This window comes from Physella acuta, unplaced genomic scaffold, assembly GCF_028476545.2.
Source record: "Physella acuta isolate Inbredline_101_S28 unplaced genomic scaffold, ASM2847654v3 ptg001792l, whole genome shotgun sequence".
NCBI classification, from domain to species: Eukaryota; Metazoa; Mollusca; class Gastropoda; family Physidae; genus Physella; species Physella acuta.
Genome location: NW_026733302.1, coordinates 1 through 63,987, shown reverse-complemented (window position 1 = coordinate 63,987; position 63,987 = coordinate 1). Strand labels below are relative to the sequence as shown.

Below are 63,987 nucleotides of genomic sequence, written 5' to 3'. Positions count from 1 at the left end.
ACCAGTTCATTTGTTGTTGAAAGAAATAGATGTTTCAACATAGGAGTTTCAATTAAGGTGGGGGTGAGGCAGAGAGAGAGAGAGGGGGGAGGGAGGTCGCCGGAGTGTCACATTATTTTTTTACGAGGTGGGCGGGGTTGTCTGATATTTTGGGACGATCTGGGAAATTTGGGGAGGTGGGAATAAAAAAAAATATAAAGCTTTGGGGGGGGGGGGTAGTCCATTAACGACGTCATACTCTAAGGGGGGGGGGGGGATCCGGACTTTTGTGACCATGTGTGACGAGAGGTGAATGAGTTGGGGGGGGGGGCTTAGAAAGTGTGACGACACACTTTTGAGTTTAAAAAGTTATATTAGAAACTGGAGAGGTTTTTTTATATAAATTGTAACAAAAGTGTTATCTGTATAGTCAATTATTGACTGACCTAAGTAATTATTGTTAGAAAGAAATTGCAGTTTAAAGTATATAAATAAAAATGTAATTTTGAAAGGGGGGGGGGGGGAAGCTGAGATGTGATGTCATTTTAGCGGAGGGATCTGGCTTTTTGTGACGATGTGTGAAAGTGCAGAGGGGAGGTAAAAATTCTTTTTGAGAGTGATGTCAATTATAGATGTCATTTAGACATACATTTTTAAATCAATTTATAGACTATCGTTTAAAAAAATATCTCCTCGTAAGGAGGAACAGCATTGCAATCCGATGGACATATTTTCTAATTCCAGATTACATAAGATGTCAGCTTTTCAGCTCCCCCCCCCCCCCCACAAAATAAACAGCATAACAGTAATATAGTTAGTAGAAACAGATGCGTGTAGCATGTCACCAGATGAGGTAACTGAGGGTGTCACCAGGTGAGGCTACTGAGGGTGTCACCAGGTGAGGTAACTGAGGGTGTCACCAGGTGAGGTCACTGAGAGTGTCACCAGGTGAGGTAACTGAGGGTGTCACCAGGTGAGGTAACTGAGGGTGTCACCAGGTGAGGTAACTGAGGGTGTCACCAGGTGAGGTAACTGAGAGTGTCACCAGTTGAGGTAACTGTGGGTGTCACCAGGTGAGGTAACTGAGGGTGTCACCAGGTGAGGTAACTGAGGGTGTCACCAGGTGAGGTAACTGAGGGTGTCACCAGGTGAGGTAACTGAGGGTGTCACCAGTTGAGGTAGCTGAGGGTGTCACCAGGTGAAGTAACTGAGGGTGTCACCAGGTGAGGTAACTGAGGGTGTCACCAGGCGAGGTAACTGAGGGTGTCACCAGGTGAGGTAGCTGAGGGTGTCACCAGGTGTAGTAACTGAGGGTGTTACCAGGTGAGGTAACTGAGGGTGTCACCAGGTGTAGTAACTGAGGGTGTCACCAGGTGAGGTAACTGTGGGTGTCACCAGTTGAGGTCACTGAGGGTGTCACCAGGTGAGGTAACTGAGGATGTCACCAGGTGTAGTAACTGATTGGTGTCACCAGGTGTAGTAACTGGGGGTGTCACCAGGTGTGGTATATGAGGGTGTCACACACACTCCCACTCCAACAATTTAGCAATTTCTGATATTTTGTTGTTTGAACTGGATAAAACATTATTTTGACAGCCAATCTTTACAATTTTTCGATTTATGTCACCCCTTTAAAAATGAATCACGTGGAAGCGGTGCACACGAAATCCTCCTCCCCCACCTCCTTACCCGCATTGTAATTGGAACTGTTATTGTAAGACTTAAAACGTACTATCCTACATGCCATCTAAAATGCGCAACTAAACAGCCACCAGCTCCGCACCAAACTCCATTCATCGTGTTTACAGCAGCACACGTCTGAAGGCAGATTAACTTGTCTCCCCACTAGCAGAAAACTCTGACGCTTTGAAAAGCTCATTTACATAATGTAATGTAATTTAATATTATGGCATGAAAAAAGATACACTATTAATTACGGGAAAGAAATAGGCGGTGGTTAAGAATGATGATAGAATGTACAATTATATAGGCCTATTAGACAAGTATGAAGCGACGCTTTACATCATTGTGTGGAGAATGTCCGTAATTTTGTGACGGTGTGTGATGAGGGGGGTGGGGGGAGGGGGGGGGGGGTCAAATGGTGTGACGTCGCATTTTTGCATTATAAAAAAACCAATGTTAGGAACCTAATTTGAGCCGTTATTACGCGTTTTAGAAAACTGTTATAATAAATTGTAATAGGAATTGATTAAAATACTCTATGTTGATAGTGTTCAGACTAGGTTTTGGAGAAATATAGTATTTTAGGGGGGGGGGGGGGCTGTAGCTTGTTGTGACGATGTGTGACGGAGGGGAGGAGGGGGGAGGTAAATATTTTCCAAAAAAGCGTGACGTCATTTATGGATACCCCCTATACTGTCTGTCTTTTGTTTCGGTTTAGAGAAAAAGACAACACTATATATGTATTTATCCCTCAAAAAATAGACAAATATTTGGGGAAAATATGGGTTTTTACTGAAAGAAACTAACATGTTTTTTCTCTCTTAATACTCTTCCTCTTCCTATCCGTGACTCATTTTATAGCACATTTGATGACTAATTAATTAAACACATTAGTATTTAGATAAACGCAAGATAATTACTTAAGAAAAATAGAAACACGCACATTAACACAAGTGAAGTACAACTTACAACACATAGCTAAATCACATACAGACGAATTATCACATAATCAACGGAAACACACAATTCAGCACACATAGAAATATTAGAAACTCGTAACTAAATAGACATAGAAACATAAGTGTCTACACTTGGGTGGTATTAGAAAAACAATTAGAGAGTTGGGGGTAGGCGTTAACATAAAGGTGAGTATAGAGCAGCGCTGACCGGTCAGAAGTTGGTCGGAGTTTGGTGTAGAGCAAGGGTCTCCAAACTACGGCCCGCGGGCCGGATGCGGCACACGAGGTCCTCTCATCCGGCCCGCGGAAATTGTTTTGTCCAAGGAAAAAAATGTTTGTTGGAGGTAGCTGAGAAATCATTCAAATCAAATCGAAAAATGTAGCATTGGGTGCAAATACCATTGAAGACAATGTGGCCAGTTGCCCAGCAAATGACCTCCTCAGAGACAAGTTCAAATAAGGGCGGGTGAGGTTTTATAAGTATTTGCTTAAGGGAGACTTTCCTAATATTACAACCTGTGCTTCAAAGTACCTTTAAGAGTCGTTCTTCGGGGTAGGGGGAGGGGGGCTCCGCCACCCCGAAGAGATACCTGAAAGAAACTCTGGCCCCCGAACTTATATTTGATAGATAATGTGGCCCTCGTGCTGAAAAGTTTGGAGACCCCCTGGTGTAGAGCGCCTAAGCCAGCCCCCTCCACCTCCACCCCCGAACGCAATATAATTTATTTAGAAAATATATACTTTACCAGTGTTGCCCCCCCCCCCCCCCCCCCCCCCCCCGGAGAATTTTATTCGTCCCTGCAAAAATTTCAAATGCCCCTACCCCCACCCCAGGAAAAAAGTATGAAAGTAACAATACCTGCGTGATTGAAATTTGGAGATCAAAAGTAGGAAACGGGACTAGATTATAGAAGTAGTGTCTACCTTTAGCCTGTATGATCTACAAATGCAACCTGTGTTTTTTTCTTTCAGACTTTTTTTCAGGATAAAAACCAGTCTTCAAGGGCATTTTCGTTTCCGGTTAAATTTGAAGTTGAAATGGTGATTTTGGTTTTGGTTTAAAAAAAAAGACAACACTATCAACCTAGCGCTCGTTATATTTCTCCCTCAACGGCCATTTATCTCGTCTATAATAATAGTGTCGCTGTCTGTCACTCTGTCACTCTGTCTGTTGGGGACGCTTTTACCATAGAGAAAACACAAGCATAGTTAAAACATTCACAGTATTACGGAAAACGAAACGTGACATGGAACATATAGTAGGAAATAGTCTAAAGCCGGGAAAGTACATACAATAATATGACGTCATTGATTCTCCAGTAAACAATGAATTAAAAAGCCAATGCCGAAAAAATACACAACAGTTTTGACGTCACAGATACTCTATCATAAAAACACCTAGTATGAATAGGCAGTAACTACGTGCCGATCTAAGTTAAATTCGGTTAAAATGCCGATTCTGGATAAAAATCCGTTTTCAGTAAAAATTTTCGTTTCCGGTTAAATTTGAAGTTGAAGTGGTGATTTTTGTTTTGGTTTCGATTTAGAGAAAAAGACAACACTATCAACCTAGCGCCCGTATTATTTCTCCCTCAACGGGGCATTTACCTCTTTATTAATATAGATACAAGAAAAGATGTTCTCAAATTTTTTTGGATACATTTTGACTATTTTAAATTAAAAAATTAAAAAAAATTAAGTTCCCTTCTTGACACTCAAGTGGATGGGTAATAGGAAGGGGGTGGGGGATATTCCTAGAAATGTGAGACTCTGTAACCTTTGGAGTGGTGGCCTAAAGTACAGGGTTTCTTTCAGATATTTTACTCGAGGGGGGGGGGGGGGCAGTGTTCACCCACTCTCCTAGATGTCTGAAAAAAACCGCAATGGTTATATAACATGGGGTGGGTACAAAAACGTCTCATTTTTGTGTTACACAATATGTCCACGATCCTTTTTCCGAAAGCACGGTGTCGTCGTTAGAAGATAATCAACAACATTGGTTACCTGGCCGTCGCCATGACAACATGGCGTGCAACTCGCCACCGCGTGGGCTGGGCGCGCGCTGAAGTGTGACACACTCGGGGCTAGCAGTAAAAAAAAAAGGAAGCAAACTGTGGCGCGCTAACGCCATGTAGACCGGTGTATGGTGGGTTTGAAATTTTTTTTTGGTATCGATTGTCGTGAACAGGATCTTGTAAGTTTAGTGTCAACATACGACTCAAGAAGAAAGCCACGTTTGGGGGGAACAAGGGAACAATAGAGTGGGAACTTAGATAAGGCTACGCAGGGAACAAACATAAAGGTAAGTCTCTTTGTTTTTTTACTCCGAGAATTAGAAAGTTTCTTTTACAAAGATAAACAAGTTAGGTGAACGATACTTTTTCCCGGAATTTTTTTATTTTTATTTTTTTTTTATTTTTGGAGAGGTAACCAACATCTGTTTATAGAAAGACCGTCGAATTAGTTCTGGCATAAAGTAACGATTTTGTAGCACGACAAATCAATTGTGATCGATAGAAAATACTTTCGCTGCTAAGATGATTGTGCCGGGATTTATCAGTAAAAAAGTAATTTACTAATGGTGCACATCAGCCTGTGTTTCATGCGGTATTGAAATAGGTTTAGGAAGCATTTTTTACAGATTGAATACAGGAATATTTTAACTGTACATTAAGGTACGCCAACGTCATTATTAATTTATGCTTTTATTTCTTACATGTAAGCTTGTGTTAGCGTCCTTCTCCCTCACCCCTATCCCTAAAAAACGTTAGCCAGCCGCTCCCCCTCCCTCCATCATTATTATGCTACCCCCAGAAAAGCGAGTCACACACCTATCATATATTGTTGTGTTCTTTTGTTCTGACTTTTGTTTTATTTGATATGAAATGGGTTATCAAACGTCCATTACGGCCGTCAACCTTGATTTTTCATCCCACACCTTCTATGGTTTATATGTGTAGATGACGTAGAGTCTCACTGTTTCAGTAGTGTATGAAGAGTTTATGTTGTTGATTTTTTGTTTATTCAGATCGCGTGAAATTTTGACTGGTTGGTAATTACATTAATATAATATTTTTGTTGAATCAGCCTACGGACAGTTGTTTTTTTGTTCAGTCGGCCTACGGACAATTGTCGTTTGTTCAATCGGCCTACGGACAGTTGTCTTTTATTCAATCAGTTTAATCAGATTTCTGACAGTTGTTTTTTGATCAGTAAACATAAAAAAGTGACATTTCAATATATAGAATGTGAAATATAACAAACAACTCACGCATTATTCTAACAGGATGCACAATGTCTATGTGGTGATAAAGTAAAAATCTTTCACAATTCTAAAGAAAAAAAAAAAAAAAAAAAAAAAAAAAAAAAAAAACCAAACAATAAAACAAAACGAAACTAACAACGTAATCAACCAAACGATAAGTATCTCCCCCCAAAACCCAACTGATGCATGAAGGAGTTTCCAAACGAGAATCGAATCCAACAGAGGTCAAGAAATCGATATACCTCATTTATTTATTGATCTCGCTTCGCTGAAGCTCATTTATATGACACTCACCTAAACAAAAACCCAACGGAAGGCAGGCTTAAAACATGCTTCATATACTTCGTTATGTAAAGTAAACAGCATTCTTCTTCTGTTAAATCAGAACAGTGTTTATTGTCTATCATTTTATTAACTGTTTAAAAGCGGTGTGAACAAACGCCGATGGTAGGAAGTTGCGAAAGGAGTTAAACATAACACGATAAAGTCGTTATTTAAGAAAATAACAAGTACTATTAAACTGCTGTAAAATAGTTAATTCAATAAACTGTTAAAGGTAGGCCCTACGTCACACGTGTCCGTTCAATCGTGTCTAGATGATATCACTTCCTCTTGCCAATTCGGCATCTCTCTGTTCATAATCCTGGTCATTACAGTCATCTTCATAACTTTAGGTCGTATATATATATATATATATATATATATATATATATATATATATATATATATATATATATATATATACACCTGTCATTTCAGGAATGATCATAAACTTGATCTCATATACCCTTGTCGTTATTATAATGTTCATTATTCTAGTCTCATCTGTCCTCTATATAAAATATATTACATCATGTAGTATAATGTACCGATCGGCGTATAGTGTAGGCCTATTTATCAATAGATAGTATTGTATAAATATCTTCGGTAATGAATACATTAGCTTGGAATAAAAAGTTAAGTTACTACGTAACGCGTTGACGCATGTAATTAAAGCAGTACATTAATTGTTATGTCTTAAATTAGGCATCAACGTAATATATAGTGTATCGGTAAAACATATACAGTAGTACATTATATATATATATATATATATATATATATATATATATATATATATATATATATATATATATATATATATATATATATATATATATATATATATATATATATATATATATATTATATATATATATATATATATAAAAGCGGGTGTGTATATGTATTATTTAGAAATTTAATTATTTTGAAATTGATTTTCATGGAAGTATGTGATGTATTGTGTGCATGTCTGTGTAGTGTATGATGATGTATCGATGTGCATATAACCAGTCAAGCTAATCCCACTGTTGTATTTGTCAACAAAGCTCAATGAAGAGAAGAAAAAACCCAACATTTTTTAATGATCTAAACTTGTTTATATAACTAGTGAAGGCTAGCTTCACTTGTGTATTCTCGCTACCTGTCATTTATGTTTTGTTTGATGGATGTATATGTCTGTTTAATATGTGTGTGTATGTGTGTCGCTGGCCATTTTATTGGTGTGCGATTTTTAACTGTATTTAAATGGTGTGTGAATTTGTCCCTGGTCATTGAATGAGTGAGTAGTTGTCGATAATGAAGTTAACGGCGAGCATTTGTCGCTAGACATTTTATTGATGTATGCATGTATGCATGTATGCATGTATGCATGTATGCATGTATGCATGTATGCATGTATGCATGTATGCATGCATGTATGTATGTATGTTTTGTCGCAACAATGTGAAACAATGGGTAACAAGGTGTGTGTGGTGTGGGGCGGGGGACTGCTGTGTCGGCTTATCGTCACGCCCCTATGTGAATGTTTTGTTCTACACTGTCAGCGGAGTCCCACGTTAAGGAGATAGGGCTTACATCTCGTGGTCACGCCCCTATGTGAATGTTTTGTTCTACACTGTCAGCGGAGTCCCACGTTAAGGAGATAGGGCTTACATCTCGTGGTCACGTCCCTATGTGAATGTTTTGTTCTTCACTGTCAGCGGAGTCCCACGTTAAGGAGATAGGGCTTACATCTCCTGTGTCACGTCTTGTCATAGACGTCAGTTATGTAATCTCCTAGTGCTTCCTTAAGTGTGGCGGATAAAGGTGGGAGGGGCGTAGATGTTGTGTGTAGAGGGGTAGCTGTCGTTGTGTGTGTGTGTGTGTGTGTGTGTGTGTGGTAGCTGTTGTGTGTTTCGGGTAGCTGTTTGTGTGTGGTTGTGTTTGTGTGGGGGGGGTAGCTGTTGTGTGTAGAGGGGTAGCTGTTGTTTGTGTGTGTTTGTGTGTGGGGTAGCTGCTGTGTCTGGGGGTAGCTGGTGTGTGTGTGGTAGCTGTTGAGTGTGAGTGTGTGTGGGGGTAACTGGTGTGTGTTGTAGATTTTTGGCTTTTGTATGTGGTTAACCCTGGTGTGTGGGGAGGGGGTTAGCTGTTGTGTGGGGAGGGGGTTAGCTGTTGTGTGTGGGGTAGCTGTTGTGTGTGGGGTAGCTGTTGTGTGTGGGGTAGCTGTTGTGTGTGGGGTAGCTGTTGTGTGTGGGGTAGCTGTTGTGTGTGGGGTAGCTGTTGTGTGGAGGGTAGCTGTTGTTTTCTGTAGCTGTTTGGTTTTGTATGGTGTTAACCCTGGTGTGTGTGGAGGGAGTTCACTGTTGTGTGTATGTCGGGGTATTTTTGTGTTTGTGAGGGTAGATGTGTGTGTGGGGAGCTGGTGTGTGTGGGGGGGGGGGTGTTAGCGGGTGTGTGTATGGTAGCTTTTGGCTTTTTTATGTGGGGTTGGCTGTTGTTTGTGTATGTGTGGTAGTTGTGTGGGTGAGCTATTGATTGTGTGGAGGGGTAATTGTTTTGTGTGGGGAGTGGCTGTTGTGTGTGTGTTTTTTGTAGCTGTTGCGTGTGTGTTTTTGTAGTGGTTTTTGGTGGGGGGTAGCTGCTGTGTATGTGTGGTAGCTGTTGTGTGAGTGTGTGGGTAGCGGTTGTTTGATGGTCTCGTCAAAGGCTCGTATGGTCTATAAACATATCTCGGCACTGTCCACTCCCCTCTCCGTAAAGTAATTATAAAAGCATCTCTTCGACTTAATCCGCACCCCAGAAATTGCTAATCCGAATGTATCGAATGTTTCTACTCTATAAGCAGAGTTGCTTCCAGGCATCTCTTAGAGGGGGGGGGGGGGGCAGAGTACCCCCGAAGAAAGTCTACCACCTCCTTCCCCCCCGAACGAAATGGAATTTATTTAGAAAATATATACTTTTACCAGTGTCTACCCCGCCCCGGAAAATGTTAACCGCCCTTCCGAAATTATCAAGTGCCCCCCGGCAAAAAAAAAATCTGGAAGAAACACTGTCCGATAGACGTTCCTGAGTCCACCCAGCATTAATGAGTACCCGACTCAAGTTAAGGAAAGTAAACGCAGCTAGGTTTAGAACTGACGGCACGTTTCCTTATATGTCGAGGTCACGGAAACAGGTTATATTCATCCCCTCGACATCCCACTATGGGTTCACGTGACCACGCCCCCACTACATTTAATTAAGTTCAATTAATAACAGCTAAAAATAAATTTGATTGAGGTGACCTCTATAAAAAGTTAATGGATGACTAATATCTACTTAAAGCGTTCCATCCCCCCCCCCCCTAACCTATCATTCGTTGATGTATGCCCTAAGGTCTGAGTGATTGCCCCTTGTAACGTGTTGATCTTTCAACACTTTACAAAGCATACGTGTACAACCTTTCTTCCCCCCCCCCTCTCCCCACAACACACACCGATGACAACATGCCACACAAACAAACATACAATCACTATTTATAGTAACTCATGTCTTAACCTTAACAAAGCAACAAAACAACTCATGTCTTAACCTTAACAAAGCAACAAAACAATCCCAAAACCATTCGTGTAATTGAAAGACATTTTCAGTTACTGGTTTTTTGTTTATTCCCCGAAATATCGTTTCTTTAAGAAGGTGGGCGTTACTGGCCCAATAGTCTAGAGTTGGTAGGCGATACTGGCCCATATAGTTTAGAGAAGATAGGCGATACTGGCCGATATAGTCTAGAGTTGATAGGCGATACTGGCCCATATAGTCTAGAGATGGTAGGCGATTACTGGCCCATATAGTCTAGAGTTGATAGGCGATACTGGCCCATATAGTCTAGAGATGGTAGGCGATACTGGGCCCATATAGTCTAGAGATGGTACGCGATACTGGCCCATATAGTCTAGAGAAGGTAGTCGATACTGGCCCATATAGTCTAGAGATGGTAGGCGATACTGGCCCATATAGTCTAGAGAAGGTAGTCGATACTGGCCCATATAGTCTAGATATGACAGGCGATACTGGCCCATATAGTCTAGAGATGGTAGGCGATACTGGCCCATATAGTCTAGAGATGGTAGGCGATACTGGCCCATATAGTCTAGAGATAAGTGTATTAAAGTTTATGACATGTTTTATTTCATGGGTTGGTATGTTGTATTGTAGGGGTACACTTCTACCTCATGGGTTGGTATGTTGTATGTAGGGGTACACTTATACCTAATGGGATGATATGTTGTATGTAGGGGTACACTTCTACCTTTGTGTATGCATGGGTATACTTATACCTCATGGGTTGGTATGCTGTATGTAGGGGCGCTCTTATACCACATTGGTTTGTATGTTATATGCATGGGTATACTTATACCTCATGGGTTGGTATGATGTATGTAGGGGCGCACTTATACCTAATGGGTTGGTATGATGTATGTAGGGGCGCACTTATACCTCATGGGTTTGTATGTTGTATGCATGGGTATACTTATACCTCATGGGTTGGTATGTTGTATGTAGGGGTACACTTATACCTCATGGGTTGGTATGTTGTATGTAGAGATGCACGGTACACTAAGTAACCTCTGCTGTTTCTGTAAGTTTCATTATGAAAATAAAAACAGCCCTTTCAATCCTGTCATATTTCACGCGCCACAAAACAATACGACAGTATCAAGCAATAGGCGTAGTTTTTTAAGCAACGTCAACAAGACAATTAACAGATTTTATTGGTGTCAACCCCCTCCCTCACCCTTACACACACATGAATACACTCTCTCACACACATATATTTACACACATACACTTTCTCCCTCCTCTATCAATCAAGACCAAGTATCAAATTATAAGTTGACGATTTGGAGCACTGAGTGTTTGACTATGATCGTCATCAATGAACTATTTATAGAGGTCTACTCACTCAAATATATTTTTAGATTTGATTACTTGGAGGGAATAAAAAGTAATTGGAGCGTGGTCAGGAACACCCATAGTGGGATGTCGACATGCAGAGGAGGGAATTTATTTTCTTTGTACCTGGCAGTCACGTAAACATTTCGGGACCCAGTGGTCAATAGGGCAGGTGAAGTAGAGTTAACCTGTTTCTGCGGCCCCTCGACATATAAGGGACATTTTTGCCAGGAATGACATCGTTTGCTCTGTCAAATTAGATCTGCCACACCCACCCCCTCCCCATACCTTTTTTTTCCAGTTTTGTCTTGTGGCTTCATTCTATGCACGATATATTAATAAGTCCACCAGTATGAAACATTGCATTCACAGTATGGCGTCTTTTTTTCTTTGCCACCCACCAGTCTCCACACCATGCTATTTAACTGCAGCAGTTAATCATTCATATGGAAAAAAACCTCGCTGTTTTATCAATAAAAGATTCCATATAGCTTCCCCCCCCCCCCTTCCCACCATGTCTGGTGAATGACGTATCAATGACGTATCTGTGATTAGAGCTACTCAACTAAACGTGCATCGCCCTGTAAAATTGGTATCGTGTTGATGTCATAACCCTCACCCCACCCCCACATCGCTCTTCTAAATGATAGCGTGTAGCTGTGCAAAATTAATGGCAACGATGTTGTTATCTTTAGTCAGTTCTTCTTACAGCTAGATGTGGCATTGATTTTTCTATAATTAACACGTTTCCCGTCTTGTGTTATCACATTTTTCTATAATTAACACGTTTCCCGTCTTGTGTTATCACATTTTATTTAAAAGTGTATTTAAGTACTCATTAGTCTACGTAGTGAAATCGTTTATTTATGTATTTTATTGCAGTTATATGTCTGGGTGTCACCCCCACCCCTAAATGGCGTCACCCACTCCCCCGTTCCTTGTTACTATAAATAGCATCAATCCATTGTAGTGTTATATTTATATCAGGATATAGATTCTACTCATTACATTGTCCTTCCATTAGTGTTCCAATCTCTAAATCTTTTTCTCTGTAGGAGGTGGGCACTTGAAGCAGATTTTATATCTCATTGTTTCTTTTAAAAACCTGACGAAACAATAGGTGATTTAAAGAAAAAAAGGAGATCTTTATTTGAGATTGATTGCGTCGTGATATCGAGAGGTGGGGAGGGTATGGGTAGAGAAATAGGGGAGGGGTGTGGGGGGGTGTTGTATTGTGATCTGATTGAAAAAAAGGTAAAGTCGTTAGAGACATGATTGACACAGGATTGAAATTTTAATCTGGTGGAAAGCTAGGTGTCACCAGTAGATAGAAAGCCATGTATCACCACCAGGTAGAAAGCCATGTGTCACCACCAGGTAGAAAGCCATGTGTCACCACCAGGTAGAAAGGTACGTGTCACCACCAGGTAGAAAGCTATGTGTCACCAGCATGTAAAAAGCTAGGTGTCACCACCAGGTAGAAAGGTAGGTGTCACCAGTAGGTAGAAAGGTAGGTGTCACCAGTAGGTAGAAAGGTAGGTGTCACCACTAGGTAGAAAGCTAAGTGTCACCACCAGGTAGAAAGGTAGGTGTCACCACCAGGTAGAAAGCTAGGTGTCACCACCAGGTAGAAAGGTAGGTGTCACCACCAGGTAGAAAGCTAGGTGTCACCACCAGGTAGAAAGGTAGGTGTCACCACCAGGTAGAAAGCCAGTTGCCACAACCAGGTAGAAAGCCAGGTGTCACCAGTAGGTAGAAAACCATGTGTCACCACCAAGTAGAAAGCCATGTGTCACCACCAGGTAGCAAGGTAGGTGTCACCACCAGGTAGAAAGCTAGGTGTCACCACCTCGGCCTGTTTGATATTTTATGTTGAAGTTAACGATATGAGCGCGAGATCATCTAGACAGGTCTGAGGTGTCATTAGGCCCTTGATTTAGTCGAGTCTACGATAGACTTCGTGGCGAGGGTGGGGGGGGGGGGGGGTCCAACAAGGGGTCAGTCGAGTACGATAAATAGACTTCAGAGGAGGATTGAGGGGGTTGGGGGGGGGTTGAACAAGGGGTGTCGAGTTTAAGATATATAAACTTTGTAGGGGGTTGGGGGTTGAACAAAGAGTCAGGGAGAAATCAAAGAGTCGGACTAGGAGTCAGTCGAGTCAGTAATTTAGAATCCCCGAGGTCTTGACCTACTGATGGATTGCGATTTGACAGCCAGAAATAAACTGATGGGGTCGAGCAACTGGTTATGTCAAGTGGAATTAGGTCAATTAAGGTAAAGGCTCAGTGACCCATTCCGGCGTCCGGGGGCGAGCAACCAATTTTGCGCCCCTCCCTACAATTTATATATATAGATATTTACGTTGGTGAAAAAAAAAAACGCCTACTAATTTCGAAAAGGTCGGGTTATTTAACCAGTTCATTTCCTTTTAATTAAGGTGTCACCCATTTGATATACAAAAATAAACAATAAAATAAGTCCGTAAAGTCAAGTATTAATTTATTTTCTTAATCTCACCCGTGGATAATTTAGTAATGTAACTCAGCGTAAGCTTTTTAAACATTCTCTACCCTGTTTGGCGTCCCCCAAGTGTCGGTGCCTGGGACTGCCGCCCCTTCCGCCCTCCCCTCGCTACACCACTGAATTAAGGTAACTAAACAAGGGGTCCAACAAAGCTGGGGATAGAGGTCGGATAAAGCAGCGAATTAGGGGTGGAGCCTAATTGTAAACATGGGTTCCTATAAGTTAAGGAGAAGGGATACGACGAACAGTGGGCTAGTTGTAAAACATGGACCGGCAACTTTGCGAAAACGGATGTTCAGTGCATTCAGGATCGGCATACAAGACGGTCGGGGTCAGGTTTACCGATGTAAACAATAGTCCATGAACGTAGGGATATCGGCGTGAGGTAACGCGGAGATTGGGGGGGGGGGGGGGGATGGGGGGTTTCCTGTACGGTACGGAAACTGTTCGGGTTTCACAAATCTCTACCCGGAAGTAAAATCTGAATTTTGGAGTGACCTTGGGTAAAGATATGCAGGGTGGATGTATGGTGATAAAAAATATACGTATTGTATTACTGATGTCCATTTTCAACATCTGAATACGCATATTAAAATAAAATAATGTATTTTAAAAATATATTACGTATAGTGTTTGATTGTTTAACTTACGAGCAAGCTCGTTTTTAAATATAATTAAAACCTTGCGTTTCCTTTTAAAACTGTGGCTCCAAAAGTAATTGAATTTCCAAACAAACCTCCCCCCCCCCTATGTATTTACTATTCAACATGGGGAAAGGGGAGGGAAGAATTTAGAGTCAACTTTAATGAAGGACAACAATGGTAGAGAGATAAGAAAAAATAAAGGTAGGTAACTTGAGTGTAAAAGGATTTGAATTATCTCCCCTTTCGATTTAGATTGACGTGTGCGTCATTGAGTTACGTCCCTGTCTGTCAGTCACGTCTGCAGACGATATGTATTATGATACAGCACACACGCGATTTCATTGCACGCGCTTGACTAAACTTAGAATGTTGGGCAGATGTTACATTAAATGCGTTTTTTAACAATAAGTCGAGTTCCTAGAAAATCTCTTGACCTGTGAAAGAGCGGATTTTTTTCCCTTCTTTTTGTATGTGGAAATCCTGGACTATCGTTTTATGTTTTGTTTAAATCGAAAGTGAAATTTTGAAAATCTGGGTCGCATTTAGCAACATATGGGGAGACAACCCACAATTCACTAGTCACTAGGCAACCTACGACTAAAGACTTAGCTAAACATTACTCTCTAGCTTACCAGCACTCTATATCAGATTGCACATCGCTTCATAGCACATCAACTAACCATCAGTACACACCATCTACCCATCTGTACACATCAGCTACCCATCTGTACACATCAGCTACCCATCTGTACACATCAGCTACCCATCTGTACACACCAGCTACCCATCTGTACACATCAGTACACATCAGCTACCCATCTGTACACATCAGCTACCCATCAGTACACATCAGCTACCCATCAGTACACATCAGCTACCCATCAGTACACATCAGCTACCCATCAGTACACATCAGCTACCCATCAGTACACATCAGCTACCCATCTGTACACATCAGCTACCCATCTGTACACATCAGCTACCCATCTGTACACACCATCTACCCATCAGTACACATCAGCTACAGTTCAGTACACATCAAACACACCGCCAACCTATATTTTACTGCTTATAACCAAACACTACTATACACACCACATACCCAGTACATCATCTACTCATCACAACACCATCTACCAACTACATCACACCCTAGCTACCAATCACTACACATCACCCTGCCTATCCCACTAACACACCCTAATGGTATTGGTATTTCAGAAAGAATGTAACTATCCTTTTTACAAGGTAGTCCACACCCCTTTCAATTCCCACCACATATAAAGCATACAATATGTTGTATTAAAATTGAAACCCGCTATTCTAACCAGTCACGGATACAGGTGCATATTGTCAACATCCCAGTCTATCAGTCCGTCATTTGTGGGTCACCTTAGTAGGGTCGGTAAAGCTTATGATTGCTAAACCGAAAAGTCCAAGTTCGATCCCCCGGGCAGATGAGGTTTTATAGCTGAGAACAGCCACTCTTCTAGGAGACACAACTTCAAAATCAAACAACTACTGCCTATAAGTTTGTTCTAGGTTGGACAAAGGCTATGGAAGCAAATCCAAAAAGAAAAGCAGGCTGAAATCGGAGTCAACGGCCTTTAAGGCGCATAAGAAGTTGACGTAATACTTAATTGTGTTGGAGGAAATCACGTCTACCACTAAGATGAAGTCCGTCGTCTCGACATAATGTTTGCTGTGTGGTCAGGTCCAGCTTAAGTTGATGTAGAAATTATGGGACGGTTTAATGACTGGACAACACTAGAACAAAGACACTTGAACAGTGGACAACATGGGTTAGTTTTACAAGCAGGATTAACTGAAGTGTCTGGACATTCATGGTCAGCGTAGGTAGATCGGCACTTAAGAGGATTCTGTTTAGTTGGGGTGACATTACAGCGAAGGTCAGTGGACACTTAGAGAGTGCTCGACTGGTCAGTTTGATAATCTGTTTGAGACTGTTAAGGTAGATTAGCTATTTTAAACATTTTTGCTTATAACCAAAACTGCTTATCTGAGTTTTCAAATTATTTTTCTTCTTTCATTTCTTTCTTTTTTTCACTTTAAAAAAAAAATAAAACATTCATATAAATCGCAAAATTCCAAACTATTGCATTTATAGTTTAAGCTTATTTTTATTAAAGTTTTAACATTCCCCACTAAGCCCGGATTAGACCTGAATAGATGAAATAAAAAGTCGACTAAATGGAAATCGAAACTAGACGAACCAGTATGCAACATTTTAGTCATACCCCACCCCCCCCGTGTCAGATGGCTTATACCACACATATAGACACACAATGCTATGATATGATGTCGACTTGACATTCCTTTGTGGTCCCTTGGGAGCATATAGCTGCAGCCACACCTCTCTACTTTGACTAGTTGTGGGCAGCTCTCTTTATTTGTGCCCGCGAAAGTCCGACAGCCTTTGCTTCTTCTTCTACTGTTCTTCTCCAGGATTTCCTTTGCCGCCCTACTTTCCTCTTCCCCTGGGGCTCCAGACTAGAACTTTCCTCACGATGTTATCCTTCCCCATTTCTCAGGGTACCCCCATTTGCGATGCTCTGATATGATGTAGCTCTTGAAACTCCTAGTGGGGGTTGTTTGAACATTTCTGGAGTGAGGGGGTGGGAAACTGGTTAAAGAATAGATTTTTTATATGTTATATGTTTTCTATTTCTTCAAGGTGGGTGGTGGACGGAGAAAGAGGGGGGGGGGGGGGGGGGGGGGCACCTGAAGAAATGCCCGAAAGAAACATTGCTACTCCCTCCACCTGACAATCTCAACTAATAATAGACCAGGCCATTAACTCATTAACTTATGCCAGGCGCTTGTTAGGTCTGGCTGGACTCATGTTCATTCAGTGACCTATGAACTATGACCTGAACATTGTCGATACATCGAACAAGAATTGGCATAAACTCGGGACCTCCACCCGTGTACGAAGCCAGTCTGTAAGGAAATCAACACCGTTAGGAGATATGATCAAACGGTTAACTGACCTAAAAACAAAACGTCATTTTAAAAAATCGATATTTTCAACAACGCTCGCGAGAGACAATTAACTGAAATTTGAGACCCACAATCAGCGGTAAACCAGAGGCGTAGCGAGGGGAGGGCGGGGGGGGGGGGGTACATATGTCCCCGGGCGCCGACCTTAGGGGGCGCCAAAATGGGTAGGAAAAACAAATTAAAATCTCATTTTAGCTGCATTTTTGCTTTATAAATATAAAATATATATGAAGGGGGTGTGCAAATCTAAAGTTTGAGGGGGGTGTAAATCGAAAATTAAGAGGTTGATCTCGAGGTGGGCGCCAAATTGAAAGTTTGTCCCCGGGAAGGGTCGATACGCCTCTGCGGTAAACACACTAACATTAGAGCGATGTCTTGTATAACAAAACGCGAATATTTACACTTTTTAAAATGTCTTTGTTAGATATATTTAGATATATTTTGATCATGTGTATTTAACAATACACATCTACAGTCCTGTCTCACTTAAGAAAGAACGCCGGTAAAATTGTTAAAGAGACGCGATCAATTAAAAAAAAAGATTCTTTTTAGATCGTATAGGTTTTTTTTAATTAATCAACTACTCATAATAAATCAATAATCTGCTGATCTTGAAAGGAAAGGAGGCTAATGTTTAGTTTTTAAAAAAAAAAAAACCTTGGTTCTGTTCAAAACTAGTTTTTGTTGCTATTTTTAGATCAAAATTAGAGCAATTTGTTATAACTCACGCTTACTAATTAAGAACACAAATTAAAATTCGATTTCTCTTAATAAAGAACGCTGTTATAGTGCATTATGTCTTAAATCCATTACAGTGTATTAAAGTTCGCATCATATAACATCGCCTTAGGTTTCTCTTTGGTTTCCTAAAAATTGTATGGTCTCGTCAAATTATTTCTTCCCTTTCCGTCATACACACTTCAAATAAAATAAGTCTTCATTTTAAAAATGAGGAAAAGTTAAACTGCTTGAATGAAGTAAGAGAGAGACGTTACAAATATTTAATTTCTTGAGTTTTTTTTGCCAAGAATCTTATCCTCCTTAGGCCAGAGTTTACCGGATGTGAAGAACAAACTGAAGGAATAATAGATGTCTCGGGTACAACCTCCCCTCCCCCCACACCCTCCCCCGCCGGTGTCGCTGTTTGAGGCCAGAGTTAAACTCAGAGTTTCTTCCAGGCATCTCTTCGGGGGGGGGGGGGGGAGACCCCCCGAAATTTTTTTACCGCCCCCCGAACGAAAATAAATTTATATAATTTATATAGAAAATATATACTTTTAACAGAGTCGTCCCCCCCCCCCCCGAAGAAAGTCTACCGCCCCCCGAAAATTTCAAGTGCCCCCCCGGAGAAAAAAGTCTGGAAGAAACACTGGTTAAACTAGGGTCTGTGTTATGTTTAGGTCCGGGTTAGGGTAGAAATCCTAGAAAAAATACAGCACTATATGTCCTGCTGAGATTTAAAGAAATAAGTAAGGTTCTGACTCCAGCTATGAGTGTACTTCCAGGCTAAGCCCCCCCCCCCCCCATCCAACAGGTCCGTGTGTTGCAGGCTGAGAACCTGTGCTGTGATGCCTGCCCGGGGGATGGTGGGGGGGGGGATGCATGTCAAGTATTTAGGTCGCACATGCTATGTGACCTTGACAACTTGAGCCGCTGAAATCAAACCAACCAATCAATAAGCTTCGCTTGAATGGCGGCCTGACGAAATCGTTACCGTCACCAGATCGAGGCCGACATTGAAGTTGGCCGCGCGGCCTGCACGATTTTGCCTGGTTGATTTAGTGGTAGTTGAAGAAGAAAAAAAAAATAAACGAAACAGGGGGTAGCAAACGTGCGGGACGTCTATTTTCGCGAAACTTTATATCCGGTTGACGTGTAATTTAGGATTTAAACCTTCGAATCTCCACTCCCATATTTTTAAAAAAACCTATATTCCATTGATCTATTATGGACAAGCAGTAATTTTTTTCTCTCCAGTTTCGAATTTACCAATTAACTAAACTATAGCCTAGAAGGTTTGGGGTCGCACTTTCCTTCCCCGTCTCGCCCCCCTTCCCCACCCACCCAGCATTAAAAAATAGAACAAAGAAATAGGTGTGCATTTCTAAAATATAAGATTTCAAGGAAAAAAACAAACACACACTGCAATATATTTTCAAAAGACATTTCTCCTTGAAATTGAACACCTGAACTTAATTATCCCCTTGGATTGTGTTGGTATCAATCATACAATCCTAGACACAATCAGGATAATCCTTCTGTGTCTGATTTCTTATGTTTGGCTATAGAGTTGGTCGGAATGTAATACATCAATCTAAAATGTGAACACTTTGATTACAATGAAGGACGAATGATGGCACTACGGTATAGCAGTCCAAAGGTGTCTTGGGCACAAAAGGGATAAGATGATAAAGTAACATAATAGCTTTAACCCAGTGTGCCATATGTTAGCTTGTTGAATCTGGGACTACTGAACACATGGGGACAATACTATACAACACATCAGTGTAGACGTGACTTTATGTTGTAGACGTGACTTTATGTTGTACATGACTTTATGTGTACATGACTTTATGTGTACATGACTTTGTTGTAGACATGACTGTATGTTGTAGACATGACTTTATGTTGTAGACGTGACTTTATGTAGACATGACTTTATGTTGTACATGACTTTATGTAGACATGACTTTATGTTGTTGACATGACTTTATGTTGTAGACATGACTTTATGTTGTTGACGTGACTTTATGTTGTAGACGTGACTTTATGTAGACATGACTTTATGTTGTACATGACTTTATGTAGACATGACTTTATGTAGACATGACTTTATGTTGTACATGACTTTATGTGTACATGACTTTATGTGTACATGACTTTATGTTGTAGACATGACTTTATGTTGTAGACATGACTTTATGTTGTTGACATGACTTTATGTAGACATGACTTTATGTTGTACATGACTTTATGTAGACATGACTTTATGTTGTATATGACTTTGTTGTAGACATGACTGTATGTTGTAGACATGACTTTATGTTGTTGACATGACTTTATGCTGTAGACGTGACTTTATGTAGACATGACTGTATGTTGTAGACATGACTGTATGTTGTAGACATGACTTTATGTTGTAGACATGACTTTATGTTGTAGACATGACTGTATGTTGTAGACATGACTTTATGTTGTACACATGACTTTATGTTGTACACATGACTTTATGTTGTACAGGACTTTATGTTGTAGACATGACTTTATGTTGTAGACATGACTTTATGTTGTAGACATGACTTTTTGTTGTAGACATGACTTTATGTTGTGCATGACTTTATGTTGTAGACATGACTGTATGTTGTAGACATGACTGTATGTTGTAAACATGACTTTATGTTGTAAACATGACTTTATGTTGTAGAAATGACTTTATGTTGCAGACATGACTTTATGTTGTAGACATGACTTTATGTAGTAGACATGACTGTATGTTGTAGACATGACTGTATGTTGTAGACATGACTTTATGTGTACATGACTTTGTTGTAGGCATGACTTTATGTTGTAGACATGACTTTTTGTTGTAGCCATGACTTTTTGTACACATGACTGTATGTTGTACACATTACTGTATGACAGACATGATTTAAGCTGTAGACACGACAGTATTTTGCAATCATGACTTATGCAGCATGCATGACTGCATGTTCTTCACGAAAATGACAAATTCTTTACCACAGTTCTCATATTTCTGTCAATACTCGTGACGTCAACAGTTAAAACATAGCACTCCTAGAGTAATTAAAACCAGCTGATTGACAAAACATAAAGCGCCGACACGGTTCGGTAAAACAAAAACCTACCTACTTACCCAGTCAAGTATGACCAGGCCTAGGGTGTCATCGATCTGATTTTGTGTATGGTAACTTGACTCTCTTGCCCACTACACAGACACAATCCTACAACCATACAACATAACATTAGGTCTTGTACATGATCTCAGTTCATACACCTACACAAGCACAAACATACGATCATATAACATAACATTATGTCTGATACATAAACTCAGTTCATACACCTACACAGACACAATCCTACTACCATATAACATAACATGAGGTATTGTACATATTCTCAGTTCATACACCTACACAGACACAATCCTACGACTATACAACATAAGGTCTTGTACATTATCCCAGTTCATACACCTACACAAGCACACACATAAGACAATTTAACATACGGTCTTGTACATAAACTCAGTTCATACACCTACAAAGTCACAATCTTACAACCATATAACATAACATTAGGTATTGTACATAATCCCAGTTCATACACCTACACAGTCACAATCCTATGACCATATAACATAACCTTATTCACACACCCACTCATAGCTTTTTACTACCACCCACAAATCAGCTACCGAATATCATACCCTTATTACTGCACACTTTTTAGCCGCATCATTAATCTCATCATTAAAGGAATCTCTTCTTCGTTTATAATTTTAATGTTGGGATTTCCTCAAGTATTACGTGTCATGTAGACCGTTGACTCCGGTTTCAGCCTGCTTTTCTTTCTGGATTTGCTTCTATAGCCTTTGACATACAAGGCAGCAGTTGTTTAATTTTGGCACTGTCTTTCCTAGATGTGTTGCTCTCCCTGGATAACGAGCCTTCTTTCGTTTAGCAAACATGAGTTACCGACCCCACCAGGTCGACCCCTTACTACGAGAATAGTATCACTATGTTTGGCACAATCCTCACCACATCAGCATACACCATTGCTAAAGCATGCATCACTTCTTCTTCTTCTTCGTTCTTAATTTTTAGTGTTGGGAGGGATCGAGCCTTATCTGACTCCGATTTCAGCCTGCTTTTCTTTTTGGATTTGCTTCCATAGCCTTTGTCCAACCAAGAACAAACTACAAGGCAGCAGTTGTTTGATTTTGGAGTGGCTGTCCCCAGCTATCGAGCCTTATCTGCCCGAGGGTTAGAACTCGAGACTTTTCGGTTTAGCAACCATGAGCTTTACCGACTCGACCACGTCGACCCCCTATGAATCACTTAAAAAAAAACATTTTATTAAAATATACCTTATTAATTTGTTTAAATTATACCCGTATTAATTTATGATATACCAGGAATATTAATAAGTGTATACGCGTATAATAGATCTATATAAAGTTCATCGATATTAAATTAGACGTACTTAACATACATCAAGTATAAGTTAGACTGTTAGACCTAGATCTATATCACTTACATCGAGCTTTAATTATACGGGTATAATCCTACATTATAAGTATTACAAGATTTAAAAACCCGTTTTGTTAATAGTGTAATGCCTGAACTTTAAACGCGACAAACAACATTATATTGAACACTGACTGTTGTTACCATTGTGTTGAAAAGACTTGTTTTGTTTTTCCAAAAAAAAAAAAAAAAACTCGACATGCTTGGCTGAACTGCTAGTCTAGGAGCAGACGACACGCTTCCATTGTTCAAGCTAGGTCGGCTGCGCCCTGTATATTTAATTTTCTTACAATTGTAATTAAGCCCCACGTGTCACGTAATTACAAGGAGGTTCTGCTACAATCGATAGATCTCGCGTTGACAAGAATCGTGCGAACACTGTACCGCAGTAGACCCATAGCCTCAAACTTTCAGATAAGCAGTAGCGTAACTATCAAGTGGAATAAAAAAAACATATCTTCACAGTGGATTATCTCTCGTCTGGTTTTTTTTTAAAACGTGTTTTCATAGTTTAGGTAGGAAATCTTTTCAGATTAGATGTTCTTAAAAATATTCTTTACAGTATACAAAGTAAATGTCAAATGACATGTTTTTATAAAATGTATTCCTCAGTTTGCATTGTAAACGTTGACAGATTAGATGTGTTTTAAAATGTATTTTTTGTAGCTTACATTGTAATGACACATTTGATGTTTTTAAAAATTTATTCTTCTTATTCAATGTCAAATTTTTACATCGTAGGCCTATATGTTGACAGATAAGATGCTTTTTAAACTGTATTTTTTCATAGTTTACAAAGCAGTTATTGGCGGATAAGATTTTTAACACTTTTGTTCATTCCAAAGGTTTTAGTGACGACGAAAGCTGAACTCAAAGGGTGAAAGTTTACCAAGATAACGCAGTGTAGGATTTTACTGTGCAAGTTGTCATAAACGAATTTATATGCCACTCTACTAAAAAAAACAACAATGACTAGTTGGAAGACTGTGACTACTTTGTTGTTGTCACTAGCAGTGTGTGTGATAACTGCAGCCGTCGACGTGTCTATACTCGACCCGGAAACACTTTCCGACGCCATCGGCAACACCGCGGATAAGGACAGCAACATCACCTACGCACCTCTAGACGATGACATCACATACAAGGCCGAGGCTGGAACTGACCTAGGGGCTATTGGGGTCTTCTACGACCTGGCGCAGAGCATTGTGGACACGTCATTGCCCGGACCTTTTCCTTTCGGTGAGTCAACAGTTTTTTTTTTTATTAATGAAAAGACAAAACTGGATTCGTCATTGCCTAGTTTTGGATCTAGCAACACGCAAATATATATATATATATATATATATATATATATATATATATATATATATATATATATATATATATATATATATATATATATATATATATATATATATATATATATATATATATATATCTTTCTATGACATATTAACTGAACACAGTTTAAGATGAGCTACCAATCGCCCCCTCCATCCAACCTCACATATAAATAAAATTTTGTAAGAGAAAATAACATATTAAGTGGAATAGTCAAATCCACCCCTCCCTAACCCTAACCAATGGTCATGGCGATATATAACATTTTCTTTATACTCTAAATATTGAATTGCAATCTCATTCTACAGACATTGTACAGGTTTTTTTACGAAACAATTATCGAATACATTACAATAATCGATTACTGTCCCCTAACCTCACCACAACCCCGATGCAATGTAATGAATACAAGCAGATAATCCTTAACATGTAGTCTACTTGCAGTTTTTTTTTAAAAAAAATTATCTATAACGTGTATTCATCTTATAAACAGAGACGTAGCGACCCTTCCCGGCGCCCGGGGACAAACTTTTCGATTTGCACCCCCCCTCAACATTTCGATTTGAAGCCCCCCCCCCCCCCAACATTTCGATTTGCACCCCCCCCCCTCAAACTTTCGATTTGCACCCCCCTCATATGTCTCTCTCTTCCCCCCCCCCCCCCCCCCCGCTACGCTACTGCTTATAAACAATTGAACTACAAAAAATATTGCAAAACACGTGGAAGTATTCTCTAATTGTAATCTATAAATCAAACGATAATACAATTTTAAGAACGTTCTGAATATTTTTACAAAAGGTGGGGGGTAGGTGGGGGGGGGGGCTGTGTGTCGGAGGGTCAGCTGATCCCTTTTGACCCCCACCTGCAGTTAAACGCCCATGCGCAATGCGCACCTCTTGCAGTAGAGAAATAATAAAATACGATTAAATCAAGCGAACGTCACGTTTCCCTCCTAGCAAGCATTGCGTGGGGCGGTGCCACGTGACCATTCCAACCAATAAAACAAGTCCTTGCACGTCGACTTCCGGGAACCAGCGGCCGAAAACAAAACATAGCCTTATCAGTCCAAGCTGTTATGGATTTATTTACGACATTGAATCGATAGCAGGGGGATCAAGCCACAAACCGCTGAATTGTCACTATGCACAACAAACTTAAATTGTTTTTTAATCGCTGAGAGTTATGTCTGTACTAATCTTATCTGTTCAATGTATGATTTATTAGCCGTCCGGGGTCGGGATTGTGGTTTCGTTTTCAAGACTGAACACGATTGGTTCTACCAATCATTTGGTCTATTTTCCTGGAAAGTCTGGCTTGGAGGTTTTGATTGAATTGGTTGAACAATTAAAACAGGAGGGACCAAAATTGACAATGGGGCGGGGAGTGTTGAGGTGGGGGCAAAGGCGTAGCGACCCTTTCCGGCGCCCGGGGACAAACTTTCAATTTGGCGCCCCCCCCCCTACAAACTATAATGCAAAAATGCAGCTTTGTTTTTCCAACCCATTTTGACGCCCCCTAATGGTTGGCGCCCTCTAAGGTCGACGCCCGGGGACATGTTCCCCCGCCCCCCCCCCCCCCCTTCGCTACGCCTCTGGGTAGGGGGTATGGCTAAAGGTAGTTTAATGCAAATCAATATATCAATTTTTTTGGGTCTAATAGTTAGTGGGCGGTAAAGGAAATATTCACAGGTCTCACTCTACTCCACCTGCTTTCTGTTGACAGATTGGGTGGAGAAGATCAAAGATGGGAAGCTGGTTATTGGAACCGATTGGAAAGAGGTAGGCGTTGTGTAGGTGTTTGTGTAGTGTATGTGTAGGCGTTTGTGTAGTGTAGGTGTTTGTGTAGGCGTTTGTGTAGTGTAGGTGCTTGTCAAGGTGTTTGTGTGGGTGTTTGTGTGGGCGTTAGTGTAGGCGTTAGTGTAGGCGTTAGTGTAGGCGTTTGTGTAGGTGTAGGTGCTTGTCAAGGTGTTTGTGTGGGTGTTTGTGTGGGCGTTAGTGTAGGCGTTTGTGTAGGTGTAGGTGCTTGTCATGGTGTGTGGGTGGTATACCCAACTGTATCCAGTCAGACCTGGTCTATCATCTAACTCTATCATCATCAGAAACTGGCCCCCATGTCCACCGGGAAAAATTCCGATGGGCCCCAGGTGAGAAAAATCCCGAATTTCGACCCCCCCCCCCCCTCGCCGAATGGTATTTTAATTATAAAAAAAAAACCCTAATTATTCGCGTGAAGTTCCATCAAGCTGAGGATGATCATCAAGCTTTGATGGGGGGAAAAATTGCACAATGAAAATATTTACCTGGGTTTGTGGGCCACTATTAAAATATCCCGGGCCTACTGGACACAGCCAGTCCACCCCCGGGCCACCACCACGCTCAGTATTACCACCACACCACCACTCTTACCACTACCTGCTGTAAAAAAAACCCATCTCTATAGGAAGCAATTACAGTTCAGGGTTGACAGTGCCGATGGCTGTGGTGTGGACCTAAGGCTTCCCTCTAAAGTCTACCCCATGTCCTTATAAGGCTTAGTCCATACATGACGTCACACACCTGTGGGGGGGGGGGGGGGGGGGGGGTGGGGGGGGGGGTGGGGGGACCATGTGCTTTTAAGTGCGGGAGGAGGGGGTATTTTCCATCCAACATTTATCGTGTAATTCTGAATGGTAAAATATATTTAGTTTGAGTGGGGGTGGGGGGAGGATGTCAGTTTTAAATGGCTTTTCTGATGATTTGTAATGGCACGTTACAAAGGTAGGTGGGAACTGGGGAGGGAAGGGAAAAACATTGTGTGACACCCCCCCCCCCTCCCCCTCCCCCCCCCCCCCCGGATCAAGGCCACCCACTTTTCTCTGGACTGAGGCAACCATAAATAAAAATCCTGGTCGATAGCGCCATACGGTCTTCTGATATTGCAGAACTTGCATCGCATGCCTGGTTTATCGTAGGAAATAAGCACTTAATCAAGATGGAGGTACGGAAACAAAAGGGGAGGGGGAGGTATGGCATTACCAGGAACAGGAATGTGTATTACGTTGTGCTGTCATTAATTCATTATGTAACATAATTTTGTTCCCCTTCCCAACATCCTAGTATAATATAATTTAAAATAGATCTAGCCAGCCTCACCCATAAAAATATCATACCAACAGTATCGCTGGTGTTAGAAACTCGATGCCAGCTTGTCATAATTCAGATCTAAAATTGCAACCTTTTCGGCGATACCAAATATTCGATTATAAATCTTGGCCAAAGTCAGTAGAGTAGTAAGCGCAAGAAAGAATAATTAAAAAGTATTGATTGGCAAATTGAATGGCCCGTTCCTTCGAACCGTGCACTTTAGATCGAAGCTACCATTAGTCAAACATTGCCGTGTATTTCCCATTATAGAACAATGAGGACCAGAGCTTCTAAGTGTAGAATTTACACATATTCAGTTTTTTTTTCAAAACAGAGAAAATTTCCCTCGTCCGTCATATATTCTAGACTCTAGTTTTAAATAGCGTTTAGATCTAATTGAAAAAAAAAATCAGAAACATAAAAAATAATTTTAACTCAACTCAGAATGCATCCATTTTATTGTCGTCTGGGTAAATTACAATCAGTGTACAGGCTACGAAATTTCCGGTCCATTTGATCTATTCCTCTGACATGCGCACAAGGCCGGATATAGCGTGTATGGGATAGAGCCATAGCAACGCGTTGTTATTTCGCTTTGAGATTATCGTCGCGTGGCGTAGCTAGGGAAAGGTTTAGCGTGGTGGTCGGACACAAACGCTTCATTGTACGTGTTTAATGGTGTAGCGAGGTATTGTTTTTACTGGAGATATGCATCGCTTTGATTTGCAGGGGCGTAGTTCATGAAACCAATTAACATACAGTGGCTAACTTATGAAACCGATCGACATACAGTGACGTAACTTATGAAACCAGTCAACATTCAGTAACGTAGCTAATGAAACCGATCAACATACATTGACTTAGCTAATGAACATATTGTGTTGTAGAAAATGACAGCATCCCTTAGGTTAGCTTTTCAATCAATTTAGCTAGAGCGATTCCTAGCCGTGACGGCTGCAATACCTATAATATAGTAAACAAATACAACAAGTGCTCTTCTCCACATCTCTTCTTCATTGTCTCAAACCATTTATCTCCTGGCCTTGTAGGATCTATATATTTTTGTTCACAAACACATCTTGTCATGAGTGAGTATTTGTGTTTGTTCATTATCGCATCAAAAATTGTTCCTGTTCGTTAACCTTGTCACGCCTGATTATTTTATTGCTCATTAACGTTACCACGCAAGAATATTTTCTAGTTCATTAACCTTGTCATGCCTAAATAATTTCTTGTTCATTATTCTTGTCAAGCCTGAATACTTTCATGCTAACTATTCTTGTTCATTAACCCTTCTGAATATTTTCTTGTCGATTAACCCTATCACGTCTGAATATTTTCATGTCCATTAACCCTATAGCGTCTGAATATTTTCTTGTTCATTAACCCTTTCATGTCTGAATATTTTCTTGTCGATTAACCCTATCACGTCTGAATATTTTCTTGTCCATTAACTCTTTCACGTCTGAATATTTTCTTGTCCATTAACCGTTTCACGATTGAATATTTTCATGTCCATTAACCATATCACGTCGGAATATTTTCTTGTCGATTAACTCTTTTGTAATATATTGAGCTTTATTTTGAGGGGAACTCACTCTTCTTGTATTAGTCTTATAATGTTTGAGTGATGTCCCTTGTTGCGATTCCTGTTTCCGATGGAGAATAAAACGTGGTGTGCATAGAAAAGGCTTCCTCGCCTGTTGTGTTACCTATCTAAGTACAAATCTACTACATCTTTCATGTCTGAATATTTTCTTGTCCATTAACCCTCTCACGTCTGAATACTTTTTCTTTACGAACACAGCTCGTCACGTCCTACCTTGGTTACGTCATCGCCGTGGCCATCGGTCTGCTGTTTTTCATCATCTTCCCCATCGTCGGCTTCTGCTTCTGCTGCTGTCGGTGTTGTGGAAATTGTGGCGGGAAACGCGTCATCAAAGCCCCCGAGGAGGGCGGCTACGGCAGACAATGTTGTCGTGTGGCGACCATGATTATTTTGGCTGTTGTTGTCGGATTCGCTGTGTAAGTTTAGGCCTTTCGCATTTTAATAAAAATATTTTCTTTAATTTTTTTTCTCTAAAGGGCACATACGAAAAGCGAATTACGAAACGCAAAGCATTTAACTGCAGATGTATGCAGTTAACTGACATTTAATATGTCATATATATATATATATATATATATATATATATATATATATATATATATATATATATATATATACAATATAGGAAATAAAATACGCAAAACTACGTATTATTGTTTCATTTTTTGTCAGTTTATTTAAAACCGCCAGGAGATATTTTGCATTTAGATTTCTCACCAACTCACCAACCAAAACAAAGACGACGCATACTACCGATAGATGGACCTGTATCAATGAGTTATCATTTAGACTTTAGACTAAGAATAAGCAAGACATATTCCTGTGTTTTACGCCTCACCCCCCCCCCCCCACACCCCTCAGGTAAAATACCGAACCGAATTTACGAGACGATTTTCATTAACAGATGAATTCTAGAAAATTAACTGGGGAGACCGTGAAGATATTCAGCGATGTTGGGCTAACGAGTTATATAATCCTACAATCTATTGACGTGTTTGAGAACTAAGAAAAAGTTAGGCAGGGTTAAGATATCGGTTAGGGTGAGGGGAGGGTTAAGGGTAGAGCCAATTATAAGGATAAGAGTTTAAGACCAGTGGCGTATGTATCTATGCTGTCATGTCATCTTGCTATGTCAGCATGCTATAATGTCATCTTTTTATGTATGCTAGCTATGTCATCTTTCTATGTCAGTGTGCTATATTGTCATCTTTCTATGTCTGCATGGTATGTCATCTTTCTATGTCTGTATGCTATAATGTCATCTTTCAATGTCTGTATGCTTTAATGTCATCTTTCTATATATGTATACTATAATGTCATCTTTCTATATATGTATACTATAATGTCATCTCTCTATGTCTGTATGCTTCAATGTCATCTTTCCATGTCAGCATACTATCATGTCATCTCCTCATGTCATTTCATGTCATGTGATCTCATGTCATCATGTGATCTCATGTCATTATGTCGTGTCATCACCAGAGTTGGCAGTGCCCTGATGTTCGTCACCAACCAAAACCTTTCAAACTCCATCAAAGATTTCGGCGACAAAGACGTGGATAAATTGGATGACATCACCTCGTTCTTTGACGCCACCATTCATGTAATTTGGGGTTTAATTGCCTTAAGCTTTAGCCATTAAAAACACAAATGCTGTATGTTATGTTTTGTTTTCATCTATACCAAACTCATTCAAAGGCATATTGTAATTAAACTATAAAATTAGCTTTATGGTAAAAAAAAAACAGCTCAGCTTAGTAATTTCTGTATATAACGTTAACATTGTGTGCTTTTTATAGATTTTGCTCTATTTTTACTAAATAATATAGTATATTTTGTATTTATAACACGGCTTCAACCCCCCCCCCCCCCATTCTATGTAACTAACGTTTCCTCTTTGATCCTTCCAAACCTGTCCAGCAAGCCAACAAACTGGTCAACAACTCATTTAACTTCACCGTGGATGTTTTGTTTCGTGACCTGGACAGTAAGTAAAAAAACTTGTCTTTGTTTTTAAATTACCGCGGCATGTCAGGGCTATTTGGTCATAGATGGTAGTCTAAGACCAATGGTATGATGGTTTGCAAAGATATTTTCTTCATTGTATGTTGAGAACTTATCATGTTAGCTACTTATTCTGCGGTAGCTGTGTAAGTCCCCCCCTTTCTTTTTTACGTGCCCAAACTACGATTTTGATCTACTTATAAAGGGGTCAGCGTGGTCGAGTCGGTAAAGCGTCCTGCTCTTGGTTGCTAAACCGAAAAGTCTCGGGCAGATGAGGCTCGATACCTGGGGACAGCCAGTTATCTAGGAGAGACAATTCCAAAATCAAACAACTGCTGCCTGGTATATTGTTCTGAGTTGGACAAAGACTATGGAAGCAAATCCAGAAAGAAAAGCAGGCTGAAATCGGACTCAACGGCCCATATGGCGCATAACAAGACAAGTTGACACGTTATACTTAGTTGTGTTGGAAGGAAGTCCTCCCAACATTAAAAGATAAGAACGAAGAACAAGAAGAAAGAAGATCTGCTTTATTTTTTAAATACATTTTTAAAAATTAAAATCTGAAACACATTGAATATTTAGTTTAGAATGAAATCACTAGTGAATTGCGCATTTGCTTTGATAAAATAACATTGTGTTCGTTTAATGAACGATTGTTGAAAGAACTTAACATGGTTCACCCCTCGCTACAAATTCTTTAGAATTCTAGGTCTCTCCTCAAGTCTCAAGACACTGTCATAACACACAACCCCTATACAACTCAACGTCTCTAATCATATAAAATTCTAGATAAGATAATGAGAGAAAAATGATTGACATATTTGAGATTTTGATTACTGATATCTAAGTTGCTTAACTCACCAGACATCGGTTTTCTGCTGGGCCAGAACATCAAGCGTAGAGTCCTGAGTAACACAGGCCTGGATGGTGTGTACAGTGGTATAGAAGGCATGGACACAGGTCAGAACAACGTATATCCTAGCTGTCTTTAATAACTGTTTCTTTCACGTTGTGGGGACACGTTTTATTTAAGAGTTGGAGCACCCTCTCTCTGTGATGATGTGAAATTTATGAGAGGTGCGTATGTTGGTTGGAGTGCTGTGTGGGTGTGTGTGTACGTCTTACTTTTTGTGTGGCGAGGTAGTGTCGTGTACGGGTGTGTTGACGTGTGTATTGTTGTGAACGAGGGTAACAAGGGAAGCAACTGGTCGAATGACAGCGGGTGTGTTGTGAGCGAGAGGAAGGAGGTGTGTAGGGTGGCAGTCGGAAGTGACGATTAGAACGGGGGGAGAGAGTATGGTGTAAACTTTGTGAATATGAACTGAGAGATAGTTGATTTTAAACCCACGTGATGCACCCTAACCTCGACGGCTTATGGCGATTTGTTTACCTGTGTTGGTACGATAAACGCCCTCACACTCACCCTTCCGGATTAAACTCAAAACATTTTAATACAAAATGTATACTGCAACCATTCTTATAATTGCGCCCCCCCCCCCGCCCTCCTCTTCCCTCAAGCATACATTTAAAGAAAGTTTCTCCTCATAGCAATAACCCTGTCTAATATTACAACATTCATGTCCACATTTGATACCAATATGACTCTAACGTCCCTGACTTTCTTCCAACAGACGCCAAAACATTACGAGATCTGACCCATATCCTGATGATTGAAAAAAACACCACCATCTCCTCCTCGCAAACTTTTATGAGCTTCACAACTCAGCTGCAAGCGGACATCAATTCTATCGCCCTTTTAGACTTTAAGGCTAAATGCCCCAACTACACAATTAATGAAACAAACTTCCATGCTGAAAAAGTGAGTAAATTTGTATTTAAACCACTTGAAATATATTTGTTGTTATGTGTGAAAATAACGTTCTGTAAACGGATTTTTTTTTCGTTGGGATTTAGATAAAAATTTGAAAATTTTAATGTCGTGTGTAAGTTTGCGAGAGTTACCTGTAAAAAAAAAATTTTTTTGGCTAACACTTTCTGTTTTCCCATATTTTTCAATAATGTTTTCCAATCAATAACTTAGTTACCAATCGAGGATCTGAAGTATATTTTCCTAAACAACGTCACGGCTTCTGGCATCACGAAATTAACGACAGAGGTAAATTTGTATGTGGTGTTATCTGTATATTTCACATTACTTTACTTGACACATTGTGTATTATAATGCCAGTGTTTCTTCTTTTTTCTCCGGGGGTGGGGGCACTTGATATTTTCGGAAGGACGGACATTTTCTTTCTCTCTCTCCCCCCCCCCCCCCCCCCCGAAGAGATGCCTGGAAGAAACTCTGTATAATGCTTTTTTATTACATTCCCACCAATGCATGTCAGACATCTATTATAGCTATGATAAATTCAAACTAGAAACAAAATATTGCATGCAGTGAAAAGTAGCTCAAGTTAAACTAAGGACGAGTAACACATCGGGTAACAGCTCAACGAAGTCTCAGAGTAAGAAAAATAAAAGATGTTCATGAATAAGATTACGCCATTATCCGATCTAAAAACAAAAAGTCATTTTAGTAAGTCATCAGCATCTTTTCCCGTTAGCGGCCAGGACACAATGAGGCAGATGAAGTAGAGTTCATCTGTTTATTGACATCTGCGCACAGGGGATAGTGCTATTAGCACTATACCAAGCTACCTTGATTCCCTAACGGGAGTCAGATACTCATCAGAGCTGGGTTGACTCAGGGCGACCTACAGACTTGAGTCCGGGTTACGAACCCTAGATTTTCAGTTTAGTCGTAAACTGTAGTAAGTAATACTTATCAAAGTACCATATGATATAGGTTAGGTTAGATTAGGGTTGCCTGTCGTCCCTCCGCTGATAAGAGCTTTCCAGACGTCTCTGTCCTGGGCTAGTCTCTCCAACTGTCCCCAGGTGTATCCAATCTTCTTGGTGTCTTCTTCCAGGTTACGTCTCCAGGTCTTTCTTGGTCTGCCTCTCCTCCTCCTGCCTTGTGGATTCCAAGTGAGGGCCTGTCTTTTTATGCTGGATACAGGCTTCCTGAGTTTGTGGCCAATCCATTTCCATTTTCTCTGGAGGATCTCTACTTCAACTGGCAGTTGATTTGTCCGTTGCCATAGAACAGGGGTCTCCAAACTACGGCCCGCGGGCCGGATGCGGCCCGCGATGTCCTCTCATCCGGCCCGCGGAGATCTTTTTGTCCACGGAAAACCGTTTGTTGGTGATGGCTGAAGAACTTTGCCCAGAAAAATCAAAGACATGCCTGGAAGAAACTGGCCCCCGAACTGAAATTTAATAGTTAATGCGGCCCTCGGACTGAAAAGTTTGGAGACCCCTGCCATAGAACATCATTTCTAATTTTTTAGGCCAGCGAATTCGCAGGATCTTTCTGAGACATGCGTTTATAAATGATTGTATTTTCTTCTTATTTATAGCAGTTATTCTCCATGTCTCAGCTCCATAGATTAAACCAGGTTTTACTAGTGTGTTGAAGATCCGGATTTTTATTCCAAGGGTTAACTCTCCCGAACCCCAAACATTTTTAGTTGGTTGAAGACTGCTTTTGCCCGTCCTTAATTTTATGTCTGCTTCCGTCTCACCCTGCTTATCAACAATACTTCCAAGGTAGGTGAATATCAACTTCTTCTAGGGCTTCTTCTGCTAATGTTATAGGGTTGCTGTTTGATGCATTGACTTTGAGAACTTTACTTTTCCCTCTGTGGATGTTCAGGCCCAGGCATGTAGAAAAATTAGCAACCCTGTTGGTTTTATCCTGCATAATACGATATAACAGAGTGAAATATATAGAAATTTTCTGAACTCAAAGCTAATGACTTCCTCTTACTTTTAGTCAAAAAACAAGCTGAACGACATCCCAGAGCGAGTGCAAAATGAAACAGAGGGCCCCAGAACTGGTGAGTGATTTTTATTAATCAATAAATCAGATATATATAAGATATAAACTTTTTTTTTTGTTTTAAAACGTAACCAAGCTGTTTATATACGAGTAAGTATATATAAATGTAATACAGTTCCGTTTTCCAACCTGACGGTCCATGGGCAAGTGAAGTAGGCTTCTCCTGTTTCTGTGATCTCGGTATATGAAGAGATAGTGTGGTCAGTGCTAAGCCCAGCCGCCAACGGGAGTTAGGTACCCATCAGAGCTGGGTGGACTCTATGACGTTCTACTGACTTGAACCCGGATTCGAACTCTAAACATTCGGATTAGTAGTAGTCTACCGCTAGGCCACGCCGTCCCGTACGATTATTGTGTAATAATTCAAATGCACATAATACTTTGCTTAACCCTTAGTAATGTATGAGTGAATGAAATTTTGTCAATCAGAATTTTTAAAAATCTCCACTCAGATCTGAGAAAGAATGTGAACGACTACACCGCTGAGATCTCCAAGATCAACACCAAGTTGAATGAGATCCGTGACAACGTAAGTTGTTTTACCATGACATCGCCCTAACAAATGTAAACGCCACACTCTCATTACCACTACAGCACGCTTTTTTTCTACGCTACCTAACATGTAAAATAGTAAAACATTTAATCAAGTTGAAACAACCAAGTAAGGGAAATAACTTAGTATTTAATCTTCAAAATCCGTATTAAAAATGACTCATGAGAAATGAAAGCACAGAAGAAAAAACTTTTTAAATAGATCTAATTAATTGAAAAATGTTATCAACATTTTATATCCTGATTGTCATCTTTGAAATTTTAGATATTAAAAATAAAATAGACATTTATAGAAATTCCGCAAAATGAAAATTTAAAGGAAAAAACCGTATGTTTATTTTACAATCCGTTACAGTTTTTGGGTAAAATAAATTTTGACTCCATCAAAGCCGATGTAAGAGATTATGTCAAGCTAGCTGTACAGTACGATCAGTACAGGTGAGCGTCATGAGAATTTTAAGCTAATTCTGTATTTTTTTTTAAATTTATAGGCCTATGTTTCATATTTAATTATCTTTTTAACGATTTAAAAAAAAATATAGAATAATAAAATTGTTGTGTTTATTTAAATTAAAACCCATTGACTTTCATTGAGAATAGAATATTTGAAGAAGGCCTATGTTTTAAATATATTAAAAATATTATTTAAGGTGTAAAAGAAGACTTATAGATTTATAATCTATTTTAAAATAACGTTTTTATTTAGATCTAGGGGCCTATATTTTTAAATTATTTTCAAAAGTATTGGCTTAATATAAATACGATTATCATTATTGTTATAGCCTGAAGAAGGAGTTTAAAACAAAATAAATTAAAATATTTGACATTTTTTATCCAGAAGTTTCTGTCCTAAATCAAATTTGAACAATCTGATAATAAATGTTTCAGATGGTATGGAGGTCTGGGTTTGGCTGGTGTTGCCCTTCTCATCTCCGTGCTGCTCGGGCTGGGCTTGCTGTTTGGATGTTTGGGAGGAAATGCTCAGGATGATCCCACTGAGAGAAGTTCTTGCTCCAATCATGGAGGCAACTGTCTCACTGCGTAAGTTTTAAACATAAGGTTACATTGGTTAAGTTTCTTTTCTAAACCTTGTGGTCCATGGGGCAAGTGAAGTAGAGTTCACCTGTTTTTGTGACCTCAGCTTATTTAGATATAGTGTGGTCAGCTCTATGCCCAGCAGTCTTTACTTTCCCTAACATGATCTGGGAGGATTCAGGGATATTCTATTGACTTGAACTCAGTTTGGAACTCGAGACTTTCAGAGTTATGTTCATCATCATTGTATAATTTCTATGGATTTGACACACTGTATGTGTCTTGCATGTATGTGTCTTAAATGTGTATGTGTCTTATATGTTGGGTTAGTATTTAAACATATACATGTCTTGCATGCATGTTGTGTTTATGTTTAAACTAAATCTTTCATTTAACATAAAGTCCTGATATTAGAACTCCATTTATGTTTTAGGGCTATTATGCTGACCTTCATATTTGGTTGGCTAATTATGTTAATCACAACAATTCTCTTCGCTGTTGGAGCCCCCACTGACAAATTTGTCTGCTCTTCTCTGAAGGATATTAGTGTTGTTGAAAAGGTATGTAAACCATATTTAAATATGGTTGACAAGGCATGTAAGGTATTTTTAACTCTACAGGGAGAACACAAGGTTCATAAATCCCTGCCTTATTGAGAATTCAGAAACATTACAGGTTCTGAAGCATCCCTTTTGGTCCATCTGTTTCTGCATAGGTGACAACAAAATAGACAGGCACCACATTTTGTAACATCAGAAACATTGAAACACATTGAAATGCTGATAAAATGGAGAAGATGTTAAGTGGAACCAAATTATCATGGTTATATCTGTAAATGTCTCTAAATATAGGTTTATGGACTTTGTGGACTTTGGTTAACCATGTAATCTTTATGATATTAGAATAAGTGTTTATTATAGTTTCACAAGGTAAACATTTTAAAATTATTTAAGGAAAATAAAAATAATTAAGGTATAGTTTACAATAATCATTTGTTTAATAAAGTGTTATTACTTTATATGAATTATATTCAACGTACTGTATGTATAAATAATATTTTCTCCCAGATTATCAATGACTTTAAATTGCTTGGAAGTCCATCAAGTCCAAACAGCTCTTGGTTGGGTGACCAGATCTATCAAGGAAAGAATGTCAACATCAGCATTGCTGATGTCATGAAGTAAGTTCAGTGATGTCATCATGTCATTGTCATATTTTGTTTATTTTATGTGAACTTTATTATACTATATAGTGAGAATTTGACCATTTCTGTCTTAAAACATAGTTAATTTTAATATCTGTATACTCATTTGTATGAAATAAATATGCAACTAACTTGTTGGTATAATTTGAATATCCAAATATTTATTTGATATACATTTTTATGAATATTTTATACCTTTTTATAAATATTATAACATTTGTGTTACACAAATTAACAGTGTTCACATAATTTGTACATTTTGAAAAATAATTCAGGTATGGAGAAGTGTACATTTATTTTTACCTCTTTATAAAATAACTTTTTCCTCCGCTTTTATCATAGTTAGAACAGATTTAATACTTACATATTGCAAATCAAATTTACCAGTGCTTGTAAAAATGATGCAACAGTTTATACGGCTCTAAAAATGAAGGAGGGAAATATTATCAACCTGACTGAGATCACAGATTATGGCAAAGTTAGTCACATTTTAAAATTTAATTTATCAAGAACTCACATTTGTATAACTATAGCTTTAATATTTGCTATAGGGAAATCTCATTGTCAGTACGGAATGGCATAGTTGTATGGTAGTAAGTATGATGGTGTATGGTTAGAGTCTTTAAGCCATACCTGAGTCCAGCTCTAATGAGTACATGACAAAGCTTAGAAAAGTAAATTTTTCATAATTTTCAATATGTATTTTTCCTAATTATTTTTAAATGCTCGTTTTGAAGTTTTTAGTGTTGCTGAATATGTTTTACATAAGCCTTTTACTAATAGTAATAGTTTATGATTTACAATATTTCTAATTATTTAATTAAATATTTGAATGTTACTAAAAGTGTTTTAAAATGATCTTATACATATTAGACCTTTAGTATCAGTAACAAAATAAAGGACTTTAATGTTGGATTTGATGGCATCAATATCACATCAGATGAAATGATGAAATTTATTGATTTCATGGGGGATTTTGACAACCAAATGAATTACAGCCAGTATGATAATGTAGTAAGTATAAATGCAATTTTATATATCAAAGTCATTATTTTTAAAATAACACCAAATTCAAACTTTGAAAAGGTTAGAAATTTTTTAAATTACTTAGAATTGTTATTATTATTTTATTTTAAAATCTTTCACAGCTTTCCTTATCCCCAATAAATACAAGTGAACTGTTCTTGAATCAGCTTACTACCTACATCACTAGTATCTCATCAGGTCCTGATAAAGTGAGTACATTTACAGATTTCATGAGAAAATGTAGTAAACTATAATTAGTATTTTAAAATTAAATCTTGGTGATCAAATGGTTTTGTTCTCAAGAAAACTTTATTTTAAAATGAAAAAATAATTTAACTTTTTTATACACGAAATGTTTCAAGATTTTAAAATCTGTTTAAAATTTTCATGTATCATTTAATTAAAAACATCTATTCTCTAATTAAAAACATCTTTTCTCTAATTAAAAACATCTTTCCCCTAATTAAAAACATCTTTTCTCTAATTAAAAACATCTTTCCCCTAATTAAAAACATCTTTTCTCTAATTAAAAACATCTTTCCCCTAATTAAAAACATATTTTCTCTAATTAGCATCTTTTCTCTAATTAAAAACATCTTTTCTCTAATTAAAAACATCTTTTCTCTAACCATGGTTTGTAGACCAAATTGCAACAAATTCAGGCAAACTTGACATCACATCTTAATGCTGAAGGCTTAGTTTTGAAAAACTCAATTGTAAGTAAAAGTTTGACTACTTTTAACTAATCCAAGTGTATAAAAAACAATTATTTAATCATTACAATGGATCAATAGTATTAAATGAAAATAATTATAACCTATGCGCATAATTTCCTTTAGAACAACATCACAAGCACTCTGGGTAGTGTCAAGGCAACTACACAAACACCTGCTGATAATCCAGTAAGTTCCATTTTCAAAATGATAAATTTGTCAGTGTTAAAGGTAACTTTTTAAAAAGAAATAGCCTACAAACACATTGAAAGAAAAAAGTGTATTTTTATATATTGCTGTAAACCATAAAAAATAAAATGTTTTTAAAAATCAATTGTAACATGTATGGTTATGTAAGAATTATTTTGACTAGTTAAGTTCAACCATTTTGAAATCCAATACCGGGATTTCCTTTTTTTCTGAATGCTCAACTGATTTGCTCTAAATCTCTTCTTTAAATTAAGCTTAAGAAAAGATGTGACACTTTGAAGGCCAACCTAACAAGCGTACAGAACAACTTAGAAACTGCTGCTGGACAAGCCTTCAATGCTGTAAGCCGTTATAGTAAAAAAAAACAATCATAACAATCAGAAATAAATTATAGCTGTACGAATGCAAACAAAGTGTTGTTTTTTACAATCATTATATTTATTAGAATAGAACTAGCACTCTTAATATATTTATTATAAAATTATTGAATAAGAAAAATTATAAATTCTTATACAGCTTCAATTGATTTTTTAAAATAAGCATAAATAAATTTACATTCTTCATTCATGAATTTAAAAAAAAATAATTAATAGATTATTTTATTTGGTTGATATATTATTCATAACTGCTATTTATTTTGAATTTAATTCAAGTCAAAGCAATTTAACTAATAAGCTTTTTATTTTTCAAAATCTCCAGTCTGTGAAAGAATATGAAGCTCGACTGAAGAAAATATTTGACAACTTTGTTCAAGATATTAAAGATAGTGTAAGATCTTTTGTGTTACATGTATCCAGAACATAAGTTAAATACATATTTTATGTGCACTTCATGTAATAATTCACTTATTGTTTCCATATTTCTATTGTATATTAGTTCAATTTTTAAAGTTTTGCACCCTACCATTTTATTTTCAACTGTATATTCATTATTACATGAGTTTAGGAACTAAAATGTGTACTTCAAATTTTACCAATAGATAAACTAATAGTTACTTTTCATTTAATGAAGTTTATATAAAGAATTAACAGCTCTAACTGAAGAATTTTAAATATTTTATTTCATTTTTAGGTTGAAAATGATATTGGCAAATGCAAACCCCTGTGGAATATCTTTAACAGTGTGGTATTATATGGAGTATGTGATTCAACTATTGGTGCATTGGTAAGATGTAGTTTCAAATTTTCAAATAATTATATTGATGAATTGCTAAAAAAAAGATGTTTTTCATCTATTTATCTAATAGTGTATTTAGTACTGAGATATTGTATTGCTTAAATAAAGGTTTGTTTAAAAATTGCAATAATTAACATATCTTTTTTTAAAGCAGAAATATTACATTACATTTCACTTCCTTATTACATTAAATTCTCCAGAAATTTGGATGATTGTATAGATATGATAATAGAATTTAATCAGGTTGATTTAGAGTATGAGTTGAATTTATTCAAATGAAGGTTGCAAAATGTTTGTAAAGTGGTAAATAATTTGGTTATAACATGAAATTTTTGTGTGTTCTTTCTTAAAAGTAAATCAGCCTATATATGTTCAAAAGGATACCTGTTAAAACAATTTTTACACATTTAGGCCTAAATATATCTTATTTTCATTTTCCTACTTATAACAATATTTAAATTAATATTATTTGTACACAAAATTGTATGTTAAAATAAAATTATCTAGTCTAAGCGAAGTTTAATGTAGCCTAATTTTATTTTTATCAGCACAAAAATTATTTTTTTACTTCTCTATAGAATGGCTGGTGGTGTGCCCTTGGTTGGACTGTGTTCTTCCTACTGTTGTCCATTTGTGTATCCAGCAGCATGTCTAAATACTTCTTCAAGATGAGATATGCCAACACTAAAACCTCTGAGTGAGTACAAGATTATTGATTTGTGAGATTTAATTGTAGGCTTATGTGTATGGTGTTTGTTGACTTTGAAATTATCTTAAACTTTGGCTTAATACTCTGTTACCTTTAAAAAAAAATTATTTTACAATAAGTATTTATATTAAAAAAAAACTTTTTATTTATTTTACTAATTCACTGTCATTTACAATTTCTAACAGGCCACCTATTGAGTAAGTAAAATTTAAATTATTTAACAGTATTATTTTTTTAAATAAAAATTAATGCTAATTCATTAACATTATCTTTCCAAATAATTAGTTTTGTAAACAAATGTAAATGGGATAAACTCTAGTGATAGTTAACTAATTAATATAAACATTAAATATGATATTCAATAAAATGGTTTTAAAAATTGCTCATAGATACAACTAAAAATAATACAAAATTTAAAAAAATGCAAGTAAAAGGCTAAAATACAGAAAGTAAAGTATCATTTTGAACCCAAGGAGGAGGTGGAGCAGATTTCACCTGTTTTATTGTTCTTGGCATATAAAGGGATAGCATGGTCATTACTATGCCCAGCCACCTTTACTTTACTCAAAATGAATCAGGTACCCATCTGAGCTGGGGGGACTCAGGGACATTCCACTGACACAAAACCGATATTCAAAATTAAGACTTCCAGATTAGCAGTCACATGCTCTACCATCCAACCATGCCATAAAGGGATAGGGTGTTACTATTGTAGTGCTTGCTTCACACCACATCATCTTCTTAGCTTCAACTTTAAGATGAAAATATAAAAAAAAAATTGCACAAAGATGAGATCAAACTAGAGTATATGCTCATATCTTTTTCCAGATGCAAATAACTTAAAGTCTATTACACTATTAATGTACAATAAAAACAATGGTAGACTTTCATTAGCTTCTCCCCGATCAAACTACTTTGCCGAGCCCAAATACGGCATTGATAAATTAAATAAAATTTTACTTGAAGACGGTGTAACTAGGCTGCCCACACTTTTTACCCTCAAATTATTTATATTATAATTTAAAAAATTAGTTTTAAATTCCTTTATTTCTTTGTACATAAGTTGTTTTTTATTTCCCAGCACTAACGCTTCTGGAAAACAGCGTCATTTCAAGTAAGTCGGCATGAATACACTCATGTCATATAAATACCATTTAACAATTTATTTTTGTCATATTCTATATTTATATTGAAATAGTTTACTAAAAAATCTGTTTATATATTAAATTATCTTAGCTAATTATAATTCATTGCTTAAGATTAATTATAATTGCATTTTAAGAGAACAGATGGGAAAGAGACTTTTGATGTACTTACACCGGGGTAAATTCTCTCTTCAGAAATAAGGTGTTCCACTCAGATCATCCGGCTAAGGACAAGTGGTAAAAGACAAAACTAACAAAGGAAAAAGACAAGGAAAAAGAGACTAGAAGTTCAAGATAATATTTTAAAATTTTTACAGATTTTCAAGGACTTGTGAGGGAATTCTTCAGCTGTGTTTTATAAAAGTTTGTTCTGAAATTCTCGAACTCAACAAGACATTATTTTAAGTGACCTTAATAAATTTAGAAAATTGTTGATTTATTACCAAAATAGAAATTTTTAAAAGTAATAAACATATTTACAGCTGATAAGAATTGTCATTATAAAAAAATGACATAACGTTAGAAATGACATGTAATGTAAACTGTGTTGTTTTGAATCTGTGATAATCTGACCTTTTTTTTTTGCTTCCTGTTATTTTAAGTACATTTAACACTGTGTATAACAGGGTTTATTCTTGATTTGCTGCAAATAGCTTGCCAAAACATGTAGAATGACAGATGATTTACTTAAGGATTAAATTGGTCATTGTTAGTTTAGTTGATGCTTAAGTAGTTTAATAAAAACTAGATCATTTTTAATCTAAAGAGGAATGTTGTTTTTTTTTTTTTAAAAAAGGACTTAGAAACTGTTTTTATTTTGGTGGAGATTTATAATCTGTGTAATAATTAGTAGTTGCCTTTTTTTTGTTAGATATTTACTTTTTATAGTTTAAAATTTGCTTAAAAAACTGAAGTGGGAAAAAAAAAAATTTTGTGAGTAAAAAAATTATTTAAAATAGGTTAAAAAATTAATAATTAGGCTATTAAAGATTTTAGAAATAGAGCTGAATTCATAGTTTACCCCCACTTAAAACAGACTTTAATAAGTAGCTAATTTAAAAACTTTTTTCTTACTTTCATTATTACTTGGTTACCTTTATTTTTTTATTTAAATTTGTTCACATATACATACAAATACATTTCTTGCTGTAAAAAAAATAAACTATATTTTATTTATTTTTATTTTTAAAAATTGAAATGTGTCAAGCTATTACAAGTTATTCTTAATTATTTCTTCAAAGTTTGTCTTATTTTCCTCCATTAGATATCTAAAACATCCTACTTGCAAGAAGTGGTAATATAAGCTAATATAAAATGGAATGAGGGGGAGGGGGGTGTTGATACTATAAAGTTTCACACCAACTTTTCTTTCTCAATGCTACAGAAATGATTTTATTAGTTTGCATATTTAAGTCCATGGCTACAAAAATATGGTTATGTCCCTTGCCTTATCAATTTAACATTTCTAGTCTCTCCTGACTGGTGTGGGAGCATTAGGACTAGTTAGATGGAGGTACACTAAAATTAATTGACTTTTTGTGTGCCCCCTTATTTAATGCAGCTTGATAAAAATAACACAAAATTAGTTTAACATCTTCCAGACTTTTTTCCCCAAGAGGGGGAGCACTTGAAATTTTCGGGGGGATTCTGACTCTGTTAAAATTATAGATTTTCTATATAAATTCCATTTCGTTATAAACTCTTCTTAATTATTGTTTTGTTTTTAGAGGATCTAAGTTAATTTATTAGATATGTTTTCTTTTCTAAATCAGATAAACACTGTTTAGTTAAGATTAGTTGTTTTAGTTTAAAATATTTTGTGAATAGCAAACCTAAGTTATAATTTAAAATTTTTTTTTAAATTGCCTTAGCACTGCTGAATTGTAAAATAAAAGTGTAAACATATGAATTTTACACTGTTTAATGCATTGTTTCAATCATTGCAAAGTCCGTCCAGTAACTGAATGTATAGTTGAATGAAAATATTATTAGTCTGTCTAAACGGTTTTAACCTTAAAGGTTTCTTGGTAATTTGCAGAAAGTAAAAATAATGATTCAATAAGTAGTAATTAATTTGTTTTACAGAATTTTAATAATTGTGATTTGAATTGTAAAAATTAAACATGTATGAATTGTTATTTCCAAATCATTTGAAAAATAACAACACAAATTAAAGATTTTTAAAATATGTGTATATCTAGTGGCAACAATTTCTTACTGAGGCTAAATGGTAAAAGAACAACCTACTTTATATACCATGCCAAAATTGAGGTTTCATTTCGAGAATTTATTTAAAAACATAAAACTTTTTGATTGCCAAAATATTTTTATAATTTCTAACATAATGTCAGTTTTAAATTGATTTTTTCAATGTATTAATATAATCTGTGCATGAACATAGCTTTATTTTGAGTAGATGTATGTTTAAAAATATTTTTCATTATCTTGTACTCTGAGATGTTATTTATTTGGAGGGAAAATTCTAAGCTTTTCAAAATATGTGTATTGACTTGCATTTCATAGTATGATTACTGATTATTACTTTAAGGATATATTAGATATGATGTCTGTAAAACTTGTAATAAAACTTGTTTCTAAATATATAATACCATGTTGGCATTGAAGAACTCACCCATTACAAAATTTATTTTTACCTTTGGAAATATTATGATGGAAAAATTATGAATTTACTTGTTTAAAACTGTTATACATAAAGCTTAGAGAGTGGTTTTAAAAAAAATGTGTTAAAACATGTTTCAGATCTACTTATTAAAAACTTAACAGTCACTGCAAAACAAATGTGAGTTATGTCATTTTTTTTACAAATAAAATCCAACTAGCTAATTTATTCACCTATCTTAAAATTTTTTAAACAGCTTTGAAATATTTTGAAGTATCATTTTGTTCTGTTGTTGATTCCTTATTGAGTCTAAATACTTGTAATGCCTACCTAGGATTAAAAATGTTGAAGGATTTTAACATTTGCAAAACACTTGATTGTGACATTAACTGAAAACTTTTTGTAATATTCAAAATCATTACAGCCTACCCAGATATAGATCTAGATCTAGTACTGAACATTAATCAGTGTTAATGATCTTGTAAATTTTTTCAAACACTATAGGCCTAACAAGATCTTTTTATTTATTTCAATCATTAAATAAACAATAGTTTGCAATGTAATTTAATTAAATCTTAACTTGCTAGTCTCTGTCTAATTCACGGATTCCAAATTATTAATTTATAAAGTAGGAAAATACATCTGTAGTAGTATTTTAATAGAGCATTCAAGTTTAAGTTTAAAGTGTTGTGTGGATTTGAAAAAAAAATTCACAACGAGATTCTATTATTATTAGTTAATATTTAATAAATAATCAAAAAATTCTAATTATGTCTATTATCCAAATTCAATAGATATTTTCCTGAAATCTTATTATATAAATTGCTTGAGTATAAAGTATAAAAGTTTGGTAATCTATCGCTTTAGGTAAGTAAAATCGACTGCGGCTAGTAATGTACAAAAAAGTTACCTCATTGTCAATGCTTTAGTTTAATAGAAGTAGATCTATATTGTGAAATAGTTGTGTCAAATATTATAGATAACTGAATACTAAACCAAAATCAATGGCTAAATATCAATATAGGCCAGCAATCAACTTTAAACAGCAGTGTTTGCGAGCAAGATTTGCTATATACTATATAAACAAAAGCCATTTGTAAAATAGAGTGGCTTCCCCTGAATCTCCCGCTATAAGTCTAACAAAATAAAACTTAAACAAGATGGCTACTATAGTAAATGAACATGGTTGCATCTGATGAAAACATCACTAGTCTTCATTTACTACTGAAAACTGTTAATTCAATTGTTTAAAAACAGGTACATAAATAAAACAAGGACACATTTTTGTATTTTTCAAAACATAAATCCTCATCAAAATATGAAATAATTATTAAAATTTAAGGAGTCACCTGTTTTTCACATCACTAGTCGCGGGCGATTTACGTACCTAAAACGAAAGACTACCAAAAGGTTTAATATATTTAAATCAGGTCGCAACTTCTACGTTTGAGGTGTATTTTACCCTATCAACCAACACCCTTACACATTTTGAGAAAAATGAAGACATTTTTTCTCCTTAAATTTATGTTTAATATATTACATCTTTTTAAATTATAGTTTTAATTCGCTTTTTTTGATGTTGAGAATTCATACTGACGATTTGAAGTGATAGTCGCTAGATCATCAGAGCTAATTTACCTCCCATGTTAACCCAGATAGAAAAAAAAACAAGGGATAATACTGGGATTTCCACAGAGAAAAGAAACAAAAAAGTGATTTAATATTACTATTACAAAAAAAAAACCCACATTTTTTATTTTATTTTATTTAAAAATAAAAATATTTAATTATATTACTTACAAAATGTGTCTATTCTTTTCATTTAAATATTCATTATTTAAATTATGTGGCTTAATAACACAATAGTTTAATTTCATTTTCATTTATTTAATAAACAAGCCACTCATTAGAATCGTTACTTTTGAACATGTCATTGGTCGGACAAAATCTTTATTTTGACCAAAATTAATTAAAAATGATTTGCTTTAAATGGAATGTGGGTCACAACACTTTCTAATGAATACTTTACTATAACATAAGAAGCTACCCACACTTCTCTTTAGAGTATTTAAATAGTTTTCAAAATCATTTATTTTCTCCGTTTTAGTGCAAAAATATTTTAGAGCTTGTTATTAAAGCATTTGTTCATTAAATTAAAATAAAATAGTCTTATGTATTTAAGCAAAGGGGAGTCAAAGAAACTTCCAAATTGCAATGGAATTACGTGATCCTGATTATAATGTGTGTTCATATCCTACCCTTAAGCACGGTTCCCAAAGTTGGTGTTGGAATTTCCCTTCCTCGCTCCTAACTGTAATATCGGAGGGAGTTTCCCATCATAATTAATAATTAAGTGTTACGTGTCAACAAACAGGCAGAGGCGTAGCGACCCTTCCCGGCGCCCGGGGACAAACTTTCGATTTGCACCCCCCCTCCCCCGGTCAAGATTTTGATTTTCACCCCCCCCCCCCTAAAACTTTCAATTTGCACCCCCCCCCCCTCTCAAATTTTCTATTTGAACCCCCTCTCAAGCTTTCAATTTATTTTTCCAACCCATTTTGGCGCCCCTTAAGGTCGGCGCCCGGGGATATATGTCCCCCCGCCCCCCCCCCCCCTCGCTACGCCTCTGCAAACAAAATATCTCATCGTCTTATCCCGTTCGTACCCAAAACACACGGGGTAAATGAAGTAGAGTTCATCTATTTGAATAGCCTCGGCACTCAGAGGAGGGGGGGGGGGGGGGGTTGTGTGGTCGGCACCTAGTCCCAGCCGTCTTTGCTTCCCCAACGATGGTGTCACCCATTTGAATGGTGTCACCGTGAATGCGAACCGCACCCCCGGCCGCACCCGCCGTATGACGTTTTTCGTACATGTGAATATAATGTATGCCAATATATTCACGATAAAAGTAAACAATTTCTCCGAACCGAATACCTCAAGGACACATCCTCAGAGACTAAATATCTTGGACAACTTAGGGAAATTTTTAAGTGTAGGTTTAGATAGTAATTGTATACATAAATAAATAAATATGTATATATATATATATATATATATATATATATATATATATATATATATATATGTATATATATATATTGTGTGTGTGTGTGTGAGTGTGTATAACGGACTATCCAAAGTCACCGTGCCAGAAGGAAGAAAGGGAAGACAAAATGGTCACTGGGATGATGACGTCATGGATTGGGCGGGGCTGCCCGTCTCAGACCTAAAGTCAAAACGACAGAGTACCGAGATGCACGGTGGAGAATTACAAGGTCTACTATGCAGTGTTTCTTCCAGACTTTTTTCTCCGGTGGGGGGGGGGGGGGGCACTTAAAATTTTCGGGGGGGGGGGGGGGGGGGCGGTAGACTTTCTTCGGGGGGGGGGGGCGGCGGACACTGTTAAAAGTATATATTTTCTATATAAATTATATAAATTTCATCTCGTTCGGGGGTGGGGGGGGGGGCGGTAAAATTTTTGAAGCCCCCCCCCCCCGCCCACCAGAAGAGATGCCTGAAAGAAACTGCTAGTATGGTACCCCAAGGACCGCAATAAGGGTTATGTTTAACGAAAAGGATGTTATAAATCCAGTAGTCGCATCTCACTGATTTTTTCACGTCCAAATTGGGTTTTCCCTTGCAAGTGTTTTAATGTTTTTGTACGATGTTGCATTTGATTAGAATTATGCGCACTTTGTATTAGGGGGGATGTAATAAGTTTGCACATAGAGTAGATGCTGTTTTAAAATACAAGCACGCATGAAGCTTAGTACCGTAAGTTGGTCTTTATTTCTCTTTATTAGTGGTACGATGTCACGTTATTACCTCTTCATTAAAAGCCTGTATGTCAGAAAATTATAATAGAAGTTCATTTTTTAAACAGAAACAATCATACGTCCAATATTCTTTTTTTCACACTAGCCGTTTACAAAGTAAGAAATGTAAATAGAGTATCTAGATATCTATATCTAAATAACTATATTTTAATAAAACATTCAAATTGTAGAAGAAAAAAAAATAGATCTATTTGAGTCTTATGACAAAGGTGACGTGAAGGTATAGCCTCGATGATATATGGCTGTAGCTTATATTATTTCGTATACCAAACCACCTTGGTTTATGTGAATGGTTTAATCATTAATGAGACAGAGAATCTAATAATAAGTAATTAAACCAAAAGTGTATGTCCAAACGAATTTAAGGGGATTTTTATTTCAATTTAAAAAAAAAAAAGAAATTTAGACTTTACTGTCTTATTCTAGCCGTTTTTAGATTTTCCTAGTACAATTTTACTGTTGTATATTTTTATTTCTTTATCATCGCTTGAATGTGTGTGTGTGTGTGGGGGGGGGGGGGGGGGGACATAGGTAGGTTAAATTAAAGCCTAAGAGCGATTTTAAATCAAACTAACATACTATATTTCTTAAAATATTTTGGTCTTGTTTTCAGATAAAGACATTTCCTCAACATAGCAACCGAAACATATGGCATGGATGAAATACATTAGGCCTAGCTGTATGGCTGTTGTTTTCCTCACCCTAATTCTCACTGCGCAAGCGCAAGTTAACGTCAACGTGTTCACCGATCCGATACTGAGGGACGATTACGGGGACATCGCGTACGAGAACGGAACGATACTGTTTGTCGCGGTACGGGACAACCACACGTACAAGGCCAAAGACGCGTCCAATATTCAGGACGAGGGGGCGATAGGACCTTTTTATGAATTAGCCGCCAGCGTTGTGGATACTTCATTGGGGGACGACTTCACTAGCGGTGAGTTACCGGCCTTGGGTACTGTGGGGAATCAGTGTTTCTTCAAGACTTTTTTGTCCAGGGTGGGGAGGGGGGGCAGTGCGGACACTGTTAAAAGTATATATTTTCTATATAAATTCCATTTCGTTCGTGGGGAAGGGGGGTGGGGGTAGACTCTTTGGGGGGGGGGGGGGGGGGAGGGGGGGGGGTTCCCCCTGAAGAGATGCCTGGAAGAAATGCTGATGGGGTTGGGATATTTACATTTTTGAAACCGAATAGCCTTCGTTTTACAGAATTAGCAACCTTGAGTTCTGTTGGTCTACAATCTAGCTTGAGGCCTCACATCCTTAGTTGTTCAGACTTATCGACCCTGTGAGCTTTTTCCAATATAGATGGTACAATGGTACAAATTACAGAGGTGTCTGCAAACGAGACACGAGGCAAGCAGACATAACACATGGGGGAGTAGCAGGTCCAAGACAGAACATTGTGGAGTCATACGGTGTGGAGTCAGACGGTGTGGAGTCAGACAGTGTGGAGTCAGACAGTGTGGAGTCAGACAGTGTGGAGTCAGACAGTGTGGAGTCAGACAGTGTGGAGTCAGACAGTGTGGAGTCAGACAGTGTGGAGTCAGACAGTGTGGAGTCAGACAGTGTGGAGTCAGACAGTGTGGAGTCAGACAGTGTGGAGTCAGACAGTGTGGAGTCAGACAGTGTGGAGTCAGACAGTGTGGAGTCAGACAGTGTGGAGTCAGACAGTGTGGAGTCAGACAGTGTGGATTCAGACAGTGTGGAGTCAGACAGTGTGGACTCAGACAGTGTGGAGTCAGACAGTGTGGAGTCAGACAGTGTGGAGTCAGACAGTGTGGAGTCAGACAGTGTGGAGTCAGACATTGTGGAGTCAGACAGTGTGGAGTCAGACAGTGTGGAGTCAGACAGTGTGGAGTCAGACAGTGTGGAGTCAGACAGTGTGGAGTCAGACAGTGTGGAGTCAGACAGTGTGGAGTCAGACAGTGTGGAGTCAGACAGTGTGGAGTCAGACAGTGTGGAGTCAGACAGTGTGGACTCAGACAGTGTGGAGTCAGACAGTGTAGAGTCAGACAGTGTGGAGTCAGACAGTGTGGAGTCAGACAGTGTGGAGTCAGACACTGTGGAGTCAGACACTGTGGAGTCAGACATTGTGGAGTCAGACAGTGTGGAGTCAGACAGTGTGGAGTCAGACAGTGTGGAGTCAGACAGTGTGGAGTCAGACAGTGTGGAGTCAGACAGTGTGGAGTCAGACAGTGTGGAGTCAGACAGTGTGGAGTCATACAGTGTGGAGTCAGACAGTGTGGAGTCAGACACTGTGGAGTCAGACATTGTGGAGTCAGACAGTGTGGAGTCAGACAGTGTGGAGTCAGACAGTGTGGAGTCAGACAGTGTGGAGTCAGACAGTGTGGAGTCAGACAGTGTGGAGTCAGACATTGTGGAGTCAGACAGTGTGGAGTCAGACAGTGTGGAGTCAGACAGTGTGGAGTCAGACAGTGTGGAGTCAGACAGTGTGGAGTCAGACAGTGTGGAGTCATACAGTGTGGAGTCAGACAGTGTGGAGTCAGACACTGTGGAGTCAGACATTGTGGAGTCAGACATTGTGGAGTCAGACAGTGTGGAGTCAGACAGTGTGGAGTCAGACAGTGTGGAGTCAGACAGTGTGGAGTCAGACAGTGTGGAGTCAGACAGTGTGGAGTCAGACAGTGTGGAGTCATACAGTGTGGAGTCAGACAGTGTGGAGTCAGACACTGTGGAGTCAGACATTGTGGAGTCAGACATTGTGGAGTCAGACAGTGTGGAGTCAGACAGTGTGGAGTCAGACAGTGTGGAGTCAGACAGTGTGGAGTCAGACAGTGTGGAGTCAGACAGTGTGGACTCAGACAGTGTGGAGTCAGACATTGTGGAGTCAGACATTGTGGAGTCAGACACTGTGGAGTCAGACATTGTGGAGTCAGACATTGTGGAGTCAGACAGTGCGGAGTCAGACATTGTGGAGTCAGACTTTGTGGAGTCAGTGTGGAGTCAGACGTTGTGGAGTGAGACAGTGTGGAGTCAGACAGTGTGGAGTCAGACATTGTGGAGTCAGGCATTGTGGAGTCAGACATTGTGGAGTCAGACATTGTGGAGTCAGACATTGTGGACAGGCATCAATGTCGCTGAAGGAGTTAGGACGAGGTTGCCGCTGAGGGGCGAAGAAGAAGAAGCAGAAAACAATCTGCCCAAATGGTACCAACAACATTGGTCTGTGACAGAGTTTGCCACTGTACAACTGGCAAGATCAGCCACAACTGAGCCTGCACCAAAACAAAACAGTCTCTGGCCACAAGATACACAGTCCCAGGAGGCTAAAGGAGCCAAAAAAATTACTCTAGAAACTTTAAATTTTTAAAACAACACACAATCAAGAATACACATATGCTTACAGATGCAAAAAAAAAAAAAAGACACAAAACAATTAATTGGGTTTTGTGTATTAAAAGTTGCATTTATATATTATGCATATTTGTCTGTAGATCTCGTGACGGCAATACGAGCGAAACCGAACTTTTTGCTAGTGTTAATACATGTGAGTTCTTTTTTTTACTTTGGAAATTTTGAACCAGATTCTCAAAACTTTATCAATCTAGAATGTGGAGAATGTCCCATTAACCACACCCATGTCACAGTGAACACACCCACGTCACATTAAACACGCCCACGTCACATTAACCACACCCATGTCACATTAACCACACCCACGTCACATTAACCACACCCATGTCACATTAACCACACCCACGTCACATTAACCACACCCATGTCACATTAACCACACCCATGTCACATTAACCACACCCATGTCACATTAACCACACCTATGTCCCATTAACCACACCCATGTCACATTAACCACACCCATGTCACATTAACCATTTCACTTGAATCACGTGGATATTCGTACTAAAATGTACAGAAATGGCATTGCTTTGATCGATTTCACCCTCAATCCATAATCACACATTGGTTCAAAACAGGACCTCCCCTAATGTCACAAAACAGGACCTCCCCTAATGTCACAAAACAGGACCTCCCCTAATGTCACAAAACAGGACCTTCCCTAATGTCACAAAACAGGACCTCCCCTAATGTCACAAAACAGGTCCTCCCCTAATGTCACAAAACAGGACCTCCCCTAATGTCACAAAACTGGACCTCCCCTAATGTCACAAAACAGGACCTCCCCTAATGTCACAAAACAGGTCCTCCCCTAATGTCACAAAACAGGACCTCCCCTAATGTCACAAAACAGGTCCTCCCCTAATGTCACAAAACAGGACCTCCCCTAATGTCACAAAACTGGACCTCCCCTAATGTCACAAAACAGGACCTCCCCTAATGTCACAAAACAGGACCTCCCCTAATGTCACAAAACAGGACCTCCCCTAATGTCACAAAACAGGTCCTCCCCTAATGTCACAAAACAGGACCTCCCCTAATGTCACAAAACAGGTCCTCCCCTAATGCCACAAAACAGTGTTATAGATTGACGAGGAGCCACATTGGTGTTAACAGCCTTTATTTACAGACGCCATGATGCAAAAAGAGAGAGGAAGTCGGAAGTGGCGAGAGACTATTTATAGATAACAACATGTAAGGGACATCACTCAAGATAACAATATAAATATAATACTAATACAGAAGAGTGAGTTCCCTTGACCTCACAATTATTTCAATCTATCACATCCCTTTACCCTTAGAACACAATAACACATCTCTCAATAGAACAATTGATATTATCCTAAAATCACCAATTATATTGTAACATGAACACTATGGTAGATTACATCCTTACAAACAATGCACAATATGCTACAACATAATCAAGATACAAAACAATGATGTCAAAGTCCTTTTGACCTTTAAAATCATAGGTCTAACTTATTTGGGACTTTGATTGTCCTGCTTGACCTTCTCAGTGGCCTTTGATTTGGTGACTCAATATTCTGACCATCTGGATTCTCTATCTCAGGAGGTCTAGGATTTAAATCATTAACTCCAGAATTTACATTTTCTGACTCCAGACAACTTGGTTTACTCATATCAACAGAACTTGGTTGTTGGACAAACTGAGTTGGTGTGAACTGATCAGATTTGGTGGGATTGACAGATTCACACTTATTATCTGCACAAGTTATTTTTAACTGGTCTGCATGTCTACTGACAATAAGTCCATCATTTGCTTTTACTTTATAAGACACAGGTCCTGTACATTGAACAATTTGACCTGGTATCCATTTTTCCTTTCTCCCATAATTTCTTAGATACACATTATCATTAACTGCAAATTCTCTTTCAATGGATGATTTGTCATGATTTACTTTTTGTGTATGTTGATGTTGGGAAACAGACCTTTGAACAGTTGGATGTAGTAGGTCAAGATGAGTTTTATTTTTCCTACCACATAGCAATTCACATGGTGCAACATCTGTTGTTATATGAGGAGTTGTGCGGTATTTGGCTAATAACCCGTTTACTCTTCCATTGTCACATTTAGCTTCTTCTGTTTGATGTTACCCTTTTAGTTTCTGTAAGTGCTAATGATGTTAGCAAAGTTGTTTGATGATCACATTCCTTCTTACTAATGTATTCTCTTTAAAACATTTGAAATTGCCATATCACCATAATCATTTATTAAGTTACAAATACTTTGTTTAGGCAACTCTGACTGATAATGGACTGCATCTTCTCCATCATTTATATTATCTTCACAAATGGTTTTATTTCTTATTTAATATGGCCTTAAGTCATCATTCACAGACTCTTCAGGCCAACCATTCTTACAGTACTCATATACTTTTATTAAGCACTCATCTTTTTGTGTTTCTCTTTTAATATCATTCACATTTATATTGGAGTTATCCATGATAGTGAAGAGAACAAATACATCTTCTGGTACATAGCTCAGGCTTTGGTTTTTTTAAAGGTAATCTACTAAGACTATCTGCACTATTCTCAGATCCAGGTTTGTATTTCAATTCATAATTGTATGCAGTTAGTGTGATAGCCCATCTTTGAATTCTTGGTGAGGCATGCTCAGGTAGGGTTTTGTTTTCTCCAAATAAACCTAGCAATGGTTTATGATCTGTAAAGATGGTGAACTTCCTACCAAACAGAAACTTATGAAATTTCTTAACACCAAAAATGATGCCTAAGCCTTCCCTATCTAACTGAGAATAATTTTTCTCAGCCTGGTTCAAAGATCTACTGGCAAAAGCAATGGGTCTGTCACCCTTCTCATCCATGTGGGACAAGACTGCTCCTACACCATCTGGTGAAGCATCACATGTTAATATAAGTCTTTTCCCTGGGTCATAGTGAGTTAGTAAGGTGTCAGCAGACAAAGCCTCTTTTGCTGTATTAAAAGCAGCTTCTTGTTGTTTACCCCTGTGCCAAGTTGCATTTTTCTGTAGCAGCTTGTACAGTGGTGATAGTTTACCAGACAGATTTCCTATGAACTTTGCATAGTAATTTATCAAGCCCAAAAAAGCTCTTAGTTGTTGGGTATTTTCAGGTTTGGGTGCTTCTTTAATGGCTTTTGTTTTCTCAGGTTGAGGTCTGATGCCTTGTTTGCTCAATATATAACCAAGAAAACTAATTTCTGTCAACATGAATTGACATTTATCTTTGTTTATCTTTAAACCTTTTTCACCAACAATTTTCAAGACTTTATCAAGTGTTTTAAGATGTTCAGTGTCATTCTTACCAGTTATGTACACATTGTCAAAGTACACACAAACATTTGGAATGTCCTTAAAAATACTGTCCATGACAGCTTGGAAAATTCCAGGGCTAGATGATATGCCAAAACATAGTCTTTCATATTGGTAGAGTCCTTTATGTGTGTTTATTGTCGTATAGACTTTTGAATCTGGATGCAGTTCTAGTTGAGTGTAAGCATGACTAAAGTCTAATTCAGTGAATTTGTCTCCTCCTGCCAAATTCAAAGAGATTTCCTCAATGTTAGGAATAGGGTACCTATTTAGCTCTATTTGCTTATTCAGTGTAGTTTTATAATCTCCACAAATTCTTATAGAACCATCCTTCTTTAACACTGGCACAATGGGTGACGCCCAATCGGAATAGTCTACCTTCTTTATAATGCCATTAGATTCCAATCTACTTAGCTCAATTTCAATTTTGTTCCTCATTGCATAAGGTGGAACTCTAGCTTTGCAGTATCTTGGATTTGTGTCTTTAATGCTTAACTTCACTGTTCTATCATTTAGTAATCCATGATTACCAAAAACACTTTTATTTTCAGATATAACTTTATCTAGTGAAGTAAGACTAGATTCTTTTACATTCTTCAATGAACAAATACTCTCCCAATTTAACTTAAGATTACTTAACCAGTTCCTACCTAGTAATGGCGGTCCATTTCCTTCAACCACAAGAAGAGGAAGTTTAACACTTTGACCATTATAACTTACATGAACCATACACTCTCCTATTACCGGAACATTGTCACCAGTGTATGTTGTTAGACACTTGTGACATGGCTGTAGAGACACTGATCCTCCTGTGACAGCGTCAAAATCTTTCTTTGTTATGACTGTTAGCGATGCTCCAGTGTCAAGTTGGAAGCTGATGCTCTTACCGTTGATATAAACTGGTACATTGATGGGAGCATGACTTATTGATTTCACAGAGAATAGGTTGAAATCCGGCTGCGAATCAGTTTGAGCATTTTCACAGGTAGAGTGGTTCATTGGTTGGGTTAGGTAGTCTTGGTGAGAGTTAACATAATGCTGCCTTTGGTTGCGGTACTGTCTTGACTGGCTAGATTTAGCAACAGACGAAGACTTTGCAAAGCAGGCCTTAGCAATGTGACCTTGCTTACTGCACTTATAACAAGTTGCAGACTTGAACTTGCACCGATGAGATGCATGGGGACCCTTGCATCGATGACATTTTTGATAATTATTACTAGATTTAGATCTAGGATTTGAACGAGCAGGCTGTTTAGCATAAGTTGGAATGCTCTGATGGGGTTGATGTTTATTGACTAACCTGCTGTTTACTGCATGGATCTCTGAAGGTGCTAAAGATCTCGCCGCATCAGATGACTGCTGGAATGAAGTTGCAAGTTGTATTGCTTTTTCTAATGTTAGATCTGACTCGAGCAGCAACTTTCTTTGAATATCAGGACTGTTTACACCTGTCACAAACTTTTCACATAGTCTGTCAGACAGCATGTCTCCGAATTCACAAAATTCACTTAAATGACGTAAAGCAGCAACATATTCTGATATTGACTCGTTTGGTTGACGAGTCCTACTGTCAAATCTAGCTCGACATAGAAACTTTGATGGGGTAGGCGCATGGTGGTCTGTTAGCAATTTGCTCAGCTCGTTAAAGCTCTTGGTATTCAGACTAGCTGGTGCGCATAAGTCTTTTAGTAGCCTAAATTGTTGAGGCCCTATGACTGTTAACAAAACAGCTCTCTTTTTGGCTTCTATCGTCACGTCGTTTGCTTCAAGGTAAAAGCTTAACCTCTCTAGGTAATCTTGAATGATTTCATCATTCGCATCAAATTCTTTCATTTGGCCATACAGCGCCATAATTCTAGAAATAATTAGCTAATAAGCTCTAGCAAACCTCTTTTTTGCTTAAGTAGGTGCTCTTTCTAGTAGATGTTTATCCTTCGTCGCCAAAATGTTATAGATTGACGAGGAGCCACATTGGTGTTAACAGCCTTTATTTACAGACGCCATGATGCAAAAAGAGAGAGGAAGTCGGAAGTGGCGAGAGACTATTTATAGATAACAACATGTAAGGGACATCACTCAAGATAACAATATAAATATAATACTAATACAGAAGAGTGAGTTCCCTTGACCTCACAATTATTTCAATCTATTACAAACAGGACCTCCCCTAATGTCACAAAACAGGTCCTCCCCTAATGTCACAAAACAGGACCTCCCCTAATGTCACAAAACAGGTCCTCCCCTAATGTCACAAAACAGGACCTCCCCTAATTTCACAAAACAGGACCTCCCCTAATGTCACAAAACAGGACCTTCCCTAATGTCACAAAACAGGACCTCCCCTAATGTCACAAAACAGGACCTCCCCTAATGTCACAAAACAGGACCTTCCCTAATGTCACAAAACAGGTCCTCCCCTAATGTCACAAAACAGGACCTCCCAATACTTACGTCACAGATTTCAACTCCCTTCATTTATACAACAAAGTTGAACTTTAAAAAAATTTCAACAAGATTGACTTTATTTGAATTTCATTTCCTCATTGAATGTGCCCCTACCTGTGACTCACGCTCCAGTCAAGCTTGTCATTCGGCTATGTTTTGGCAATACTTGTCGGGTGGTTGTTCCTCATCATCTTTCCGTGTTGCTGTTGCTCGGCTTGCTGTTGCGGATCTAGGAATAGAAATCGAGTCAGGCCTAAGCGAAAAGTCATCTTGGTGTACAAGTACATTTACCTTGCTTTCGTCACGGTTCTAATCGTCTTTCTTTGGTGAGTATTTTAGACATTTACAGTAGTCAGTCAATAGACTCTTCCAAAACTGGGGGTGTTAGGTTGTTGGCAGTAATACACATATAATCTGGGGTTAGGATGGGACTACGGTTTTGAGATATGGTAAATCTAACATTTGTAAGTAAAATTTCTTAATTTTTTTATGTAAGCAGAACGCGTACTTTCACGAAGAGCATTACAAACGCAATATCTGACATCGATATAAAAATTACCCCATATTAATAATATGCAATAATCTCTGAAGCTGCTAAATTAAAATAAAATATAAGGCTATATTTCCAGTAACGCAATTATTTCTGTCTTTGCTAAGTTAATATAAAACATACCACTATATTTTCAGTAGAGCAATCAATTCTCATTTTGTTAGATACAAACATCACAGTTTTTACTTAACTCATTTGCTAATTGTAATGTTAAATTAACGTAATACAGCAACAAGAACTAAAAAATTTGATCTTTAATAGGATCAAACTTAAAATGATTTTTAAAAAAAAAATTAAATTACAATACAAAACGGAAGTTTATTTATAAATTTGGACTCTGTTCACCCAGCGTTGGTATTTTGTTGATGAACTCGACAAGTGACAAATTGTCTCAATCTCTGAGCGTGCACGCTGACGACGTGGACAAAATAGATGACATCCACAGCTACACAGAATCGACATTAAAGGTAAGATAAAATCTCATCTACACTGAATCGACATTAAGGGTAAGATAAAATCTCATCTACACTGAATCGACATTAAGGGTAAGATAAAATCTCATCTACACTGAATCGACATTAAGGGTAAGATAAAATCTCATCTACACTGAATCGACATTTAGACAAAATAGACGAACATCTCATCTACACTGAATCGACATTAAAGGTAAGATAAAATCTCATCTACACTGAATCGATATTAAGGGTAAGATAAAATCTCATCTACACTGAATCGACATTAAAGGTAAGATAAAATCTCATCTACACTGAATCGACATTAAAGGTAAGATAAAATTTCATCTACACTGAATCGACATTAAAGGTAAGATAAAATCTCATCTACACTGAATCGACATTAAAGGTAAGATAAAATCTCATCTACACTGAATCGACATTAAAGGTAAGATAAAATCTCATCTACACTGAATCGACATTAAAGGTAAGATAAAATCTCATCTACACTGAATCGACATTAAGGGTAAGATAAAATCTCATCTACACTGAATCGACATTAAGGGTAAGATAAAATCTCATCTTTAAGGGTAAGATAAAATCTCATCTACACTGAATCGACATTAAAGGTAAGATAAAATCTCATCTACACTGAGTCGACATTAAAGGTAAGATAAAAATCTCATCTACACTGAATCGACATTAAGGGTAAGATAAAATCTCATCTACACTGAATCGACATTAAAGGTAAGATAAAGTAGAGACTCACATCTCATCTACACTGAATCGACATTTAGACAAAATAGACGAACATCTCATTTACACTGAATCGACTTTAAGATAAAATAGAGATTCTTCTCGGCTTCATTGTATCGACATTGAGAGTGAGATAAAAACTAAGTATAAACTAAATATAAACTAAAATCCAACAACTGATTTATCTTTCGAATGAATCAATAATCAATGTCAGTTAAACAAAATGTCGTATTAACAAAAAAACAACAAGTTAATTATATTTTAGGTCCATATAGTTAATACAATTACAATTGTACATAAGAAATATTAAGTGTAATATAACTCATATTAAATATCGTAATAGTTACAAAATTGCAATACATTGGTTACATTTAGATATGACTTCATTTCCTCTAATTTAAAAAAAAAAGTTTTAGTACGGGGTGGAATAAATCTTGCCTAACCACCTCTTGGATCTGCCAAAATATAAGGCCGATTCTAGTCGGAATAAGATACGCATGCGATACGCATGCGCAATGGAGAGAAACTACGACTTAGCGGCGATGTTTTCGATGGTACTGCGCATGCGTGTGTTTACAACCGCAGAACCCTAATACCAACCCTAATCCTATCCTTAACCCTATCCCTAATCCTAACCCTAACCCTAGCCCTAATCCTATCCCTAACCCTAGCCCTAATCCTAATCCTAATCCTATCCCTAACCCTAGCCCTAATCCTAATCCTAATCCTATCCCTAATCCTATCCCTAATCCTACCCCTAACCCTCATTCTAGCCCTAACCCTAGCCATATGCCACTGCGCATGCGCAGAACTATCTTTTGCCGAAAAATCTTATTCCGAGTAGACACTTCGAAAATATAAAAGTTGCCCAAAATATTTAGCTTTTCATCAATACTTCCATTAATTTTCGTGTTATTCATACTGGTGTAGAGCATTCATTTTTCTATTTGTTTTCCATTTGTTTTCATTCATTGTTTTCTTTAAATGTTTCGCTCACCAGCAAGTGAAAGCCTTGACTACGTATAAATATGACTTCACGGTCAAGGTCGTCGTTCGCGATCTAAACAGTGAGTTGACTTTAATAACGTTTCCACCCATAAGGTCAAATTTTGATAATCTCATTGTTACCTCTCTTTTGGCTTTCTGTGGGTTGAATTTTAAGCTCTTTTTAGCTCTCGTTTTTCAGTTCTTCATTAGTTCTGTTTTTGTCCACATGCACGTATGTATCTAAACATGATATCTTAATATTTAATCTTTCTTTTACTTCTTAAATTCATAAAATTAGCTGATGCTTTTTTATTTCCATTTTTTTAAATTAATCATGATATCTTAATATTTAATCTTTCTTTTACTTCTTAAATTCATAAAATTAGCTGATGCTTTTTTATTTACATTTTTTTAATTAAAATAACTAAATAAATCAATAAATAAAATTAAAGATGAAACAAATAAATACTTATATCATGACTTATAACTTTGGTTGTTTGATTAGTAAACTATGTGTTTGCTGTTCCGTTTTCCGTATAAAGATATTGGCTTTCTAATGGGGCCAAAGGTCAAAACGAGGGTGATTGGCGAGACTGGCATCGAGCGTGTATATGCAGATGTGGAGAAATTGAATACAGGTGGGTGCGGGATTAAAGTTGTGTGGGATTTATGTAGGAGCATTAGATACAGGTGTGTGGGCTTTAATTGTGTGGGATTTATGTAGGAGCATTAGATATAGGTGTGTGGGCTTTAATTGTGTGGGATTTATGTAGGAGCATTAGATACAGGTGGGTGTGGGATTTATGTAGGAGCATTAGATATAGGTGTGTGGGATTAAAGTTGTGTGGGATTTATGTAGGAGCATTAGATACAGGTAGGTGTGGGATTAAAGTTGTGTGGGATTTATGTAGGAGCATTAGATACAGGTGGGTGGGTTTTAATTGTGTGGGATTTATGTAGGAGCATTAGATACAGGTGGGTGCGGGATTTATGTAGGAGCATTAGATATAGGTGTGTGGGATTAAAGTTGTGTGGGATTTATGTAGGAGCATTAGATATAGGTGTGTGGGTTTTAATTGTGTGGGATTTATGTAGGAGCATTAGATACAGGTGTGTGGGATTAAAGTTGTGTGGGATTTATGTAGGAGCATTAGATATAGGTGTGTGGGTTTTAATTGTGTGGGATTTATGTAGGAGCATTAGATACAGGTGTGTGGGTTTTAGTTGTGTGGGATTTATGTAGGAGCATTAGATACAGGTGGGTGGGTTTTAATTGTGTGGGATTTATTTAGGAGCATTAGATATAGGTGTGTGGGTTTTAATTGTGTGGGATTTATGTAGGAGCTTTAGATACAGGTGTGTGGGTTTTAATTGTGTGGGATATATGTAGGAGCATTAGATATAGGTGTGTGGGTTTTAATTGTGTGGGATTTATGTAGGAGCATTAGATACAGGTGTGTGGGCTTTAATTGTGTGGGATTTATGTAGGAGCATTAGATATAGGTGTGTGGGTTTTAATTGTGTGGGATTTATGTAGGAGCATTAGATATAGGTGTGTGGGTTTTAATTGTGTGGGATTTATGTAGGAGCATTAGATATAGGTGGGTGTGGAATTAAAGCTGTGGGGGACTTATGTAGGAGCATTAGATACAGGTGTGTGTGTTTTAATTGTGTGGGATGTATGTGGAAGCATCCACGGACATTCTCCATGATTTTCTTGGCTTGCCTACTTCTATCCTCCTGTGAGTTCCATTCCAACACTTACTTCCACCCATAAACCACACACAACATAAGGAAATATTCTCAAGCAAGAATGATTTTGGAAGAAAATAATATTTCAGCCCCAGATCACACAATATTAGATTCGTCAATCAATTTTCACAAAAATTTACTAACAAAATATTTTTAAATTTGAAAAAAATAATCTTGTAAAAGTTAATTTAAAAAATAGGCCTCATAAAGCAAAGCAACAGCGTGCGGACACATATTCTTGATCACAACCTGTTGTCAAAGATTGTCAAAAGTCGTGGGCTTTCTAATGGGCTTTGTAGTGGGCTTTCTAATGGGCTTTGTAGTGGGCTTTCTAATGGGCTTTGTAGTGGGGTTTGTAGTGGGCTTTCTAATGAGCTTTGTGATGGGCTTTCTAATGAGCTTTGTGATGGGCTTTCTAATGAGCTTTGTAGTGGGCTTTCTAAAGGGCTTTGTGATGGGCTTTCTAATGAGCTTTGTAGTGGGCTTTCTAAAGGGCTTTGTAGTGGGCTTTCTAATGAGCTTTGTGATGGGCTTTTTAATGAGCTTTGTAGTGGGCTTTCTAAAGGGCTTTGTAGTGGGCTTTCTAAAGGGCTTTGTAGTGGGCTTTCTAATGAGCTTTGTGATGGGCTTTTTAATGAGCTTTGTAGTGGGCTTTCTAAAGGGCTTTGTAGTGGGCTTTCTAATTGGCTTTATGGCTCAAGGTGGGAGGGCTCTGTAGTAGAAAATACGGACTAAGCTGTTGACAGCTTACACCTTTATCTAATTCTACACCCTTCGCTAAGTTTAAGTAAAGAAACTACATTCAAGTACACAATAAACAAAGACGTTCTTCTATATTACATTCCTCGTGTTGTTTTTCTATATTGCCGGTTGCATATTTTTGTTTCAACAGATGCTGCAGCTATTAAAGCAACTTTAAACGAACTGCAAACCGGAAAAGTTGAGCTGGATACGGCTTATAAAAGTTACAATACTGCACTAGAAGCCCTGCAGGGGAGGATAACCGCCCAAGCCCCGCAGTCAGGCATAGATTTAAAAATCAACTTTAATTTAGAAATGGTAATTCTGATTTTTCTATTCTGAAATAGATTATTTCATTAATAATTACAGCTATCTTAGTACCAAGACCCCCCCCCCCCCCCCCCAGTCAGGCATAGCTTTAAATTTAAATATCAACTTTAATTTAGAAATGGGGTAGATTCTGATTTTCTATTCTGAAGTAGATTTTTATTTGTTAATAAAGTGCTATCTTAGTACTAATTCCCCAAGTCAGGCATAGATTTAAATATCAACTTTAATTTAGAAATGGTAATTCTGATTTTCTATTCTGAAATTGATTTTTATTTCATTAACAATAAGTGCTATCTTAGTACTAATTCCCCAAGTCAGGCATAGATTTAAATATCAACTTTAATTTAGAAATGGTAATTCTGATTTTTCTATTCTGAAATTGATTTGTATTTCATTAATAATTACAGCTATCTTAGTACCCAAGCCCCACAGTCAGGCATAGATTTAAATATTAACTTTAATTAGAAATGGTAATTCTAGTTTTCTATTCT

At 37.6% G+C, this 63,987-nt stretch overlaps 2 protein-coding genes and 1 long non-coding RNA gene across 3 annotated transcripts; all 3 read left to right on the top strand.

Moving 5' to 3' along the window:
- The first annotated feature begins 4,716 nt into the window (after positions 1 to 4,716).
- On the top strand, positions 4,717 to 41,385 carry LOC131930517 (prominin-1-A). The gene is made up of 25 exons (XM_059287042.1): positions 4,717 to 4,923; positions 23,425 to 23,818; positions 25,643 to 25,698; positions 28,850 to 29,067; positions 30,134 to 30,254; positions 30,572 to 30,638; positions 31,523 to 31,618; positions 32,290 to 32,477; positions 32,700 to 32,774; positions 34,494 to 34,557; positions 35,012 to 35,088; positions 35,467 to 35,549; positions 36,000 to 36,152; positions 36,580 to 36,706; positions 37,214 to 37,326; positions 37,738 to 37,828; positions 38,224 to 38,364; positions 38,499 to 38,585; positions 39,018 to 39,092; positions 39,216 to 39,278; positions 39,554 to 39,640; positions 39,999 to 40,067; positions 40,371 to 40,463; positions 41,054 to 41,172; positions 41,370 to 41,385. The coding sequence occupies exons 2-25, from the start codon at positions 23,548 to 23,550 to the stop codon at positions 41,383 to 41,385; spliced, it is 2,550 nt and encodes an 849-aa protein (XP_059143025.1). The 5' UTR covers positions 4,717 to 4,923; positions 23,425 to 23,547.
- Positions 41,370 to 42,834, top strand: LOC131930516 (uncharacterized). The gene is made up of 3 exons (XR_009384133.1): positions 41,370 to 41,381; positions 42,266 to 42,298; positions 42,525 to 42,834. It is a non-coding gene; the product is annotated as an uncharacterized LOC131930516 (long non-coding RNA).
- Positions 42,835 to 48,652: 5,818 nt separating this feature from the next.
- Positions 48,653 to 63,484, top strand: LOC131930515 (uncharacterized; the record flags this gene model as incomplete). Its single annotated transcript, XM_059287041.1, has 7 exons — positions 48,653 to 48,723; positions 49,399 to 49,725; positions 52,247 to 52,299; positions 58,061 to 58,254; positions 58,828 to 58,945; positions 60,687 to 60,753; positions 63,318 to 63,484. Coding segments are annotated over exons 2-7 (891 nt in total), but the record flags the coding sequence as incomplete, so codon positions are not given.
- Between the last annotated feature and the right edge of the window lie 503 nt (positions 63,485 to 63,987).

Coding starts and splice junctions, on each gene's coding strand:
- LOC131930517 (XM_059287042.1), top strand. CDS start 23,548: ATGACTAGTTGGAAGACTGTGACTACTTTGTTGTTGTCACTAGCAGTG. Junction 32,478..32,699: donor CAAACTTCCATGCTGAAAAA/GTGAGTAAATTT, acceptor TCAATAACTTAG/TTACCAATCGAGGATCTGAA. Junction 37,829..38,223: donor AGATCACAGATTATGGCAAA/GTTAGTCACATT, acceptor TATACATATTAG/ACCTTTAGTATCAGTAACAA.